The 72,089-nt window shown below is 39.5% G+C and overlaps 2 protein-coding genes and 2 long non-coding RNA genes across 6 annotated transcripts; 3 read left to right on the plus strand and 1 right to left on the minus strand.

The window, feature by feature from the left end:
* Positions 1-703: 703 nt before the first annotated feature.
* LOC121905963 lies at positions 704-26,250 on the plus strand. Of its 3 annotated transcripts, XR_006098503.1 has the most exons (4): positions 704-3,707; positions 3,847-4,198; positions 13,398-13,549; positions 26,163-26,250. It is a non-coding gene; the product is annotated as an uncharacterized LOC121905963 (long non-coding RNA). The 3 variants fall into 3 exon arrangements; XR_006098501.1 differs by having other exon boundaries at positions 704-4,198; XR_006098502.1 differs by lacking the exon at positions 26,163-26,250 and adding an exon at positions 17,144-18,458 and having other exon boundaries at positions 704-4,198.
* Positions 24,148-28,949, minus strand: LOC121905962 (transmembrane protein 74). Its single transcript, XM_042424577.1, has 2 exons — positions 27,679-28,949; positions 24,148-27,041 (listed from the first exon to the last, which is right to left on the minus strand). Exon 2 carries the CDS (start codon positions 26,973-26,975, stop codon positions 26,130-26,132), a length of 846 nt encoding a protein of 281 aa, XP_042280511.1. The 5' UTR covers positions 26,976-27,041; positions 27,679-28,949; the 3' UTR covers positions 24,148-26,129.
* Positions 26,540-31,582, plus strand: LOC121905965. Its single transcript, XR_006098504.1, has 2 exons — positions 26,540-26,624; positions 31,342-31,582. It is a non-coding gene; the product is annotated as an uncharacterized LOC121905965 (long non-coding RNA).
* A 9,627-nt stretch (positions 31,583-41,209) lies between these two features.
* On the plus strand, positions 41,210-50,536 carry trhra (thyrotropin-releasing hormone receptor a). Its single transcript, XM_042424510.1, has 2 exons — positions 41,210-42,416; positions 49,593-50,536. Exons 1-2 carry the CDS (start codon positions 41,610-41,612, stop codon positions 50,031-50,033), a joined length of 1,248 nt encoding a protein of 415 aa, XP_042280444.1. The 5' UTR covers positions 41,210-41,609; the 3' UTR covers positions 50,034-50,536.
* The last annotated feature ends 21,553 nt before the right edge of the window (positions 50,537-72,089 follow it).

Raw genomic sequence — 72,089 nt, forward strand, 5'->3', positions numbered from 1 at the left:
CCAACCATCACAGAGAGGGGAGGGAGACAAGGAGACGCAGTATCCTTTCACTACACAGATAACGGAGAATAGTTTAATAATGTTACATGCAGTCAGTGTTATAGGTCTCTCATTTGTCATTCTGATGGCAGGGTAACCCAGGCTACCTCGGCTAAGCCAACTAACGTACCCATGAGTATGCTAGTGCTGCACTGCCAAAACGTTCCACGTGGACTTCCGCACGTTGGACTAAGTGGATTATTAAACTAATCTGACAGTAATTATTCAGGTCACGAAGTGTATTCGTCGTACGTCGGACTGCATGCACCAAACCGTAGTGTCCATACCGTGATGGTTCAGGACGAATACATATATACCGTTACACTCCTAGTTTTCACAAATAGAATGAAGGTTTCACAAAAATGAAACTATGTTTTAATGACTCTGGAATCTTCTTGGTAATCCAGATTTGACAGGTCTAAGTATAGTGGTTTTTGATCTAGACCTGGTCTCATGTGGTCTGGATGGAGAAATATCAATGAAATCATCACAGCCCTGTGCTTGCAGGACCGCATTTGTGCACACGGAGCAGAAATGCTCCCTCGCAAGGATGCTTTTCCACTCGTGGATACTGTTCTGTGCACTCGTATCACGTGCATGCGACTGGTTTTTATGTGCGCAGGTTTTGAGACTAATTAAACACCATACTTGTGTTTTATGGAAACATTACTAAGTCAGACCTTGCAAGACAGCTATAGACAGTTATGACTTTTACGTAAAAGTGCCATAGGCACTTATTCAGACACGAGACATGTTGAATTGCCATCAAATTTACGTACCAAGATGCATATCTGAGAGGAGCTACTGACAAATAATCACTGGAAAGTGGAGTGAGGAAACAACAAAATTTTATGAAAAAAAAAATTAGGAAAGAGCAATATTCCTGAGGACCACTTTAGCACAACACACAGAGAGACACAAAGAAACAAAGTGGAAGCGCTGTGGAAAATGTGCTGTCATTTAGTATCATTTTCTGAATCCTGTCTGGCCAGTTTTATGAATACGAGGCCAATGGAAACAAGTGCCGCTGCGGACTCCCAAAGATCCCAATATTACTGCGCTTTTCGAAATAAAACAGGCCAAAACTGCAACCAACCTATCATCTTCATATAATGTTACGCATTCTCTTTATCAAGTACATTTGCAGTAAGCTTGAGTGACTCATCATTTTCGCAGAGTATCCCCAGCACACGTCAGAACTCTCCTCCCCTCACCATCACCCTTTCACCCCAGAAGAGGGTTTATATTCCAGTTCAGTGCAATACGCCAACAGCCCTCAAGCCACATAACTGCTTCTTATTTTCACTGCAGCCTCTCCATGTCTCTTTTATGAGGGTTTTGCCAGAGCAGGACGGCTCTTTGGGTTTAGGAAAGAAAAGGCCCCACAGCTGCCAAAAACGATCGGTGGTTGAGAAACAATGGCACGCCCTGTGTGATTCTCACTGCTCCTCGAACCCCAGACGTCCTCCTTGCTGTAATCCTCTGTTCCTTTTATTTGTCAGATCATGGTTGCCTCCTCCAATTGGTTGTGTCAGCTTTGGCCCAGGAACACTGAGACGACCTGACCAACATGGTCGTGCCTCTTGCCAAAAGGACAGAGAAGAAAGGGAATGAGAGAAATGCTTTAATTGCTGCAAGAATCTAGACAGTTTGGGAAAATTTGTTTGAGAAATGTGCGGGTAATAAGACAGAGGCGAGGCGAAAAGTGGCGGTGTGATCCAGCGGACTCGAATTTGCTGCACTTCCACTTGCGACTTGTGTGGCACACACTCTCGCCTGGGCCACATTGAGACAACGGCGGAGAATCGAGAGCAATTATGAAAGTGTGGGTGTGTGTTTGTCACAGTGACGTGGATGGTGGCGGTTATGTAGATGCAGAGGAAAACCATGGGTAACTGAAGTTGACAGATGCGGAAGGGGTGTACACTTCCAAGATGCGAAGGAAACAATTAAGTAAATATGACTGAGCAGAGCAAGTTCCCATAGACATGAAGTCAACACACCACAGCCTAATTACTCTCGGAAGTAGAATTTATTCAGATATCACGTTTTGGGTTTGACATAAGTTGAAAGGACTTTTGAATAATTCTGAATATTTGGGATATTATTGATTCTTCCTTTTACAGCAAATGATCCTGGAAGAATTATTTTTACGGTAGCTATTACTGTAGTAATTTCTATGGAATAAGTGCAGAAAGCTGCTTCAGCCCCACTGCTTTGGACTTTCGCTGAGAGCTGTGAAAGTGATTACCGCTGTGGTTTCTGTCTGCATTTCAAACCTCTGCAGCAGTTTCATTCAGTGTTCAACTTTGACAGAAAATATTTGAATAAAGCACAAAATTGTGTCATCAAATACCTACACACTCATTCACTTCTGAGAGGTTCGGAGCAAAGAGACATTACCGCCCATTTCAGTGAGTTTATTGGAAGGGATGCGTGGGGAGAACAAGATTAATGGCTTTAACTTTATCTTGGCAAATCAAATTCCAATAAAGCTCAAAGAAAAATTAAAATCAAGCCAGTGCGAGCACTAAACTATGACTTGATTGATGCGGGTTGGGTAGAGTAGCTCCAAAAGCCTGCAGGTGATTCTTTTACAGCCCCAATATCCAATTCAAATGGAGGTTTTATTAGCAGACGATTGTTGATACAGGGACGCTCATTTCCTAAATGAAGTGCTGCTCACCTGGACGTGCCTGTCAGGAAGAAGGATTTATAATCTTCTGGTTTAACATTACAGTGTATAAACTTATGGATATTTAATTAGAACCCCTTAATCTTTGTTAAAGTTAATTTGAAGAAAATGGGTCCCAGCAAGCTGGACTGAGGGTCGTATGTGGAGCACCTTTTTTGGCCGTGTATTATAATGCATTTAACAGAGACGTTATCGTGACCATATATTGGTGAGTTGCAAACATTTCTGAATAACCTCTTTTTTCGTAAAGTTCAAGCAGTTCAGTATTTTCTTCAGAATTTAATGTGTAGCTCAAAGACACTTAAGCAGGGTGAATCCGAGGATACCAGCGTTGGAATGGAACTACCATTGAGTCTGACCAACACTGACTTTGTTCCCCGGAGTCATGCTTTGCACAAAGAGAAGCTTTTGTTTGATATTTTGATAGTTTGATGACTCAAGTCTTTCTGGGTAAAGAAACCATGTCATGTCATTGTGTATAATCTCTCAATTTAAAGGCAGTTTTCCAACAGAAGAGTTACAGCTATTTCATAATAACTCTCTATCTTTATTGCAGACTGTGACTCTCATTTTCTTCCCAGTCTCCCTTTCATTCCTGCTGTCCTCCTTGCATCAATGCTGTGTTGCGTCTTTCATTCGCATTTTGGAGAGTCATTCAGTCGGTCGAGTTCTCTGCCTCCTTCACTGCAGGATGCCCTGCTGGCTGTGGGGTTCAGGGTGAGGGCAACCTTGTGATGCCAGTAGTCTTAGAAGTACTGATAGGGCAGGCCAGAGGGAGGCCTGATGGATGGAAACCATTATGGGTTTTGAGCCCCTTCAGGCTTGGGTCAAAGAGGGCCAACAGAGAACAAGACTGGATAAATATGGATGACCTGACAGGAAAACATGATCGTAACCTCAATAACCTCACTTAGACCTTGGACCATTTTGTAAACTTAGTGTATTACAAGCCAATCACAACACCAAAATAAAGGTAAAGACAAAGTACATATGAATATTAGCTTTTTCTCTTTCCTGCCTTAACATGTTTCAGATAACATCATGCAGACACCTTTTCAGCAACAAACCAACATGTCCCACATCTTTGCTCATGACCATTTTTATCTTCATAGCTTTAGCTGCACTTGAGGATAATACCCATTAACGCCAGTATGGAGGCATGGGGCAAGGCATATGCGGAGCTGGAGTGGACGCAGTTGGTGGTGGCCTGTGGTCAGGTGCCAGTCAGGCCATCATCAAGAGAACGCCAGCCCCATGAGAGAAGATATCACCATAGCCTGGTTGGCTGACAGCTTCAGGGCCCTTATTGAAAAATCAATGTCCATTTGTGCGTCCAGCTCACCTGGCTGTCTGCCAGCTCGGCTGAAGTCACCTAATGAAGCCTGATCCCGTTACCTGATTCCTGATTCACTGAGTCAAAGTGACTTTGCAGCTGAAGTCATCCACCCATCAGAAACCTCGGGGGTGAGTTCAACATGAACCATGCAGCATGTTGTTGTTGTTTATGTTGTTGTTTTAGTTTGCATTCTTGTGCTCTTTTCGGTGTGGAGTTGCATCCTGACATGTAGATCTACTGGTCTCTGCAATTGCATGCAATCATGGTGAAAGTCGTCATCTAATTGTCTGAACCCTCCTAATGTGTTCAAAAAGGGTTTACACCGTTAAGTGTTCACGGGTCAAATTTGACCCATGTTTGAATTCACTAATGAGCACTCAAAAAAAACAAATTATCATCTGTTTTATCTGCCAAGTGACTTATTATTCATCCATAACCATAATGTGTGTATATATATATATATATATATATATATATATATATACTTACGTTGATATTTTATGTACCTTAGACCACATTTAACTTACAATGTACAAATCGTTTTTAGTTTAAAATAGGAACAATTTATCTATTTTATTGCTTATGATGAACAGAACAGGCAAATAAGACCATGGGATGATCTGATAAACAAAATAGTTCCCAAAATAACTTGTTTATATTTTCTTATACGTTAAAATGAGTAATTATTGTTACATCTCTTGTGTTATGGGTCAAAATTGCCATATATACTTCCCTATGAAAAAAGGAGAAAAGTCAATTTGATTTACAAAAACAACTTTTTATTTCGGTCAATTACACAAGTGTGTTAGTGTGTGTGCATGTGTGTGTGTGTGAGTGTGTGTGTGTGTGTGTGTGTGTGTGTGTGTGTGTGCGTGCGTGCATGGTGTGCCAGGTGTGCCGTAAGATGTGAGAAATAAAGAGTGAGAAAGCTCCAGTCTATATGCTATACAGCTGGGGGGACAGGAAATGTGTGTCAGTCTGTGTATGTTTGTGTGTGTGTGTGTGTGTGTGTGTGTCTGTCTGTCTGTCATAGGCTACGTTGGGGGACAAATTTCAGACTAAAGACGAGTTAATTGGGGATGGCTTGTCCAATTGAGGACCAAAGCTGATTTTTAGGTCAGTGGTTAAAGTTAGGGTTAGTTTAAGGTTATGGTCAGGGTTAGGGGAAGTCTCCAGGAAATTAATTTAAGTATATACAATGTGTGTGTGTCTGTGTGTTGTGCCAGGTATGTGGTGAAATGTGAGAAATAAAACACAAGAAAGCCACAGCCTATATACTGCTATTGAGCTGGGGGACAGGAGATGTGTGTGTGTCTGTGGGGTGTGAGTAAAAGAGACAGTAGAAGGGTGTGCGTTCGGTCATATTAGCTGCGTGCCACTCCACAATTAAATTCAAGTCAATATGCTTTCTTGGCATGAAACATAATTTTAATATTATTACATAATATTATTATACTATTTTTATAGGATTTCATTACTATTATTTTTGTTTTTTGTAACTTTTGTTATTCATGATGGTTTGGCAACATTTACTATGTTTTTCTCTGCATAAACAACCCATAATTACTACTGGGTCCAATTTGACCCATAACACAACAGATGTAACTTTTTTATATGCATTTAAAAATGTAAATAAATTATCAAAATGTGTTTTATTGTATTCAGTAGGCCATTGTAGAAGATGGAATGAAGCCTTGTTTTGATCAGAAAAAATGAAAAGAATGTTTCACACATCTAAACTTGAAAACGGGTCAAATTTGACCCAAACACAATAGGAGGGAGAAGGGATGTTGTTAAGGCTCATGGTAGATGAAATATATATACAAATATGGGTTTACATTGAATTCAGATGTACTTATACTTTATACTCACTGGTCATATGCAGACATAAAAAGGTTTTTTTTTATATAATAAATACTAATTTCTTTTTTTTTAAGATATATTTTGGGCATTTCTTGCCTTTAATGAATAGCTGATAGTAGACAAGCAGACAGGAAACAAGGGTAGAAAGAGGGGCATGACATGCAACAACGGTCCCTAGCCGAACCAGGGACGTCACTGTCATGTGGGATGCGTAGTAACCACTCGGCTACCAGGGCACTCCATAAATACTAGTTTCTGACTCATAACAGCCTTCATTTCAACATCCATGTCGTAATTATGGAAATGAAGGAAACTTGGATTCAAATACATCTGACTTAAAAATACAGTGTTTGAAAACCAAACAAACAAGGATGCCTGATGTCAGCCAGAATCCATTTTTCAAAGTAATTAAGACCCAACTTTAAGGAATATAGACATATCTTGTCAATGCACAGTATTTTCAACCCTCACATGACCTACTCTCCAATCATAGTCTTGAATCATCCAGCGACATGAATGTTCACAAATCATAAACATGAGAATCTTTCCCACCTCTATCTTTGATCCCATATGATATGAACATGGCTTAATTCTCACTACATCAGGTCAATATTGTTAAATTAAATACTTCCTCAAATTCCTCTGATTGGTGCTTGTTTGTTGGCCAGGAGTCCTGCTCAGTTTGCCTTTGTCAAGACCTTTGGATCCACCCGCTCCACTGAGTCGACTGATTTGTCTGGCATCATGACATGAAACAGTGGTTTATTGTTTGAAAAAGTGATTGATCCAATGAGCGCCCCGGGAGGACTAACAATTAGACAATCAGTGCCATGGGTGGGACTAATGTCGTTGTCAAGCTGTTGTCAAGCGTTGCCAAGCTGTGAGCCAGAACCAAGGAAGAGTAAAACTAGGCAGTGCTGATCAAATACAATTCAAGTTTCTGTCACTGCATTGCCCGTTTCTCGCTTCAAATGTTTTCAGAAACATATTTTAGTGTACTGTTTGGCTGTAATACGAGAACATTTGTGACCCGGCTGCCATGTTAAAAACAGATGAGTCAAAACCAAGCACCACCCAGTTCACAGTACGTCACCCACCACGTCACCACCAGCCAGAGCATTTAATGGTAATCAAATAGAATCCCTCTCCCCCATGGAAATTGGTTAGAGTGGAGGCAATGTCAGACCGAAGATGAAAATGGATTGTAACGAGTTGAAAATTCTGTCTGATATCAGGCAGTTTCTCAGTGGGATCTTCCTCATTGACCAGGCAAGCAGGCATGACAGGATTTTTAGGAGGCAGATAATTCACCAATGTTTTACCAAAAAGACATGTTTGGGGCATATTGAGAATATAAGTGGATACTGAAACTACTCATGCTGTATAGCATGAGTAGTTTGAGTGACAGAAGTCGAGTATAAAATGAAAGACTTAAAGTTCCAAACTGTTTTGTTAATGTTGATAGGATGGAGTGAGGAATTCCATTCTTGCAATAGTGCTGTTTTAGCACTGGAAAACTTGGGTAACCCCTCTAATAGCATACCGTAAATGACTCATACCAGGATGGATTGCTAAAACCAAAATGCAGCCTGTATCCTAGACTATACACTGTACAGTAGATTGTAACTGTGGTCATCTTTTCAAGCTTTGTGGATAAACCACTGTAATATCACAGCTGAGACTGAGGCTTTTCTTCCAGTCACTCCACTCACAGTTTACCATTAGATGGATGGCAGGACTACACTATGGTATTGTGTATTGTGATACATTTTTAGCCCATGCGAGGACTGTGGTCTAATTGTGTCCGGGAAACCTTTCCCGTGTGTAAATGCTCGGCCACTCTGACTGATCATTATGTTAAATGTCAGCTGGCTTTAAAGTTGTGGCCGAGGCAGCTGAGCAGCAAAGCCACCCTTCTTCGGTGGATTACTGCTCTCTGTGAAGTTTCATCTGTCCACGGATGAACGGCCGGCAGCGGCAGCAGGCTATAATCCTTCAGGCCACAACAGCAGTGCCTGATCCAAGGTGGAATGAAACATCTAACTGTAAAACCCCAATCAGAATTAAAATCCCAGAAACTCTAGTGGACTAGGGCAGCAAGCTGATCTGGTGGCTGGGGCACTATAAGAAACCTACTGTGATTTTTACAGTAACTAACTAGTAGCAATTGACATGTAACTTACTGTAAAAAAAAGTTTATATTTACAGTTAGTAGCAATATTATAACTGTAAAATGAAACAGTACTTTAATGATACTGTATCTACAGTTACAGTAGCTGTATGTAATTGTAAAATAAAATACAGTAATTTTATGTTACTGTGTATTGGATTAAAGCACCAGACATTTTGCAGTAAATTAGATTATGGTTATTCATGTAATACTGTAAACTTTCAAACCACACTTCTATGGGTACAAAACCAACTCTTTAAATGACAATTATATATTGTTAACTGTTGAACAGGAAAAAACATTAACCTATTTCAATTGTGTGCAGGGATTGTGCACCATGTTCACAGTAATCTCATGGCCTTCTTCCATATGGCAGGAATACCCACGCTGAATAGTGAACTGCTGCAATTATATCTGTGATGCACAGTGCAAATGGTTTTCCCTTGGACAGGACAGCAGAACAATATAAGTTGTTTATCTCAATTACAAATTAGACGTGCGCTGGTTCACACAAACTAGTAAAAGAGCCTGTTGCCTGCAGCTCTTCGCGTACCAGCTCACTGTGGCTGCCTCCTCTTTTACCCATCCTCCTTTGCAATATATAAATCTGATCTGCTGACCAAACAGCACAAAAATTTTTGCTGTCTAGACTAATATTTGCTGACCATAGTGCACTCAGTTTTGCATTTCCTGTACATGCTTCATAATAAAAGCCACACAGAGGTATACCAATGAGAAGCTCATAATATGAAGTAGCAACAGCAGGAAATGTTTGGAGTGCATGGGCATCAACTCAACACAGTAAATAAGAATGTTTTCTTCTTCTTGTTATAATTTCTGAAAACATTCTACCTTGTCTCCTCTAGCCATAAAAGTAGCAGGGACCATGTGCAGCTCTCTGTCCTCTAAAAGTCATTCTGTAACTCACAAGGTCAATAAAGTTTTCAGATCTATATATTACAAACATTAGTAAATGTTACAAAGACAACATTAAAAATCCAATATGTAAAAAGCTTGTTTAAATATGTAGCCACAGTTAAACAAATCCTCACAAAAAAATACTGACATAATTTCTTAAGCCCACTACAAGAAAAAAAAAAATCAAATAACTGAACTTGACAATATACTAGACAATGTAATTTTCTTGAAACAAAACACTCTCGGTCAATCTAAACAAGGATATTCAATTGTGGGAGATGTCATGTAACCAGGTGGGCAGGTGTCCATAGAGTCTTCAGAATGGTGTTTGTGCATGCGTACTTGTCTGTAAAGAAAAGCCCACCTCTGTCTTTGCAACACAAGTCTGCTGGGCCAGAAAGATTTGGATCCTTGCATGTTAGGAGCCGATTGATTTCCAGGGGTGCAAACTGGTGATGGGTCAAAAAGATGATAACAGGTGAGAACACCCCTGAAAACAGGGTGTACTGGGAAAGAAATTCAGCCCTGGACTTACCTGCTGGGATCGGCCAGGGGGCTCAGGGACAATGACCAATGCGTGGTATCCAGGGCCCTTCCCTTAACAAGCTAACTTTACCACTCCCATAATTACTTTGAAAACAGCTTGTTTATTGTGAATGTGCTCCACACTGCCTGGAAGTGTTGCTAGCTGCCTGAAGCAGCCAAAAGTTATTTCAAGTTTGCGACATGAGACAGTCTATCCAGCAGTAGCTGAGTTTAGCCAACAGAGCAGACAGCAAGATGTTAGCTTGTGCATCAATGTAATGACACAGGGTGGATAAATTTTTATTCCTAGGATGGCGAAGTCATGACCCACCCTACTCTGCCTCTGATTGTCTAGTATTCATTGCCTTCGTTGGTTGGGTTGGTTAGGTTTATGGATGAGCAGTGAGACTGGTTAGAGTTAGGTTGAGAATATCACAGTAAGCCAATCAGAGGCAGAGTAGGGCAGGTCATGCCTTTGTCATCCTAGGAAATAACGTACTGCCAAAGGGTGAACGCGACAGAAAATGTGTTATGCCTACTCGCAGATGACTTGGATGAGATTTAGTGCCATCCTCCCCAAAATATTTTTTTTGCAGATCTACGCAATTCATGTGGATGACGTAAAAACGGCAAATTTCGCCAATAGGTGACACGTTTGCACTCCTGAATTCAATTTTGATCCTCCACTGCTGCTGCATATTCTTCAGCAAATTGAATGACAGCTACTGTAGATGACAGAAAAATATATTTTTTTACTATTATTGTTAGTTTCATAGCTAAGCTATGATCAAGAAATGTTTTTAAGACTGTCAAACATAGGAGTAATCTTTTGAAAAATAGGTTACACCTAACAAGATTTTAATTACCTATGCTAACAAACTTTTAAAGACATCTTAATAGTAATGTTAGTAATCATAGGGAAAATGCAAGTAAAAAGAATGTAAAGGACATGGGATGTGAAGCAAAAATACTGATGAGCAATACCTTTTGTACAGACTCCAGCGATGTCGTTGTTTCCTCCTGATATTTAACAGTGAACATATAGTAAAATGTGAAGAGGAGCATCCATTTGGTCACACACAGAATCTCAGGTTCAGGTTCTCTGGCGAGTTAATAATCAAACACTGAATTGACAACAATTCTATTACTTTAAAGTGGCAATGTCGAAGATCTCCCTTTTGTTCTCTTTGGCGTCACCATATAGTGTTAAGCAGTAATTGCAGGTGTGTTTTTGGAACTCACTCGACTCCCAGAGATCCAAAAGTTGCCACCAACACCTGGTTCATAATAATCATAATACTGCAAATGCAAGAGCTTTCATCAGTGGGCCATAAGCTCAGTCACCATTGTGTTACCTCATTCGGCCATAGATAGTGACTTAACAGACATTTATTTTTAAATGAAAATCTTCAAGATTATAAATTTGAAGTATTGTTTTCTCTGTGAAAAGTTATAAACTTGCACAACAGAGACAGCATCATCTAAGCAGATGACTGCTGCAGTGCTTGTGTTTAAGCCAAATTGAATATAAAATATAAATATAAAATGTCTGAAAACAGGCACATAACATAACAAGCACAACTGCCACAAAAGCTGACTAAATTAGCTTTGTCTGTGGATTTTCAAAGAACTATTCATAAATAAATAAAAATCTAACCTTACACAGTGAGACCTGGGATGATGGGGAGAGACTGGACTCATCAGCAGGAGTGGTCGTTACCTGTGAGAAGTAGAAATAAGATGAGGATTAACAGCCATGCACAACTTTGGAGAACATCATTTTTACTGAGTGATTACTTTTTAATTAACTGTCCTTTCATTACAAAATGATATGTCAGATATATATATGTATGTGTGTGTGGGTGGGTGATATATATGGATGGGTGACAAATTAAAGAAAAAAATGGTATAGGTATGAATGCTTAAACCATACAGTGAGGGGATCTGGTGGCTTTGTTATGCTGTGGGGGAGCATTTTGCTGGCATGGTTTTGGTCCACTTGTCCCCTTACAGGGAAGAGTCACTGCAAGTCATTATAAAGTTGTTCTGAGTCATCACCTTTATCCTATGATGAATCATTTCTATCCTGATGGGAGTGGTCTCTTCCAGGATAACAAGCCCCAATTCATAGGGCATGAGCAGTCACTGAATGGTTTGATGAGTATGAAAATGATCCTATGAATCATATGCTATGACGTTCACAGTCACCAGATCTCAACCTAATTGCAAACGCATGGGAGATTTTGGACTGACGTGTTAGACAGCGCTCTCCACCACCGTCATCAAATCGACAAATGAGGGAATATCATTTGGAAGAATGGTGTTCCATAGCCTTGGCATTGATTCTACAAGTCTCTGGACTCCTCTGGAGGGACGAACACCATTCAGAAATGTTTCATCATAGGATAAAGGTGATCACCCGAACCATGCCAGCAAAATGCCCCCCAAAGCATAACATATCACATACAAACATCTTGGAACACAGTAATTTCATACAGTTTTGCAGTAGACTATATTCTTCTTTGCCTCATTTTGCCATCTCTATCAGGCCTAACGTTAGAGAAATTAATTATTAAGTTATAAAAATTGAAAAAAGGGTGATGTTTTCACAGTGAACTGGTGTAACAGTGTTGAGTTTGCTAGGGGGTGACACAGGCTAAACAAACGTTACAGAGCTCTCACATGCCCTTTGAACACAGAAGATACAAAGCGTTCATCTGTAACAATAAGGCCTGTTGACAAGTTACAACATTGTAACATTAAGCTGTTCCAGTTTAACACAATGCACAGTCAGGTTAGCTATGGATATATGTTAACTAGCTAAGGTAGTAATGATAGCACAACATACTTCTGAGCAGCCAGAGATTGATGTTAATAATTTAACTACAAATACTAGCTTGGTGTAATATCTGGTGTCAGTCACAACCAAATGTTTTAATGTTGAAGACACTTACTGATCAGCTGCTGATGTCGGTAACTGCTGCTGCTGCTGCTGCTCAGGACTGTTTACTCCTCTCCACACTGCAAGAAGTGCACTGTCCACACTGCAAAAAATATCTGTTGAACAGATGTCTTTGAAGTTCTTGGGGAGTTGTGGTCTTCCATATATTCATATATGCATATTCCGAGTTTGTTGCATCCACTTTCAGAGTACTCTACAGTCAAATGTTAGCTGGTAAAGTTAGCAAGATGCAGGATGTCAGAAAGTCCACATTATCCATCTATGATACCGCCTGACAACTTTAAAAATCCTTTAAGGTAAAAAAAGAAACAAAGCAAAAGATAACATAGCAATCCAAAAGCTGTCAAGTCCCAAACCGGCTGCAGTGAAGTATTTTGGCATTTTGACAGAGATCAAATGATGCATTTCGTTGGCTCAACCAATCAGCTCATGACTTCACAGAGGCCTGTCTTGACCTGATAAACACTGAGACAAATTTAAAAACAAACAGCCTGCAGAAGCATGAAAAAATAAGGCCATCTTGAAGTATTTGAATTCATATGAAAAAATAAATGATTTCAAATTAATGTTTAAAGTCTTTAATTGGCACCATGAATGGGAGGGTTTTATTTGAAGGTATTACAAAATAATCATCAAAATAGTGATTTTCTTTAAAAAAAAAAAAAAGAAAAGAAAAGGGAAAGTGAGTACCTTAACAACAGTAACATAATGGTTTCTGCTGTAGTATGAATATTACTGTGATTTTCTACAGTAGTGTGTCAATAACTGTGATTTCTACAGTATCATGTTGTTTTTGTGTTTTTAGGCCAAATACATGGTACTATTTTGTAAATGATATTCACAGTAATTAACTGTGCGGAAACACAGTAAATTACCGTGGCTTTCACAGCCATTTTTTACAGTGTACGGTACATGACGCAGATATACAATCCCTCTCCATCCGGCCGGGTGCTGTGCTCTTTCCTCCAGCCTTGGAGAAGAAAAGGGGGTTTTGATGATGAAGTGTTTAGAAGACCATTCCTGATGTACCTTCAGTAAAGGGTGAGTCATATTGGGCAGGGGGAGAGGAGGGAGGAGGAGTGAGGTCAGTGAGGGTGAGGGGGAGAGAATGATGGGGAGGAAGTTGATGAAGGAAGGGAAGGAAGAAGAGAAGGGGGAGGAAAAGAAAGACTGCTGAGGGCATTGCTCATGATAAGAGACACCCTCATCCAGGAGGGAGAGTGCTCTGCCTTTAAAGCGGCCGATGCTCTCAAAGTTGAGCTGGCATTCATTACTAGAATGACGTAGTCTGTCTGTACACCTTGTCTGTCCCTAGTCTGACCCTGAAATCACACTGGCCCCTGCCTCCTCTCATTGAAGGGGAACCAGAGGAGTAAATTTGAGTCGAGTACAGTAGAAATTCTCCAACATACATGTGACATAACGTTCTCTTGAACATTTCTCAAGATATTGGGAATGCCCCTCTTGGTGCTTCCGTCTCCCCCAAACAGCAACCCCGCAGCTCCGACTCTCCTGTCCCCCCTTCCTCTATGCTGGAGCCTCGCAGAGGAGGCAGTGTGTAATGCAATTTGGTTGATTAAAAGAAAACATTAAAGCACTACCTTATTGAATTTGACGGCACGTACGGATCCGGATCTCACCGGCCACTCTGTTTTATTGGCCGGGATAAAGGGGATCACGTCATTCCCCATCACCCCCACCTCTGCACCAGCCTCCCCACCCACGAGCCCCGCCTTCCTTCATCCCTTCCAGCCCTAGACAAACCTTGGCAGGAGGACGTCCTGGCAGGACAGAGATTTGTTTAGACCCCCCTCTCCCTCTTTTCCGACTCCCCGCCCTTTCTCGTTGCGCCTCTCTAACCTTGGCCACCACAACAGAGAGAGGGGGACAGAGTGACAGAGCAAGACATTACAGAGGGATGAAAAGAGAGTGAGAGAGAGACCCTTGGCATCACTAAAGAGGAGTCATTTTGTTTGTGTCAATAAACAGGCTGATAGGTCATTAATCTCATGAGCGGATGGGTTAGAGGTAGTCACCTCCGTGACTGTCTGTCCAAGATGACTCATCCGTTGTTCCTAACAGGTTCCAAGTCTCATAGTCTATAATTTAGACTCAGACGTGCCTTTTGGGGACGAGGGGGGGGGGGACTTGGGGACAGAGATGAAGGGGGTGTAGCCTTCAGTGAATATCAAACACCTGCCAATCTCCTCAGCAGAGGCCAAGTTCGCTCTCAGCTCGCCATATTCAGTCCATTTATTAGAGTTATGGTGATGGGGCTGGTCCGCCCAGTCATGTACGGGAGCAACAAAACAACTTCTGAATGGAAGTCCTGTGTTTAGATGACATCATCTGTGGCTGTTTCAATTATGCTGCTAGAAATGAATAACAGCACACAAGGGATGACATAATGTATCGGCAGAATGTTGAGCCACTGAATTTAGACTTTTAATCCATACTGGCATCATTGCATTGTTGACTGTAAAGACTTAATTACATCACCTACAGGACAATGATAAAAGAAAAACTTTTTTGTCTGGAGAAGGACTGACAGAAGATGTATTTTGCTGAATTTGGGATTGACGTTCACTTTGATTCAAGGTGATCAATATATTACTGAATAAAGGCATTAGTATACTTCAAACAAAGTTCTTGTCAGTTGGTCGAACAACATCTGTAAACAACTTTGTTTTCTGTTACTTTTGGGGCATAGAGAAGGCTGATATCAATTTTGTCTTTGGGTGTTCAGTGAATGGTCCAGGACATGCTAAGGCATCAGTACAATTAAAGCAAAGTGCTTGCCTCCATCTTTCTGACATCTGCATTGGAGACCATGTGTGCGACAATTTCTGTTAACTTTCCGAAACCCATGGTCCACAAACCAACATTCACAGTCATGCAGTTATTGGCCATTTTTCCTTCTTCACAAAGCTACTTCTGTCTCTATTTGTGTGTATAAAGTGCAACACCATGAATGCCTATTTGGAACAACTTTAAACACGTGTGCCTTAAGAAGTGGCTGGACAAAACTTTGTGCAAACTAGTTTATGTAATGCATACGCCAGCCTCTAGCTTGGCACATTGGCTTGAGACAGCAGCTCCAGAGTTGTCTTATTTGCATGTTTTGTCTTCCTATCTGGTAAGTTAGTGACTTTTACAGTCAGGAATCACCAGCTGTTGATGGTCAGTAGAAACCTCCAAAACCATAGGCTTTGATTATGTGCAGGGATTTGGAGATGTTGGAAGGCACTGTTGATGGGGCAGGACAGAGTAGTGGAAAGTAAGGTAACTAATAGCTTCTACTGTTGAGTAAATAGTAATGTAATTAGCAATCACTTATTTGTAAGTAATGTATAATTATTTCATGTTTCAAGTAACTTTGAAGTCATCATGCTCATCAACAAAATCACATTTTGCCTCAATTACTCACATCATACAGTATCCTACTATTCATAAACTAAAGACAGAATTGCATTGTTTCTTACCATCACCCTCTGTACTTTTATGTAAAACAGTTTTAACAATGATAACTTTGGATGTTGAGTTACTCAGCTTGAAAGACTGCTCCTGAGCAAACCCACATGTTTTGCAGTGTCAAAGGGAAAGAGAGGATGCAGTGTCAATTAGCAGAGGAGGAAAGCTTTATCAAAGAGAAACTCCATTAGCAGTACAGAGACACCCCTACAATTATAGCCCTGTTTGACAGATTTATTGGCTACATGGATGTCTTTTAGATCAAGTAAATACCTGCACATGGATGATATCAATCCATCCTTGTCACTTTTCCCACCCAATTTTCTTCTGCATCATTGCAAGGTGGAGCATAGGGTGGGTGAATATAGGAAAGGGAAATATGAGAGGAAGGGTGAGGAGAAGAGAGTTCCAGATAGAGGGGGGAGAGGCTGGTGGTGGTGATGGTGGAGGAGGAAGAAGAGGAGAAGAAAAGCAAATTTGAAGGTTAGGATGATGAGAATGCGCTGCCTCATATCGGTGCACTGTGCCACTGGGAAACTTGAGATGTGAGCAGATACGATTGTATGCTAGAGTTTCCCGCAAAGAGCCCCCTTCACGGCAGAGCATCGAAGAGGCGGGGGTAGGGAGGTTAGCAGGGTGGAGGTATTATTGCGTTAAGACATTAGATCCAGGGCATCATCATCTGTGTATCAATTGCATAACACTTTTGGTGCCAAGGCAGAATGGTAGAAAAAACTGTGAAATTGAAAAATGAGATGCAAGGATGATAGAGGAGAGAAAGAGGTGGATAAAACTGAAGAAGTGCAGGAGGAAAAGGGTCCGAATGATTGGAAAGTAACAGCAAGAAGAGTGTGAAGAAGTCAGAGGTTAGAGGAAGAGAAAGTCAAGGAGAAAGTGAAAATTCTTTGGAGGTAAAGGAGTACTTTATAACCTCTCTTCATCCCAGACTCCTGGTGCTCTGAGGAGGCATAGGCCTGGATAAATTATTCAGTTTCTGGCTGGTTGATCTCCTTTGGGACTGACACTCGCTCTACTCGAACGTTAGAGCACCACTTGACGGTAAATGTTCATTGGGACAAACAAGAAGTCCTTAAAAAAGACCTGTGCACTTAACTCATACTACAACCCCCCCACTCAAACATTCGCCCTCTCATCCTGACCTAGGCCAAGATCAATGCACAGCCGGAGCCAGATGTTGCACAATACCACACTGGGGAAGCAAGGTTTCTAAGAGGAAACCTCCAGAGGAAGTTGTGTTCCTGCATTTATAAATGTACTCCTGGGCAAGCCAATAGATTGCAGGGGAGCAAATACATTGACGAGAGAGGATAGAGTGGCTTGCATGAAACTTTCACGTCATCTTTTTTTCAACCCATGTGCATTTTTAGAGAACCACAGTGATTTACAGAGCTCAGCGCTGTAATCCAGGGATTTCACACAGCCTATTCTCAGAGCATCAGACTCTGGATGCTGACAGGGCAATAAGTGCGATGCTTTGGGTTCCGGCTGGAGGTGGCATTGTGAGGTCTAATGCTGCCATCTTCAGGTTGTCCTCAGCCATTAAAATGAAATAATATGGTGTGGATCATATTGGTATAAATGAATGAAAGCGATCATTTATAAAGATGAATGTCTGCTGTGGCTGGCCCCTGCTCTCTCTCATTATAATCTGTATCAGGCACAGTGAGGATTATTGGTAATTTAATTACATTGTTAGGATCCTTAAGCCATTATTTCTCCATTGTTTTTACTAGTGGAATTTATTATAGCTGTTTCAACTTTCTTGTGCTTTGAATAAAAGAAAATTCAAGTGGACTAAGTCTTCAGTTTATGTGCCTTTCAACAATAAGTATACCAACACAACAAAAGTATACCCACACATGATATACCATAATAATCTATTGTCTTTCACTCACAAATTCTGATTCTTAGAGGTTCGGCAATTTTTTTACTGTAGATCTCCCCAATAAGTCTATAAAACAATCTCACACAGAGCACATCTGTCAGAATTATAGCTGATACAAAGAAAATACCTCGTAGGACTCCTTTTTCAAAGTCTCTGCACTGGCTTCCAGTTAGTTTTAGGATAAGTACGATTCTTGCTCTTGTCTAAGAATGTGTCCATGGATCTGCCCCTGATTACTTAGGTGATATGATGCAAACACATTTCTTTGGTAGAGTCCTTAAATCCCCAGATTGTCTGCTGTTCACCTTGAACCAAACTCAATGTGAATCTGAGGACAGCAACATCAGTCAAGTGAGCAGCTGTTTAAAATGAACCTTTTTATTTTGCTTTCCTCTGTTATTACTATTTACCTGCTATTTTATGATTAAGCACACTGCTGCTCGGTTAGAAGATTACAGTTATTAAGGTGATGTTGGTAATGCAATGTTATGGTAATTATAATTGCAGTTATGTGATTACTGTTTTTTTATTTATTTATTTATTTTATGTTTTTGTTTTCTTTAACTGTTTAGTATTTTAATCCCTTTCTCTTTTTAAATGTATTTTAATATTGTAACTTTTAGTTAAATGATCTCCTCTTTTCTTCATGATCTTTGAGCTGCATTTTTTTTTATTATTATTGATTATTATTATTATTATTATTGAATTGCCATTTGTATTATACAGCCCCATTTCTTTTTATTTTATATTCATTGTTTGTATTGTATTTTTTAGTGGTGAAAGTACATTTATTTAAGTACTATACTTTTTTATACCACAAGTTTGAGGTACTTCTGCATTTATGCTTGAGTATTACTGATCCAGTAATATAATAATATAACACTCAAGATGTATTACTCTAACTTATAACAGACCACCGTTACATTATAGTATTGCTCCTTTACTTAAATAAAGGATGTGAATACATCTTCTACTGGAATTCTGCTTTTGTGCTTTATGCTTATTTCATCTCGAGCTCATCCTTATGCTGTTACAATGACCCCCAATGACAGTGTGTATGTTCCCATGTGTGTTCACCCTGTCAGCATCCTCCCTTTCCACATCCTGCTGGCTCTCTCCACCAGCCAGTATCATCTCTCATCAGTCAGATGCTAGCTGGTAACACAACACTGGAGGCAAAAGAAATGCAGTGCAGACAATCAGCTCTGCAGCGCCTGCTTTTGGTCTCGGCCTCAGACCCAACACCACATCCGACTCCGTCCAGAGCCTATCCTCTATCTGCTACCGGCTTCTTGTCTAAACAGAACTGATTGTCCAGAGCTGATTTCACCTCCTTGAGCTGAGAGCTAAAGCACACTGGATGTGCTGGAAACCGCAAACATGTACGTTAACACACGTAGATTGAACATGCAGTTCTACAAAAAATTCTTGCAGGCAAAAATGATCTCATTGGTTGGATTAGACCTCTGTGGGTGGAGCCAACAAGCTGCAGTTTTTTGTCAAAGCACAAGCTAGAATATGGCAAGGAACTCTGATTGAAACATAAATTAAATTATGATTGCAGTGGCATTTTCTGATTCCTTCATTATCATGGTATTCATGATCTTGTAAAGGTCAGCACCAGCTAGGCCAATATGGCTAATTTGAACTTTGAAGGTCAGGTTCTTGCTGTTTTCAGCCCTGTTAGCAGCATGGCTCTAAGGATGGCAACATCAGTCTGTCAGTCCACCACTGGATGGATTTCCATGAAATTTTGCACAGATGTTAATGGTGCATAAAGAATGAATCCTAATAACTTTGTTGATCCCCTGACTCTTCCTCTGGCAACACCATGAGGTTAACATTAGTTTATGATGCCAAGAGGATGGATCCTGACGGCGTGTGCTGCCAGCAGGTCAAAGTTTCCAATAATTCAGTGAAATATTGAAACATCTACTGCATGGATTGGTACAAGATTTAGTACAGACATTCATGGTTCCCAAACAACATATTCTAATGAAATCTGTGACCACCAACAAACCACATTTGTGGTTTTAAAGAAAATGTGAAGAAAATTGTTACAGAACTGAATGATCCCCACAGAATGAATTGCATTACTTTGGTGATCCTCTACCTTGTCATCTAGCTCCATCATCAGGTCAAAATTTTAATTTGTCCTCAGAAAAATTTGTATGTAAAAATGCTAAACTAAGATGGTGAACAGGTAAATATACATGGTGGTAGGCTCTTAATCTTGTTTACTAGGTTTATGCCATTGAGTTTTAACTCAGCCAATGAGGCAGTTCCCTGTGAAGAAATGTCTGTAGAAAAGTAAAACATACAGATGCACATAATGTACTTATAATGTATGAATGTGCCAGATTGCTCCAGATGCCTCTTCGCTTTGTAGCTCTGTTGTTCAGATGTTGTAGGAGGAGATAAACAAGCTGTTTTCTTGGCTCACTGATGGCTTTCTAAAGGCCACACTCTAGCCCACTTATTTACTGCAGCAAACTAGCAAGCAATCATTATTTACTGTAATTAGAGGTAAATGCATAGGCATAATGGGGGAAACAAGCATACAAGGGAGGCCATGCATGACGAATAACTGCATTAGCAATTTGATACAAATTAAATCAATGGAGCCCGGCAAGACTGTGTGATTGTGTGATAGAAGGGGCTGAACAGCGAGGTGATCAAGAGGTGAACCGAGCTCGTGATTTGTTTGTCCAATATGTCTACATTACCCGTGTCTGCTAAGCTGAAGAGGCAGTCACGTCATTGAAAGTATGATGGTAATGTTATTGTATAAGCAGCCACTGTGTAACCACATCAATGGCAAGGCCATGGCCTCTGCCTTCGCAAACAGCCCATTAAAAATTCACTGTAGTGGATGATCAGAGAGGCTGAGAGAGATGTAACCTGTATTGCCTCTCTGCAGCGGTTGAGTGGTTTTACTGTAAGATTGATCCAACCGATCACCTCATTTCCTCTCTCATCTACCATAGCAGCCAGAGCGCTGATAGTTTATCCGTCTGAGAGAGTGATCTGAAGGTGCCAAGTACAACACAGGAAATGGCTCCGCAGACGTTCTCGTGTCTGGTTATGGCAGGCCCGATTGCCGGCTGTGGGATGAGGCAGCTAAGAGGCATCAGTGAGGTTGACCAGTGAGTGAGTGACAAAGCGCTTCTGAGGACTGTTTCAGTGTCAGCCATGCAGAACACGGCTGACCAGAGATGTAAATCGATTTGACACGGAGAAGTAGTTGTGGTTCTTTCTTGTAAGAATAGGGTTTTGTTCAATCTCACTACACAGCATAAGAAACTGCTGAACCATTGAGGATTTCAAAATAGTATGACACAAGAGACTGGAAGGAGTGATGAGGAGGGGGCATCTAATAATAAACCAAATTGAAAAAAAACACACACAGGCATCATAAACTTATTTTTCAGGAGCTTTAATGTCATGTAAAAATGAAATGCTGGGAAAAGGCCTGGACGGGGCTCAACAAGGATGTTCTTGCAAACTGAATGTAAAACAGCCTGGCTAAGTGCATCCTGAGAAATGAGCTTTGTAGACTACATTTACAATACAATGAGCTTTCCAAAGAACCAATATGCACATTGACTAAAAATATCCTGTCTGAGTAAAACAGCGGAGGGAGCAACCAAGAATGAAGTCATATCCCAGAGGAGTATGGCTTTAGTCTTTCCCTCCAAAGCAATCAATTGAAGTGGAAACTTTCTTCTGGCCTCACAATCCACTGATAGATGGAGGGCAAGCTCACCACACATATTAATATATCTAATAAGGACAACAAAAGAAAGGTTTCTTCTTGTTTGTTCTACTTTCAGCTTATAGCCTGAGTGCACACGCCACATAGATGCATGTACACTGAGGACATATTAAAGGAATAGTTTCACATTTTGGGAAATATGTTGCTCTCTAACTTCAAGAGTTAGATGAGAAGACTGCTATCTCTCACGCCTGTATGGTACAAGTGAAGCCAGCAGCTGGTTAGCTTAGATTAGCATAAAGGCTGGAAACAGGTAGACAGCTAGCTTGGCTCTGTCCAGATGTAACAAAATCTGCCTACCAGCACCTCTAATCTTCACTAAATTAAAGGTGCCCTGTGGAGTTTTGTTGAAAACAAACAAAAATTCTGTTTACATTGAGTTACTCACCAAAACGTATTGTGTGTATCCTGGAAGTCTAGCAAACATGTGGAATGGAGCCTCCTCATAAAACATTTATGAAAACAATTTAGTATTTAAATCCTGCATTGTTTAAATCCATGTTAACTAGCTTGCAGTCTTCTTCCCTGTCTTTCTCTGTGTGTCTTGGTGCATTACAGCCACCTGTGGAATAGTGTAAAAACATTGGCAGGACTGTTTATTGCATCATGCACACATGTGCGTCCTTGTGTGTGCACTAGACAAACAAAACAGGGACCCACTCAGAAAAAACTGTTCTACAGTGCTATAGAGGGCAGAAACTCCACAGGGTACCTTTAACACATTATATCTCAACAGGGGGGGTTATGTGTGGAACTATTTCTTGGCTGGGTGCAGTGACCTCCTTGAGTCTTGTTGTCACCATGAGATTGCCAGGCAACCAGCTGAGACTACAGGAAGTCACTGCGCCTGGCCAAAAAATACTCCCACACATAGCCCCCCCATAAAACAGCAACTGTAGAGGTGCTGGTAGGCAGGTTTTGTTACCTTTGGTCAGAGCCAGGCTAGCTGTTTCTAGTCTTTATGCTAAGCTAAGTTAACAGGCTGCTGTTCATATTAAGAGTGATATCAATCTGCTCAGCTTTTTTCCCCCTAAAATGTCAAAGTATTCCTTTAAGTCCCACTCTATATACAGTATCTCAGTGTTACGTAGATTCTTCTCACTCTGCCTCTCTGCATTTTCCGGGGACTTCATTTTTTCTCGGGGTGGAAAATCCTATTTAGATCATCTGTGGACACTAAATATCTCCACAGAGAAAACCTATTGAAACGGTTTTCATAGGTCAGCAGCTTTTAAAGGTGAGGTGACACACAAGTCCTTTGCAAACTCAATATACACAAACACTCGCCGGCCATTTCATTAAGTATGCAACAGCTCTGCCATAAATTCTACATTTATGAAGCTTATACATTTTCAGTTTTTGTTGACATTATCAGAGAGGTGATAATTCTACTTCTGTTTATTATTGAGGTCGTAGTGGGTGGTGGTGTGCATTATATTGACATTAACATACATGAGGGGGGGAAAATATTAGGAACACAAGTGGACACTGAGTGTGTGTATATGTGTATGTATGTATGTATATATATATATATATATATATATATATACATATATATATATATATATATATATATATATATATATATATACCCCTGCACACACACAGGGTATTAGCATTGACAAGATGGAGGAGTATAATAACACCTTCAGGAAATTAGCTGATGGCAGCAGCTCAGCTGCTCCTCGGCCTTACCTGAAGGGATCGACTTACAGAGGAGCCAACCAAATATCAATAAGGGTGATTTCGCTGTGCACTGCTCAAGGATAAAGAGCTTATGCATGAAACCTCTGGAAATACACTTGAGCTTGGTGTGTAAAATGCTGTCGCTTCAAGAAAATCCCTGATTAAATCCCCCAAACATGTTTAGTTGGCTATATGAGGGGAAGCCTGATGTTGGCTCTGAGGCACTGTGCCAGCCATGGAGGAGGACAGCAAGAAGGGAGGGGGAGGATAAAGAAGGTAGAGGAGAAAGAAGGGGAGAAATAGTACATGTCTGAAAACCTACAGTGTGGTGCATTACATGCTGCAGATGAGTCTGTTTGAAGTCTGAAATGTTAATGGCTTTCCCCAGGCATTTACGATCCTCTGTGTGCTAAAAGAGTGACATTCTCACAGATGATGCCACCTCTGAATATGACTCTGACACTGAAAGGAAAGCAGTGACGTACCTCATGTGTAATGAAGCCATTATATTGCTGGAGTTTGAATTAATTGCTCAATATTATCATACATGCATTTTGGCACTGGTAGCATTGTTGTTGGCCGCCCTTTAAGTGTTTGACAAGTTTTATTCCAAGTGAAAATATTGGAGAGAGGGAGAGAGAGAGGAAGCGGGAAGAAATGAGTGTCCAGCACTTGGACGTCGCACTTCATTTCCAAAGCCAATAACGGCAGGAAAGCCCGCTGAATTAAAAATATTGCTGTAACATCTGTAATACTGGTTGTGGATTTACAGCTTCTGTGAAGAGAACAGGACAACATTGCCTCATTTGGATCATTCATTTTTATTACCTTTCCTGGAAATCTCTTCATTTGGCATTTTATTGCCATTTCAAATGTGATGGTTGTTTTTCAGAGATGCACACACACTTGTCAGCTCTGACAGAGGAAATGAAACGCTGTAGTAAAACAAACTTGCATTAGTTCATTGCTGCAATAAACATGCCTAATATACCCAAATGATTTTTGAACAATAATGCTGGCTGAATACCTCATTCTTTTCTTCACACGCCTTTCTCCTTTCACTTGAACAGTCAGTGCACTGACTGGCGCTTACGATATATGCTGTGACAGTATACAGAAAAGCAACTGAATGAAAGCACAGCATCGGTCTAGCCTCAAGCTGTTTATCATAGTGTAATCAGCCTACGCATCTCATTAATAGAGGCTGACTCATGTCGTCTTGAATGTAAGCCTCGAAAAAGGGCCACACAGCCCACAAAATGAAAGGACAGGAACTGAGGTAACAGAATGACACAGTATAAGAATCATTAGCACTTGTATTGTGGAATGCAGTGTTTCACTTTGTATATGAATATATGCAAATATGGCAGAATTTCAGTGTTCATGCATGATTTATGAGCCTTACAGGGTAGCCTACATGAAAAATGACTCCTTCTTTTTGTTCGGAGAGAATTGCGTGGCATTCTGTATTCTTTTTCTGCAGGCCTGCATAAATGCAGTCCTCCTCCGACAGCGTTAATAACCGTCAGGGAGAAAGAGAAGGCTGCTTTCGCATAGACAAACTAAATTCTTCCTCAACTTGGTCCAGGACCTGTCTGGTCAGTAGTGCATTAACATATATATATCTTTTTGCAAGTCTGCACATGAAAAACGTCTTTTCTTAAGCTCTTTGTGTCACCTGCATTTTTTTAGTCAGCAAATCACTGCGATAACATCAAATATAACCTTTTAAAAAGAATGATACCTCACTTTTGGGAAGGTAATTAGTTCTTTGAAGTTGTGACGGCTTAAGGTTTTGGAAGTAGGGCAACTCTTTCATGTGTGATTATGTGTTCTTAAGTCCATCCTCACGTAGACAGAGACAGAAAAAGAAAAGTAGTCCGGTAAGGAAAAGGTTCATCAACACTGAAATGTCACCGGCACTTGGCTGTGATCGTCCAGGACCCTTCCCACACGCTCATTATGTAAGCACTTAAGTGTAACTTTACAGTGTTCATAGGTTGAAGATAGCACGGAAGTTCTGCAGGAAGGAGAGAGAGCTGATAGTAAAGAAGAGGTGAAGGAAAGTAGAGAAGAGGAGCAGAGGAGAGTGCACGGTGTATGCCTGCGCTGTCAAATGCAGTCAAATTGTTCACTACAATCAAACCGACGTGGAGCTTTGGCTCAGATGCACAAAGCTGGGCTCACTGGCTTACCTCAGCACTGCACCAGAGAGGGACTGTCACTGGATATTACCGTGTGGGCCACTGAGCTGAGTCTCCCACATCAGAGTGGACAGGGACAGCTTTACACCCCTCCTTACCGCCCACTCTCCTGCCCTGGGGACACACACTTCCCTACTTCCTGAAATGTGTCTGTGCATGATTTTGCTGTTGGAAACATTCACATTAAATATGAATAGCCTTAATAATAAATGGAAGCTCTTGGAGATTGCATCCTGGGTACAAAAAATGTGATTCAGTGTTTGTGACTCAAAGCTCTTAACATTCTCCCTGCTCACTTTTATAGTTTGGTGCCATTCTGTGTCATTTGGGAACAATTCGATAGCTACCACATAGTGTTTTTCTGGCTATTGCTCACTTTGCATTTGAGTGCTTTTCTTGTCTGTTGTTTTTGCAATGTGGATATACAATACAGAATTTGATCTATGTCTACAGTATAAGCAAAAATGTTGAAGAGTTGCACTTTGAATATATGAATACATTTCTAGGTTAGAGAATGTGTGTGAATGGCATTAATTCCTCAGTTAAAAACAGAAAGAGTTTTCTATGCAGAGCAGCATTTTAAGTCACAGTTTCCTCCATTTCCTCCTGCAGGGACAAGTGCGCAGATGAGTGACTGGGACTGGATCTCGTTTTCAGGCTGATCGAGCCATACAGTTTGGCAGAGCGCTTCGAGTAAGCGATGATCTTTCTCCTGTACATCTCCCCCTTCCACATGGAAATCATCAGCAGCGTGGAGAGCACCACGCCGCCCAGTGTGAGCAGGCAAAGTCCAGCTATGACGCACCGATCCAAGTGGGCGCCTATCCGGGCGCTCTCCATCTCCAGCCTTTCCATCTCCCTCGCCGACACGCTGTCGCGGTCCACCACCACATCCCGTGGCACGGCGTAGGAGATGATCACCAAGGAGATCCCGGTCACCAAAAACGTGACTGCACTGATAAACCCGTAGTCTATAGAAGTCCCGGAGCCTTCCCCGAAGGAGAGATCATCCTCGGACATGAAGGAGAATTCTGGCAACGTCTCGGAGCAAGCCTCGCCGTTGCGCACGGGTCTGTGAGTACTTTTACAACTATTTTCCGGGCTGGCCAGTCGCAGGTTAACATTCTCATCAATGTAGGTGAAGGATGTCTCTAATTCCTCGTCGCAGCAAACTCGGACTTTCTCCTCGCCGAGGTGACCGAGTTTAACCTCCGCGCCTCCCTTGCGTGGCGCCGTCCTTGGTGATGAATGACACCGGCCATGGCAGCCCCGGGCCAGGTTACAGCAGCCCTCCCCAGGGAGCGCTCCTCCTGTTGATCCGACCAGCTTGCGGACATGCAGCGCGCTGGAAACACGGTCAAGGACGTTGGGAGGATCGGGCTGTTTGCCTCCCTCATCTGCAGAAAGCAGCTCCGGAGAAGCCATTCGTTTTCACCACCTGCTGGTTCGCGCTAAGCCTTCCACCCACGACGTTTTCACTCCACAGCATCCCTAATAAGAAGACACGTACCAGTTCTAAGTTAAATGGTGCATCTTAATTAGATTACCCTCATTTAAAATCTTGAAACCTTCTATCCACTAATGCGCAAAAATGTGTGCGTAATTTGGAACAGTGCGCAAAATACACACACCCCTACAGTGATACTGAAATCAAAACCACTTAAAAGTTGATTAGATCGTTTCAGAGGAATCCGTGGACCCTGCTTTAAAGGCGCTTATAGAGGCTGTGATTAGCCAAATGCCTCTTTATCCAATTAGAAAAACAATCCACGTGTAAACCTAGATTAAACTATATTCTTATTGTGTTTACAACCTATACAATACACGCATTCATAAAACTGGTCTTAAACTACATACATATAGAATATACATAACCACACTTGCTCTACTTCCGAGAAAATAATCATGAAATAATTCCAGCCTTTATAACCTACAGAATATAGATAAGACTGGCGAAATATCCACTGCAATACTCCTGCACACTTTATTTGAATTCAGCTGAAGATATATGCTCTTCTGCATATGGGTGGACCAGTCATGCACAATCCGCTTTTTTATTTTTTTTTTTCTCTAATGCCAAACAAAACCCTCCTCAGACCGCACAAATAACCAAAAGAAATAAACTCACCGCGCTACTTCAGCATCCCTTCCGCCTTCTTTTCCTCATAAACGATACGGCAGCTGACACCACATCACGGAGACAGATTTTTAAAAAGCCTTATCAGTGAATATGCTTTGAATATTCTCTCCGTGCTCGATACTGTGGCGGCAGGCTGCTCTGAGGGGAGCTCTCCGTTAGTCCCTCCCACACAGAGCCTCAGCTGCCCGCGCTGTGGCGCTGAAAGGAGCGCCGCTATCTGTGAGCCGATTGAGATCACTACCAGCCAGTCAACACAAGTAGGGTGAAGATTTGAGGGGCTAGAGGGAACCTCGGGGACCTGATGATCATATTTGACTGGCAGTGCCCTTCACTAGGAAAGATTTAAGGATAATTTGATGTCAGTGAACATTTTTAAAGCTCTTATGAAGGCTAAGAACAGGTTAGTAGGACATAAGAGATAAAAATACCATCAAGAATGATTTAAACTCACAACTAGGCTATATAAAATAAGTCTCTGAGACTTAACAGGGGTTCAAGTGCTATAAAGGTTGATATAAAGTCAGTCCTGATAATCATAGACACAGTTGAAATTCCTATAGGGCTCATACATGAGTATTATATTGACATCAGAGGTCACAGTGTAGTTTCCATGAGGCTATTTTAGTCATGTTAGATCAAATTCAACACATACAGAAGTATATTATTGTTTAAATAAACAAATTCATGGACAACTCAAAGGTGGTGATACAACAATCTGCACTGCTTATTGTCAGTTAATGCTATCATATCAGAAAAATACATCCAGTTGTGTTATCCAGACAACATTGTTAAACTGCGTGTATCATGCACCATCTGTTCCCTTGTGCACTCTCAGAAGATTACTGGTCACTATGTCAAAGCCATCCTAATCCATGTTTAATCTAGAGATCTAATAGGTCATCTGATCTGTGACCCCATGCAAATCTTTGGGAGTTTCATCTCATTCATCCCACATCTTCAGAGTCCTTTTCTTGACAGCATCTTCAAAGATAAATGACAAACAACACGGTAAATGACACGTTTTTTTTTTTTCTCGGAAAGTGACACTTTGTAAACTAGATTCTTAGTGTGGGCCACTGTCAACCATTTACTGCTTAATCCCACTTTAAACAGAAAATTCATTTGCTGACTGTTCCACCTTATTTAGCACAACCGGGCAGAAGCTATAAATATAGTCGCCACTTTTCCTGGAGTCCTGGTGGCTGGGTGAACGGCTTTGGCTCATTTCCCAACAAGACTCCATTTAACAGATGAGTAAAGAGAGAGGGAGGGAGGGAGGGAGTAAAGAGAGAGGGAGGGAGGAAGAGAAAGAAACAAAGAGGGTCAGAGACAGACAAAGATGTACTCCACCATTTTTGTTCCAGAAATGAGTTTGCAGTGAGGGGGGGGAGCAGAGACACTCCTGGATCACTGACTGATAGATCGTAATGGTTTATGGTGTGTTTGGTCAGATTGTAGTCAACTTTAGTCGTCTCATGCAGAGAGATAGAGAGAGAGAGGAAGCTGGAATCTGTGTGTGCTTGTCTGAGGGGTAACAACAGCCAACTATTAGATGCAATCTGTCTGCAACAGTGCACCACTTTTCCTGCTGGCAAGGACACCAGGCTTCGAAAAGGAGGGGCGACAAGGGGAGTCGCTGCTTCTAACAGCTATAAATCCTCATGGTGTGTCTTCTGCTACAGGCATGTACCCACACACACAGAATAAAGATTATGAAGCATGGATATTGAGCTGCTTTTGCTTTAGACAGTAGCAGATAACGGGAGGTGATGAAAGAGAGGCGGGTGGGGGGGGGGGGGGGGGGGGGGGGGGTGTCCCTTCAAATACAGCAGCAGGAGGGAGAAGGAGAGTGAGACAGTACATGTGTGGGAGTGTGAATTATGAAGTGAATTAATGAATAAGGGAGTGACTGAGTTCACCTCACCTTCAACTGCTCCAGGAACTGCAGGAGCTGGTCAGTGTCTGACAGTAGCAGACTGTGTAGCACATGGTTGAATATGAATGAGTGGGACTGTGTGAATGTGAAACATAGTGCTGCTGGGGAAAAGCCCAGCTAGCAGTTGTAATGTGTTCACTAAGTGGATATTTATGCATCAATAAACAGGCTGTAGCAAGTAAATATGTAGAGATTGGTTGTGACTACATATTAACACCCAATAACTGCAGTGTGTCATATCAGAGTTATCATAATTATGTATTTCCAACTTGTAAATAGCGTTCACGTCAACATCCAAGTCGCAATTATGTCTGAGGATTTTCAGATATATCCATGTTGGCACTCAATAATATGGAAGTTCCTGAAAACCAAACAAACATGGACGCCTGACTTCAGGCAAACAGTTTGTTAAAAGTAATTACACTCAAATTAAATAAGTATAGTGTTATATTGTCAATGGACAATATTTTTAACCATCACACAACCAACTCTACAACCACACAATCGTCTTGAATTGTCTGATGACATGAACACTTGCAAGTCCCATATGTTGTGAACGCTCCATAACTTAACCAAGTGACACAGCTAACATTAGCTTGCTAATGTATGACACTATAGAGCAAAAAGTGAAAGAGTTCATATGAAATATGGTAAACATATCTGACAAGAAACTTGATCCAAATGCTTCTTAACTGGGAAAATTTTAAATTACATAATAGTAACACAATACTCAAAAAAAACAACCTGTCATGCTAATAATGTCGGAATAAATAACTAAATAGCGTCGATTCAGTTAGCTTTGGATATTTCCGACGCATTCTAAACTGCGTGAATACTAACTTAGAATCACGTTTGTCCATGTATATAAAACAAAGTAACATATGCATTTACAACGGATTGGCAGTCAGTTTAACCCTTACATGCATACCTCTGCTCTTAAGGAACCTGTGGCCATATTACATCCTGTCTAATTCAGTTATTGTCTTCAGTTATGCCCTAAAGTTCCTTCTGTTGCTCAAAGTATTTGTTTATAACAAATCTTCTGGTGTCAAAATGAAATGAATATTTTTTACTTTTTTCACAGTATGTAGGAATCAGATAATAGAAGGTAATGTGTTTTCCTGTTTGGCCTTATTTTGTCACTTATACCCTGATACCATTTTCTATGTAGCTTTAAATTTGAATTAGTGTATGAATTAACTGTAGGTTAACATTATTATCATTAATTGATGACCTATTCCATCCACTTGATGATCTCTTAATGGTGAGCAACATGAATATATTATACATCTTGTATTAAGTTATACATTAAATCATCGTGCGTTATTCATTACTGTTATTTATAGAATCTTACTGTTTATACTGTGTTCTCAAAAAATTCCAAATGTTTCCCCTGTGTCTCCTATGCTCCTCTGTGTGTGTGTGTGTGTGTGTGTGTGTGTGTGTGTGTGTGTGTGTGTGTGTGTGTGTGTGTGTGTGTGTGTCTGTGATGCATGTGTATCAGCCTACACACCTGCTCCAATCCGCATACCTGCAATCCATCAGCTCATCTACTCAGCAGTATATAAACCCCGGTTCTTCATCCACTCATTGCCAGATCGTTGTTTCAGCCGCTGTGGTGGATCACATCCAAGGCCACTTTGAATGGTGCATTCAAAGCTTAGTCTCTTGTGTTGTTTTGTTTGCTGAACTAACCTTGTCTCCCTGTGCCACAGAATCACTGCATGCCAGCCCGTTTTCCTGCTCATCTCTCTGCCTGCTGACCAGTCATGCAGTCGACCCGTCCACTAGCTTCATCCAGTCACACTCACATCTTTGTCTTCATCCCTGCTCTGCCCTGCCGCGTCAGCCACCAGCTTCCCTCTGCCCCTCTGCCTTCGCCTGCTGACACACTCATCTCCATCCACCTTCACTCCCTGAGAGCTCAGTCAATAAACCTTTTCTTATTCAATCCAACTCTGAGTCTGTGTCCTGTATTTGGGTTTCCCCCCCCTGTTGATTGTAACAAAACACTCATGCATTAAAGGGTTAAAGGACCAGTGTGTAAGATTTAGTGGCATCTAGTGGTGAGGTTGCAGATTTCAACCAACTGAACACCCCTCCCCTTCCAAGTGTGTAGGAGAACCTACGGTGGCTGTGAAACTTGCGAAAAACAGCCTGGTTGCCAGAATAAAACATTGGCATTGTATGTTTCTGCAAACCATAGATACATTGAATATCTATGTTTCAACGCATGTAATACGTATCATATCAACATTTCTAAAGTGATGTAGTTCACATGAGATCTATATGAGCTGACTTTCTTATTAGGAGGAAGAGGGGTGGATGGTTAGGAAGTTTGTTGGAAGTTTGTTGGAAGTCAGCAGAGAGCACAGTTCGAGACCACCTCAAAACCAATGCCTGCTTCCCATTTCAACTGACAAAATCATGTGTTTTTAGTGAGACGTCGGGACATTTGCAGCCGTTTTAATTTTTTTTTTTTTTTGAATCCATACCATGATCTTTCCCTAACCCTAACCAAGTGGTTTTTCTGCCTAAACCTAACCAGACCTTAACCACAGTGTTGTCACATCATAAAACATCATTATTCAACTGATAATGGCCAACATGGTTTGCAGAAACGTACAATGCCAACGTTTTGTGCTGGTGACTGGGTGGTGAAAAACGCAAAAGTCCTTCTCTAGAGCCAGTGTTTGGTTTGTCTGTTCTGGGCTATTGTACAAATATGGCGGTGCAACATGATGGGCTCTGTGGAAGGGGACCCACTTCCTATAGAGATATAAAGGGCTCATTCTAAGGTAACAAAATATATTTAACCCTCTAAAACTGATTTTTGTCAGTTATGCTAAAGCTTGTGGCTTGTGGTGCTACAGCGACTTCCTATTAACATAGTTGTTTGCTGTTGATTGGACATTGCTACAGATGTTTCCTAGCACATTTAACATTGCAATCCAATTTATTAGGAAACTAGTTAAAAACTAGCTAGTAGTTACAGACTTTTAGGAAGGACTTTACGCGCAAATTTAGTAATGGATGGATTTAGTAATGGGAGTAAATGGTGCAACAGATCTCCAGATAAAAGAAGACATAAAAGACAAATGAATCAATAAGACTCTGCAAGTGAAAATAGGAAAATCTTTTCAATGGTCATAGTTAAATTTAGCAGCTTTATAGTATCACACTTTGAAAAAGGGGTAGATTCAGTGGGTTAAAGTAAACCATCACAGCATATTTCTTCACCACTAGCAGCCAGAGAGCATCCTGAGGTCTCCGACAGGGAAGTGTGCCACAACAGCATGGTACTGTAGATTATTAATAAGCAGGTGTACACAATCCCCTGGGTTTGTTTGGGGAAGTCTGGCACGCAAGCCCTCCAGCTGCTCTTAAAAAGCCTTCCAGAGATGAGAGTGCAGGCAGACAGCAGGATGACAAGGGAATTAAGAAAAAGGCAGACTGAGGTTCAGTGGGAGTTTTTTTTTTAAGAGAGTGCGGTGGTGGCGGCAGACATTGTTATGAAATATTTAGCACTTGGACCTTAAAGTTCATTTACAGTGACTTTGATAATTGAAGCGGTGTGGTTGGCCTCAACATAGACACTGTGGGGTAATGGAAGGATGATAATAGCTTCGCTAGTGTGTGTATGTATGTGTGTGTGTGTGTGTGTGTGTGTGTGTGTGTGTGTGTATGTGTGTGTGTAGTCAAAGATTTATGCTTCATGAGAAGATAAGACTTCACAAAAAGGGAAAAAAAGCCTTTCGGTGATTAAGCAAGCCGACTTGGATAATTAATTCCGCCATTCCATCGACCCTTCTTCTCTTTATCGTCTCTTTATCATAATTAATGTGATGTTATCCCCTCACGCCACAGCTGCTTTTGAATTATACTGCTCTCAATGGCTCTTGATGATAATTGTCTGTCCTGTCTTCTGCCTCTCTGTCTCCATCTGTAGCACTGATTATGCCTTACAGCTATTCTGATGTGCCAAATCATACTGGTGCCCTAATTATAATATAACAAACATTTTGTTTTTGATGTTGAATCACATTCACTTTGACAAATACACAGTCAAGGTTCAGTTGAGCTGTCGTGTCCTTGTGCGCTCTGAATGGAAAGCAAAGTCACAGTAGCTGTTTTGTATGGGCAAGGCAAACATTTTAGGCTGGATGAGATGAGTTTCAGTCATTAGGTAAATGAGAAATCTTTGACTTCAGGCCAGAGACGTCATTTATGGTGGTGGAATAGTGAGCCAAGCACTGAGTAGTCTGCTGGCACTGCAGCTATTGGTAAAATTTTGCTTCTGAAATTCTATTGGGATGTTTTCCTTGAATTTTCAATTAGGAACAAAAGGACCTCTCTGTTAACCCTTGTGTCGTCTTAACATTCTGTATACTCCCCTTGTCCTAGGTGTCAAAAATGACCCACCTTCACTGAACCATTAAAATAAAGCAGCTTAATTGAATTTTAAAACCCAAATCTCTTTGCATGAAGAAACAACCTGTCGTTCATCACAAACTTTGTGAATATCAAGGTTTTCCCTCTTCACAGTGCAGAAAGACTGCATTTAATCAGTGGACACCACTCATTTTTATTACAATACACCTGTCATAATTGTTTTCTTTACTAAAGTAGAGACTTGTTATCATCATTGCTAAAGGTACTGCATAGGTGTAAACATTAATTTTTTAGCAAGAGATAGCACTTGTATAGCCCAAGAAAGTAGTAGAAATGTGCAGAAAGTAGTTTTGAATGCATTTTATTGAAGGGAAACAATAACAGCCTTGAACTTTTTTGGCAACATTATTTTATATTCTTATATACTGTACAATAAGGAATTCAACTACAAAATACTAGTCTTCTCCCATTTTTGAAGACATTGTCCCCACCCAAAAGGTGTATAAACAACAACAATAAAGAAGAATAAAATAATAGATACAAAACAAAAATGTGAAGAATATAAATCAATCAACTCTAATTAGCACATGTAGGACAGTATGCAAGTGTGTGTGCATGGACTTTGCAGATGTATTTCTCACATGTGCTGCACATAGTATTTGTTTTACAGTCCTTCTTTTGTGGGCAGAATTGGCATCTCCTCCTCTTGCCTGCAGCAGCTGCAGCCTCAGGTGGATCAGGACAAGATTCAGCACCCTGAACAGCTTTGAAAAGCGCTGCACAAGCGCTTGTCAAAAGAGATTACTATCAGTAATTAGTATCAGTGTCTCAGAAACAATCACATAAGTCAATGATATCACAGCAATACATAATAAAATTAACAGAGAAAATCACTTACATTACAGATATGAAAATAAAAATTTACCTCTCAAATGGAACCAGTTGGTCATCCACTGTTACTTCAGGCCCAGGGTGGTAGAGGTACAGCCGACGCTCCATCCATTTCTCCCAGACCTCTCTTATGGCTGCCAGTTTGTCTCTCACACGTCTTGCAGGTCTTAACTCACGGTTATCAAATCAAAGCATTCTTAAGAAAATGTGAAAGACTTTGTGAACAATGATTACAGAGAATGTGTACAATGGTTAAGATATTCATTTGTAGCCACTCACATAACATCTTTTCATTTTCTCTTCACACAGGAATATTTTACAAAAAGGAATATTCCCTTCACGGTTTTAGATTTCTGGTCCTCCATCAACATCTGTTTCATGCCCCTCAATAATTGTCCTGCGATAGAAGAAAGTCCCTGGAGGTGAAATATCAGCCCAAAGAAAGTCTGAAAGAATGCATTTCATAAATATAAATGAATTTGGATACAAAGAGAGGAGAGTCTTTTCCACAAACCTGGAGCAAAATGTTAAAAAGTTCAACAGCATAAAAATGTAACCGAGTATTTATTCAAGCTTTTGCTTTTCAAAACCGTGTAACATTTTGCAGGCTGAAACATTTGTTTGGCTTAATTCCAGTATGCCTTGAGTGGCCTATACTTAACATTTGCAGAAAAAAAGTTTTCAAGTATAAAGGCTTAAACAAAACTATATGGCAGCCACTTGAGCAGCCATTAGTGCTAACACTTAAAGTATGACAAATGTAGACAGTCACATACACCTCGAGATCATACAGATAAATGCCACCTTTATAAAATGTACCATGGTGCAATACCTACAGCAACTTGGCCTCTCTGTCTTATTAAATACTTCAGTGACAGGGTTTAACCATGTGGTGGCAGTGAAGCCCCACTCTGAGTGCTCTAGGAAAGGGAAGCAGAAGCAGGATCAGGGCAGATGCGACAGTGGTGGAAAGTAATTCAGTGCATTTACTTAATTATGGTACATAAGTATAATTTTCAGATATTTCAACTTTACTTTATTTCCTCTTTATTTCCATTTTATAGTACTTTATAGATCTATTACACTACTTTCAGAGTGAAATGTACTTTTTACTTCACTGTACTATTTACTGTGTAGATTCCCTTATGATCAGTTTATCAAATACAATTTATTGTTATAGATTAAACTACCCAGCAGTGAATAAAGTAGTTAGAATCAACTCCACCTCAACCAACTACAGTACAGTAAATTTTGCTTATATATTAATGATTCAGATATAATAAACAATACCACTCATAGTGGACATTCAGCAGGATAATGAGCACTTGTACTTTTGATCATTTTAGCACATTTGCTGATAATACTTACTGTGTGTACTTTTATTTAAAGGAACGGTTTGACATTTTGGGAAACATATTTGCTTTCTAGGTGAGAGCTAGATGAGAAGATCCCACTCTTACATCTGTCCATTAAATTTGAAATTACCACTGGCAGCCTGCTCAGTCTGGAAACAGCTAGTCTTGCTCTGTCCAAATGTAACAAATTCCACCTACCAGCACCTCTAAAACTTATTCATGCATTATAACCTCATATTTAGTGTACATGAATAAAAGAGATATCACCACTGGGGGTGAACAAATCGTGCATCATCGCCTCTGCAACTAGATATCTACTTGATTTGACTCATTTGGACAGCTGAAACTTCATATTAGCTTCAGGTTAACTTTTAAAAACATTTTTGCACAGAGGGAGGCATGTGGATTTTGGCCCCCATCACTTACATTGTAAATACATTATGAAGGGCTCTTCTAAAACAGCCAGTGTGAACAGGAAGAATTATTATGGCAAGAAGAACCTTTTTCAATGTTCATTTGAGCACCTGACTATTGTTTTAAGACACACTTGAAATATTGCCAACCTGTCTGTAAGATCTGAATACTTTTTCCACCCCGGCACTGATGTTCACTGGTAGTAAGGTTTTCAATTCAGTGAGTTGGAAACAAATTAAATAAGGTTGTTAATCCATCTGTGTCAATGATCCTGCAGGCATGATCATAAAATGCATCATTTTCAGAATAAATAAAGGTACATTACCTCTCTGGACCAAACATATGCACTCCCTTTAATCATCTCCATGGAATACAACTGCATCAGTAATGGATCATAGCAAACATAACCACATTAATAGAATCAATATCCACTTAAAATTACTTGGGAAATCTGCTGTCTCTGACACCTCAGCTGGATATATTCTGCAGGCTGGACTCACAAAATTTCCCACCTACCCCCTCCAGCCGTGAGGAGTGATGACCTGTCATTGTCTCCCACCTGAACTGAACACTTCATTTAGCCATCCTCTGATATGGTGTAATAGGCACGGAGTGGATCAATACAGAGGTGACAATGAATTAATACCACATAGATAATCAAGGTAAGTTATGTGGACGCTGATATAAAATCTCTGGAGGGATCAGTGGGTTAACCAAAGAGAATTAAGCGGCTAGGGACTGAGAAGCACTTAAAACCATGATAATCCAATGCTGGCTTGTAAAAACACTGCCATTAATAGTCAGTTAATCTTATGTTACAACTTCTTTATCCACACAGTCTGTGGATAATCTGTCCACAGTCCCAAAAGTAGCCGAAACAGCCATGCTTCCTTCCAGGCTGTTTTCCAACAGACTGCTGAGCTCTCATTGCTGAACCAGGCTCCTGGGGAGGTTATATAGACAGTAATATAAACAGCTGCACTGCCTACTGTGCTGAAATCTGAGTAATTTTCATCTGCTGCTTCCCTTTTTCACTTGAGCCCATGCAGCTTCCCCGGGAATAACAATCACACTAATCTGGACTAGTGTTGAGCGACTGCCTGAAACCTCAGCCAGTTTGTTTATCTTTTTGGCTAAGGGACCTGAAACATCAGTGAGGGGGGGGGGCGAGGGGAGAGACTGCTAATCACGACAGTTAAATCATCAGCTCTTACACCTCGGTTTGTCGTTCCACAGCGTATATCCCGCGGGTGGAGATGAGTGCAGACAGCAGAGGACTTTTTCCCCCTCTCCCATCGAGAAGTAGCTCCATCAGCCAGCGCAGACGCACACATCTCTCTCAGCCCCTCTATCTAATGTTACATGTGTTTACCCTTAGGGAGGAGAATTGCTGCTATACGCCACCCGTGTGTGTTGTGATAGCTCCTGAGAACTCACACCCCCTTGTTTCTACATAGCGATGCTGTAATCTAACCGAACAGTGTGAACCTTAATTTTCTTTTCTTCTCGATGAGGCATAAGAGGTCACGTGGATGCAGGTACACGACAGGAAGAAAGAAAGGGACGTAAATAAACACTGAGAGGCAAAACATACATGTACAAAGAATGAGACACCCAATTTCCCAGGTACATTTAACACAGGTTCATATATAAGTCAGCCAGCTGAAAATATGATGAACTGTAATACAGTAGTAAATTGGAGATGCAATGAGCCAAATAAACAGACAAAAAGAAGCACAAATAGACTGTCGTCATATATCTTAGTGTTCCAAGTCATGCTGTGAGCATTTTCCAGATTCAGTTGTATTTTTTTGAACTGACATTAAAGCTACATGAAATGACCCATCATCACAATGCCGCACTAAAAATTGGTATGACTATAACCTTGTTCCTCTTTATATGATTTGTATGTCCTTCCATCACTATAATAGTCTATAATGTGGTAACAGTGTGCCTGTAGGACTCGATAAGTTTAGAATGATCTTATTGTGTTTTATGGGATTTTTTTTTTTTTATCTCTTATGATATCCCTAACTTCCTGTGGTACTTGGAAACTGAACTATGGGGACTTTGAAATACTTACTTTATGGCTTTTTATCTCTATCTGCTTTATGGTTTTTTATCTCTCAGTGTATGAATACATTATTTAACACTCTTATAAGTACTAACAGTGTGTCTAATGTTTGTGTGTGTGTGAGTTTACAGGGACTCTCATTTTTAATCTTGTGTAGTATTGGGTTTTATCATAGATAAGTGACTTTTCTCTCCAATTGTATACACTTTTAAATAGTCTGTACACTTTTTCCTATTTGAATAATAGTATATTTTATAGTATATCATATATTTTCATCACCTGTGGGTCAGTCAGTACAAACTCATGCTGTGCGGCCACACATTGCACAAACCCAATCAACTTTATTTTAAATTCTAGCGTAGGTCCCCAAGTTTCCAGAGATGACAAAATATGGCTGATTTATGGCGACATGTGTATGAATGATGCACCAGACTTCCAGAATATTTCCTTCTGATGGAACAGTGCAGCCATAGAAAACAGGAATTTGGGGATTGAATATTTCACTCAATGTGAACATCATACAGCTTCCCAGAAGAGCTGGAACAAACTGGCAAAGAATAATCCCCATATGGTCAGACAGTGTGGAATTATAATATATCATTTCAGTTGTAAAGTTATGGAAGGGTACATAAGTGGAAAAACTGGACGTTGAGGGATTACTGATATAAATGGCTGATGATGACATGTTTCCCTCTCCCCACTGCTGTCACCTCCTTTAACCTCTTTCGCCCCCGGGTGACATTACTGTCTTTCAGAGGCTGTAGCGGGCTCAGTTTTAAAACTTCAGTGAAGATACTGGTATCATATGAAACTAGATGACCAAAGGAATCCATTGTTATCATGTCATGCTAGCTTGTTGGAAAGGGGCTAAATAATGCTCCAAAGTAAAATTTTGGTGAGGGAAGAACTGGCATGGCCACTTTTAAAGGGGTCCCTTGACCTCTCACCTCAATATATCTGAATGAAAATGGGTTCTATGGTTACCCACGGTCTCCCCTTTACAGACATACCCACTTTATGTTATTCCCATGCAGTTTTTGCATGCAGTATAAATGTGTTATAAATGTGGCATTTGAATATTTCTGCATACTGGGGTCCCTAAACAGTCTGGGAATTGCATAAATTTGTTATGACTGGAAAGCTGAGATTCTCCTGGATTCAATGAGCCCAATTGTATTCATGTGTGATGATGTTAGTCCCCATAGTAGTGAGACAATTTTTTGAAACTTGACCTCACTGTGTAAAATTAACTATTTGACCTCTAGGATAATCACAGCCTCATGAAACTTTACAACCACAAACTAGAGACCAAGGGCAGTCAGAGGATGTGTGGCTTTCCTAGGTATATTGATGATATGGGAGTTTCTGAGCAATTTCTAGAGCAGAAGTGCTCACCATCCAATTGCCAAAAAATGTAATTCTTACAGAAATCTGCAAATTTCAAAAGTTTTTGACACCAAATCACTGCATGGATTTTTCTGTGGTGTTCCTCAAGGTCTTGGCGTTTTAATGTGGTATTCTGGAGGGATTTTTGACCATTTTTATCAATTCTTGAGTGGTCAAAAATTATTAAATTTTGCACCAAATCTGTGTAACAAATGGTATCAACCCAAAGAACTTATGAGATATAATTGAGCATGGGAATGACCATCATATACTTACATCATAATGTCTATGAGCCCTTATACACTCTAAACTTTTAAGATTTGAATAGGTGCATAATCAAAACACAATGTTCATCACAGATTTATTACTAGAAAAATTTGACACACAGTGCTGAGCTGCATCTCAAATTAATCTTCATGCTCCCAGCTTTCAGATTATGGATACTACTTCTATGTGGCATATTCTGTTGACCTGCTATCTCCCCCTAAGCATCCCCTGTCCCTCCCAAAAAAGGGTCTATGGTAGGGGGGGTTGGAGTAGGAACATCCCCATCTATTTAGCAGGTAGAAGCAGTATATAAATCAAATAATAAAGGCAGTAACATAGTTGTAAACACATATAAGGACAACTGTAACTCCTCTGATGAACCATCAATAACTGCTGTATATACAGTTAATGAATGCTTAATTACATAATATAGCTGTTACAATTAATTAATAGTCTTCATGAGGTTAGAACTCATTTACGAACATCTTAATTAAGAGATGCTTTACAACTCAGCAGTCATGAAGTGTTTATGCAGTAGTTATAACAGCTGAGATCATTTTTATGAATTCATCAACACTTAAAAATATATCCAAGAAAATAATCCAACCTCAAAATGTCCTTGTATTTGCTTACAACTACATTATAGTATGTTATAAACCAACCCCATATAAATAGGAGATGTTAAAATAAAATTTATTTATGTGACAAATGAGTGCATAGTGTGATATACATGGTAATCCCTGGCATACTATAAGAAAAGAAAGGTCAGTGGTTCCAGTGTCTGCCTGTGACTTCACGGTGAGGCTCTGAGGAGCAGAGAGGCTCTGCAGGAAGCTCTCAGTCATGACTGTGTGAGCAGTGAGACAGGAGCAGGGCGCGGAGCTGCCAGCAACACCTCCTCTCTGCAAACTTCAACCAACAACCGAGGCTCAGTCTACTTTTATTTACCATGTTTGTATGGAAAATGTATTGGAGTTTCATTTGAGGGTATTGCACTATCAGAAATTGGATTTCATGGAGAGGAAAAGGCAGTTTGACTGGATTATATCTGGATGAAATTAAGTTTTTGGAGGATTTATAGCCGGGCTCTTCTTGAACTTTTGATGGCCGGGCCCTGCAGTTTATTGAAATGATTTTTTTGTAATTTTTTTTATGCCTGGTGTAATTTTATTTAAAGCGCACAGAGCTCCAGCTTCCTCCTGTTATGGAAAACCTCACCATGGATAACATGACTGTGGAGAACGACACGTCGGTGCAGGACAATCAGACCCTGGGTGTGTGGACTGACTACACAGTTGAGTACAAAGTGGCCAGCGTGTTTTTGGTGTCCCTCATATGCGGGGTTGGCATCGTTGGGAATGTGATGGTCATACTGGTGGTCCTGACCACCAAACACATGCGGACTCCCACAAACTGTTACCTGGTGAGTCTGGCCGCAGCTGACCTGATGGTCCTTACAGCCGCCGGGTTGCCCAACATCACTGACGCCCTGCACGGACAGTGGGTGTACGGCTACGCGGGCTGCCTGGGCATCACTTATTTCCAGTACCTGGGGATAAACGCGTCCTCCTGCTCCATCACCGCCTTCACCGTGGAGCGCTACATCGCCATCTGCCACCCCATCAAAGCGCAGTTCCTGTGCACTTTATCCAGGGCAAAGAAAATCATTATGCTGGTGTGGACGCTCACCTCTGTCTACTGCGTCATGTGGCTCTTTCTGTCAGACACTAAAAAGTTGGTATATGACAACGTGGTGCTGCTCAGCTGCGCCTACAAAGTATCCAGGAGTCATTACCTGCCCATTTACTTCACAGATTTCGCGGTGTTTTACGTGCTGCCCCTCATGTTGGCCACGGTTCTGTACGGACTGATCGCCAGGATACTTTTCCTAAACCCGCTGCCTTCAGACCCGAAGGACAACACCAAGAAGTGGAAGAAAGAGATGAGTCAGTCAGGGAGGATGATCAGCACCAGCTCGTCCAGCAGCACCACGGCTGCCTCCCGCAGACAGGTGGGAGACTGTTTGATCACTGACATTATCACTGTGTAATGATTAGAGTGTGTGTGGTCCAGGTATTCCTCACGTTGTGGGGATGTAAACCTGTTTACACAGTCACGTTGTGAGGACTCGCCTACCTTATGGGGACAAAAAGCAAGTCCCCTTAACGTAAAATCAATAATTTTAAGGGTGAAGACTTGGTTTAAAGTTAAAGTTAGTTTGGGGTAATGTTAAGGTTAGGGTAAGGGTTGGGGTTAGGCATGTGGTGGTCATGGTTTAGGTCAGGATAAGTCTCCAGGAAATGAATGTAAGTCAATGTAATGTCTCTCTCTCTCTCTCTCTCTCTCTCTGTGTGTGTGTGTGTGTGTGTATGTGTGTGTGTGTTTGTGTGTGTGTGTGTGGGCTAGTGCTCAAAGTTCAAAAGGGGCACAACAACAACATAATTTACAGCATAACCTGTTGAATTATATCCATCCATATTCAAACAGAATGTAACATGGACTATATTATTTTCCTCCACCCCATGAAATCGGAGGGGAACAATGCAGGTGTGTGTGGTGTGGAGGTGTGTGTGTGTGTGTGTGTCACACATATTAATCATCACAGAGCCAAAGGCAACAATATCTGCAGGCAGGATGAGGCACACTGAGAGCTGAGACCCATAACGGCCCCAAAATAGATCCTAAACTATGATGTGTGAGGTTTTGTCATTGTAAGGGTAAATGAATGGAAGGATTAGCCCAAGGCTTCAAGTATTTTTGTATGAAGGACTCAGCTTATTATGTTTGGCTGAATGGCACATAAAACAATTTGCTTTCAAAAACAAAAACCCCTGAGTGGTGAAAGACATTTAGCATGTACATGGTTCTAAACAAAGAATATGCTTTTGATAAGGTGACAGTCTCTGATCCAGAACAAAACATATAGCCTAGCTCTTCAAATCCCATAATTACAAAGAATTTTCAAAAACTGCAAGACACACAACGACTGGGGTGGAAAGGGAAGAATATTTAAAGACTATAAAATATGGATAAAAATAATGCAGAGGCATCAGAGACAGTTAGACAAAACCACACAGCTATAAAATCTTATCTTAAAAGAAACTGCTCAGGTTAGACACGAGCAACACATGGCTGCTATTTCATAAACTTTGTTTCTGCAAAAGTAAGAAAACATTCAGAGATTTATTTTTAATAGCTCCAAGCAACACAGTGGAAAAATATTTATAAATCCTTGGACACCATTTGCTGTATTTCAAAATATGTTTTGACTGAAATACCTTATTGGATTTTTAATTGTTCTAAAATGGAGATGTCACTGAATAAAGACTCAACTTTGTAGGATTCTTTGATATACATTTTTCCAATCAAAATGAGAACAAAATGAATTGTGATTATTTGCCACTGTATTTTTTTCTGACACATATTGTATTTTTCTGCTACTTCTACTTCTAGTCAGCACATCTTTGAGGTTTAAAACAATAAGAAACATCCGCTGAGCTGCGATGTGTCATTTTCAGTTGTTTCCAAACATGCGTTTTGTCAGGAACGGAAAAATAGTCTCTCATGTTTAAATATTTAAATATTTACACAGAGATTTTTTTTTTTTTGGTGGTGTCTCACCTGTTTTTTCTAAGTACAGTCACTGAAGTCAACAACCTTTTAACAGCTAAAGAAACATCATTAATTTATAGAGTTGTTGTGTAGTGTTAGTACCTGTATGGAAAGATCTGTAAATCCTTTTATAGCAGGTTCCAATCTACTTTGAATGTGACTTTTGTTAGTGAGGATGTCCTTTAGTTTACATTTGGATAACAGATTGTGCTTTTAAAATATTTACAGAGCAGTACTTCATCTAGATACAGCTGTAAGTTCCTTACAGTTTTCCTCCTTTGAATGCGTTCATGTCTCTCCATCACCTGACACCTGGGCTGCTTCTGTGTGTTTTCTTCCCTCCTTAAACTGTTTCTTTAGCTACATCTTGAATCAGTTCTTTACTCTCTCCTTGTTTTACTTTCAATGCTTTTACATCCTGCAATTCTCCCTCACTTCGGCCTCCTCGCTCCCTTTCCTTCCTTTCCTCTTCCTTTCCTTCACTCACCCTGAACATGTAAAAAGCTTTCCTTTTAAAAATCTGACAGAGCATGAAGCAGAACTTCAACTTGTATGCTGTTAATTACAGTAATTGTAGACAAACAACACACAGTGGGAATACATCACAGTCAAGCTATCCAAACTATCAGGCTACATTAAAATTACTGTCATGTAAAGCAACAGCACTGAGTTACATAAACTGGATGGTTAAAACAACACTGATGTCAATTTAAAAAACATCTGCACCTCTGAAAAGTTTTTGCTAGATACTTTGTTGTGTTTTGTCTAACAGATTGATGTCGCATATGTCATTTAATGTCACATTTCATCATCTGAACTCTTCATTCATTTTTCTGTCTGAAAGCAGCTCCAGTCTGCCTGCAAGCTTCAGCAAAGAGGGTTTGTTTGATTTAAACACCCGCATAGCAGGAGTGGGCGGTGTGTTTGTCGGTCGCTCCTTGTTAACATTAACAGCTGTCTCCGTGTCTCATATGGGGATACAGTGTTCAAACAAAAAACAAAACAAGCGCTCCTAGAAGTCTGTCTATCAGTAAGAAGCCAGTCTAAGCTAACAGCTGTGAAGTGATGGACAGTCCGTGTAAAGCTAAACATAAAATACGCCTTGACGAAAGAACACTTTAGACATCAAGGGGCAAAGGGGCAGGTACTTCTCTGCACGTCAGTCTCCCTCCTCTGCACGTGCCTGAGTTTGAGTGATTGGAGATTTGAGTGTTTTGTCATTCAGTCCCCTCAGGGTTAGTTGCATTGCTTGTCTTTCAACATAAAATCAAAGCAGAGCTACAACGATTAGTTGATTCATCGATTAGTTAGTTGTTTGAAAAATTAATCGCAATTATTGTGATTATCAAGAAAAGTACAGTGTCAGCAGGTCCTGCTACAATTGACCCCATGGAGGGGCAGTTTTAGTAAAAAAAAAAATACTGATTTCACAAAACACCTTCCAGACATTTCGCATTAACCTCTGCATTTTGTTGTAATTAGTTTTACTTAATCTATGACTGGGATCCCACTGTTCCACACTCCTGTAGGCCTGTGTGCAAAAATAACAAATTAAATACCTTTTCTTCTGATTTAATTAAAACCCAGTATGTAGAAAAGTCTTGAGGTGTTAATCCCTCAGAGCAAACTGTGATGCAACTCCCAATAACAGAAATCTAAATTAATTTGGGACTTGGGAGTGCTAGTGCTTCTTATAAAGTACAGTCAGCACCAATCACCTGTACAGAGCATAATGAAAATCCACCTCATTCAACCACATTTTACAGCTGAAACAGAAATAATAAGAATTTTCTGTAGCGAACTTCTGAAACATAAGTACATAGTATTTATAAGCAGTTTTCATGCGTGTAAGTGTCAAGGTGTTAAAACAATGTTAAGTATGTTTTTTAAGCTGCTAAAGTCTCTATAGGAGCTCAGAGAGAATATTGAGGTTAACTGTTGGCACATAAGATAAGTGTAGATATAAAAAATTGTACTTTTCTCTTAGCATTTTCACAATTTTGAAAATGTCCAAAAGTTTCAACGGACTCACTTTTTGATGCACAGTACAGTAAAGTGCTGGCAGCCCTCATTTGCTTTCATATTGAGTCAAGTGAAGTGCAAACCCTCTAAAAACTCAGTTTGCCAAATTTCTTTCTTCTGTGGAACAGTGTTGATCCACTTTTTTAAAGCTCTGAAGCATGAGTCAGATGTGCAGCTCACAGTAAAGTCAAACATAGAGTCAAACTGACAAAAGTGATAAGATAGGGGCTTTTTTTAAAAATCAAATTGTGTTAAAATGCTCACTGTGCAGCCACCTATTGTGTGTTCATGTACATGCTTGAGAGGGAGGAAAAATGACTGGCTTATCACATGTGTAGTAAACTCAAACTATCCAGGTCTGTGGTCCCTCTTTCTGTCATATCGTCTTCCTTGCTCCAAAGAATTACTACTACTTTTAAAAAATAAAACAGAAACCTCTGAAGGCACAACCACAGGCACTCCCTGCCACATATGCAGGTAGATAGCAGAGCTAGACGTTTGTTTATCAGATCAAGGGATGAAGCCTTCCTGGAATGACAGGGGGAGTGGTACCCTGGGGGCTCTCCATGCTCTGTTGGATAGTCTTAATCAGTTAACCCCAACTCAAATAGGCTTTTTTTTCTCCATCACTTTATGTTTAATCTTTGACAAATGCACATCGATGAACAAACAATCACACGTGTTTCTGGTGGTCAGCATTAACAGATCATTGTGGACACAAGAAACAATCCATACAGTGTACCTTACTGAATTACCTAAAGGTCAAGAAGTAATGAGGATCTAGGATTAGGTGTTTCACTCACAGATGACACTGGCAGTGCCCCTATCTAATGCAATTAGACTCACCTCGCTGCAGCTGAGACAGCATGACATAAATATGGATAAGATTTAATTACGTACAAGTTTCACATTAGGATTATCACCTGGTAATTATATTAACAAATCCAGGCATTGTTAAGTTTTGCATACAGATTTCTGTCAGTCTTCCTAGTTGGAAATTAATCAACAGCATCTGAATAAATAATGAGTGGCTTATGAGATCTTCAAAGGGGTGGTTTTAAAGTTGTATTGCAAAGTTTTTTTATCCAAGGAACAGCTTGGTTTGTTTATGGACCCACACAGATGGTGTCACTGTTGGTGCTTATCTGATTTATAAACTGCGTAAATGTGACCTCACTAAACCTTTGCAGTTTTCTTTCCATAAATGTTTGTATTTGTATTAATCATCCAAAGTTTTAATGCAGGTCTTTTGAAAAACATTGTTGAATTGCACAAGGAAAGATTTGACATAAAAATACACACTGTACAATCATAGCGTCACATTTCAGTGGTAACCAAAAAAAAAAAAAGTCAGTCAATGTCTGGATCATGTTGTGCTAATTTTATCTGCAACAAAGAGCTCACAAATCTGAGATCATGTTCCAGTGTGAAGCTTTAATCAGAAAACCAGTGAGTTTTCTTTAAAGGACACATCATACAATCAGCAGGAGAAAAATTACACCTGTGAGGACATGATGTGTTCAAGATCATCAAAGTACTCAACTCAGGTCAGTCCAACCGAGAGAAATGTAATGCAATAGAAATAAAAAGAATACGAGACTGTCAAGAGGTTTAATGAACTTTGTGTATAACATGGTCAAAATTATTTCTGAACCAAGTTTGTCCATCTTGAACAATTCTCTTTGAGACTCACACAAAAGGAAACCTTCAAGACCAACAATCAGTAATGAAGAGGCTCACTCATGGTGTGTTTCTATACACCTTTTAACCATAAACTATTCAGTGCTTTTCTTTTTTGAGGAATGGCTAAAGTCTGTTACACACAGACACACACACACACACCCACACACACACACACACACACAAGTGAGATGAATTAGCTTTTTTTGTTTTGCTTGACCTTAAGTATGTCGGGAGGGGTTTCTTTGGTTTGACTGTATGTCTGGTCAGTAGGATTTTAAGGATAACCCAAGTAAAGCAAGCATCTTTGTCTTGTTACTATAGAACAGAAGTATAGAGCAGGTTGTTGTTATTGTAAAAATGGATGTTTGTCTTGAGGTGTGGTGGGTAATTGGTTTTAGCAAGCAAAATTTGTTGAGCTTATTTTCATCTTTGAAGATTTTTTAAGTTTAATAAGATTATTCTCAACTGGTAAATTATGAAATTAACCACTATTGCCACTAAAATGTTTCCATAGTTTGATTTTAGATTTGAAGAGATTGCATTCATCATTATAGACTAAATTTAAAGTTTCCCAACTGCCAACAACACATACAGTTAGGAGCTACTACTGCTTCCCACAGCAGTATAAAAAATGTGTAGATAGTATTGATTTTCATAGTTAAAGCAATTCTCTATGAGGACCAATTCAAGAAGGTCTAATAGGAGAGCATTAGGAGGATTAAGGGTGGAGTCACAATGTTGTAACATTTTGATTTTGCATCAAATCACCACTGATGGAAGATTTATGAATATAGATTCTTGGCATGGAGTCACTACAGCAAGCATTTGTAATACAGGAGATCTTTGGTGATCACAAATCTGAAAAGACACCAGGAAAGAAATTTTAAAAGGTATGTTTTATATTCTTTTTCAAATTGTCAACTTCTGATTTGTACTTTATTGTTGGGTTTTGTCTTTTGGGGTTCGTAATAGAAGGAGAGGCTTAGGTCCATTTTCATCTTGGATAACTATAGCTTCTCTCCAATCTGATGCTTTTACTTCAATGTCTTTATTAGCTCAGCTATCTTCCAAAGCTTGTCTTTCTTGAGAGAAAAAGTTGGACTTTGTTTGGTGTCATTTTCATGAAAATGTCCAAAGGTGACAGTGGGGATCAAGTTTATTAATTTGATTTTTACAATAGTTTTATACTGTATTTGTGTTTTAATTAAATTTTTCTTGGTTGGGTGGACCTGTATGATCTGATCTGAGCTCTGTTGTTCTTGAATGCATCCCGCTGAGGACACAGGTGTAATTGCTTTCCTGTTGAGTGCTGATTGTGTGACATGCTCTTTAAAAAGAAATATCACGGAATCTGTGATGAGGGTTTTATGCTGAAATACGTCATCAGGTCGTTATGAAATGAAGTGAACTTTCTACCTAAATTGCTTTGAGGCAGATCACCTTGCTGAAATGTAGTGCAGGAGAAGCACACCAATTTTCCTCTTCAGAACTTGATATTGTGGTAATTTGGCTCTATGAAAAATTCCAGTCACACCATCAATATTTGAGCACAAGTGTGGAAGCACTGAAAATCTCATTAAACATATTCAAGTTGACTCAAGTAAAGTGTTCAGCTGGAGATGCAGCTGTTCACAGACAAAATATCATTTGGTTAAAAAAACAAACAACTCCCACATCCACTGGTCTAACCAGGCGTAACCCCTTATCGCAGTTGTCAACTGCACAGATGGTGGCAAGAAGCTTCAACTGAATGAAAACTAACATTATTTTTTAGGGTTGTTATGTCATAGACTTTGTGGTTTGGTCATAAAGACTGCCTGTGCACATTTTCTGTAGTAGTACTTTTAACACATTGATTGAATTTTATCAGGTGACCAAGATGCTGGCTGTGGTGGTGATCCTCTTCGCCTTACTTTGGATGCCCTACCGGACCTTAGTGGTGGTCAACTCCTTCCTGGACAAGGCCTACCTGGACACCTGGTTCCTGCTCTTCTGCCGCCTCTGCATCTACTTGAACAGCGCCATCAACCCGGTCATCTACAACGCCATGTCCCAGAAGTTCCGCGCCGCTTTCAAAAAGCTGTGTCACTGTGGCCCTCAGCGCATGGAGAAGCCTGCTTCATATAGCGTTGCGCTCACGTACAGCGTCATCAAGGAGACGTCCAACGGGGAAAGTCCTGACCACTTCACTACAGAAATGGACGAGCTCAACACGCCCACCAATCAGTTTCTACCTGCTAGCCTCCTGCCGACTGCCAAGAAGATGCCATTCGAGGAGCCTTCCCTGTTGGGTAGTGATGTCAAAGCCTGAATTAATACAAACTTCACAACTGAAGAAGGTAGCAGAGATTCTGGCAGCTTAACTATGGATTCAGTCACTTTTGGGAGAGTTTAATTAAAAGTACACAGACACTTCCAATTTGATTTCTCCAAGGTGTTTTTTTTTTCTTTTTTGTGAAATGTTTCTTTTATTTGACAAAACCGTTTGCCAGAAGCTCAATAGGATTCAATGATATGGTCTGCCATAAATATCTAGTAACATTTTGCAGAAAATAAGTGAATCATCATGAGCTGTGAAAATACAGTATATTTACACATCAGTGCAGCAGTACTTCTCTATTTTAAAGCAAGAAATCCTGCCTGTGTCTAATGTATCTAGAAAAATAGGAAACATTAATGTAGAATGTGAAGTACCTAACCCTTACAATATAATGCAGAAACAACTTTGTATAAACATTAACTTAAAGGACAGGTTCACAATTTTTCAAGTGTGTCTTAAAACAAAAGGCAGGTGCCCAAATTACCATTGAAGTAGGTTGTTCTTGCCATAATCATGTCTCCTGTTGATACTGACCATTAGAAGATCCCCTCATAATGCATTTACAATGTAAGCGATGGGAGACAAAATCCCCAGTCTTCCTTCTGTGCAAAAATGAATTTAAAAGTTTATCTGAAGCTAAAATGAAGTTTCAGCATCCAAATGAGTCAAATCAAGTTGATATCTTTCAATGTTACAGTCTTTTTAGTGCCAAAGTCCCTCTTTTGGTTACTATACTTCCACCGCAGCTCAATAGTTAAACACTGTCTGAGGAAACACAAAGAGGGAATTTGATGCTAAAAAGACTGTAAATGTGGCAGATATCCACTTGATATGACTAACTCAGACTTCTGAAGCCTCATATAAGATTAAGATAAACTTTTAAATGTATTTTTGCACAAAATGACTGTGTGGACACACTGTGGATTTTGGCCTCCATCACTTACATTGAAAACATATTTGAAGAGGATCTTTTAATAGCCAGTATGAACAGGAGGAATGATTACAGCGAGGAAAACATCTTTCACTGTTTGTTTGGGCACCTGATTGTTGTTTTAAGACAGACTTGAATAATTGTGAACCAGTCCTTTAAACTTCTACAGGAAAAAAGGTGTATGAGAGCAGTTTGTGTCCTTTAGTTCATCTTACAGTTGCATTATTGGTTTGGTTGAGGCAGACTGCTTCCATCCATCCACCCTCTCAACTCAACAGAACCCAACTCTTTTAAACCAAACACTACAATAAGTCACACTCAACAGTGGGAGAGTGCAATAGTGTACATCATCGTACAATCTCCCAATTTTCACAGAAGACTTAGAGCAAAAGTCTTTCCTCGCCGTTCATGTACCTTCCCACCAGGAGCCATGTAATCCAAATGAATCCAAATGCACAACACCGTGACATTTTAATCTCACTACTGGAGAGAAAGCACAGATATGGAATTATAGCACAGTACATGACATTTTGTAGAAAGGTCCAAGTAAAAAAAGATATTACAGAAATGACACACTCACCTGAACCCACTGCGTCAATTCAAAATTGCCTGAGCTCTTAACGCTTTCTGCAGGGACTTTAGTTTTAATGGAGAAAGACACATCAAAGCTGTATGTTGCTTTGGTCACTGTGAAGAGAATCACTGTAGACTCCCTGTGCGGAACCTGTAAGGGTCAGTGGTCAGTGTATATTAATGAGGGAGAAATGTATAACCCTGATGTGCAGACAGAGAGTCTGTTAGTCACAGGGTCAGATAACTGTTGTGGCAGTAACTCACGGATATTAGCTGAGACTGCAGAGTGCAGCTCTTTTCTGTGATTTATCTGCTCTGCAAAACCCACAGAGCAATGATGGAATGTGTAAATAGATCGCAACAAAGTGCCATACTTAAGTGAGTTGGTGCAGTCTACAGTATGTATATAGCTCACCCTGCTATTAAAAGAAGACATTTCTGCTGTTTTGCTGGGTTTTGTTTTGTTTTTTTAGCTACGCATATATATAAATTGAAGAGCACTCAAGAGAGAATGAATACTTTAAGTTTCTAAACGAAAGGGACCTGTTTGTTTTTTTTGTCTATATTGTAAAGTTGCTTGAAATTGATTGTGCAGTGCAATGTGAAATTAATTCAATATTGTGTTTTACAAATGTGTGCCAGGGAGTGCATTTTAAAAATAATTGCTTGTTTTGATCTATTGTTCCACCAGTGTGTTTTCTATCATTTCAAACCAGTCAGCAGAAGCTAACAAGCTCCACAGTGAAAAAGGTGAGAGACTAAGAAAAGAAAGGTTTGAATTCTGTAGTAGTTTGTAGCATGAAGTATACCTCTCATTCGTGCGCTTTGATTCATTTTTCCCCTCTCTTCTCAGTTGAAGTGTGTTTCATTTTTGGGGAACAGTTGTGATGGAGATGTTTTCTGTAATGCACGGTGCACAGTTTGCAGCATGAGCACAAGCTTTTGTGATGTGGACACAAAGACAACACAATCTGATAGCTGATATATTTCCATCTGAGGCGACGCTTTGTGCACATTTCTGTCTCAAGGTTTTCTGCTCTTGCTGTTTGATGGATTGTTTTGTATTTTGTATTGTTCTTTGTCTATAATAAACAGAGACAATAATTGCAGCGCCTGGTTGATGGTGCATTATTGCTACATCTTAATGTCTCGTAAGACGAGCTCTTTTGTTCCAAAACTCCCTGCACCTCCACCACTTCTGATCTATTACCAGCAGCTGTTGAAGAAACTACCTCATCCGAGACGCTGCCATGAATCAGCCTCAGATAGCTTCAGTATGATCCACGACTGCATTGAGGGCATCAATCAGAGGGGTCGATTGCATGTGGTGGCCTGCTTTGACACAAATTAATCTCACAGAAGCTATCTGAGCCCAACTGGACCTTCAACACAAACAATATGACACCCCCATGCAATTTATGGTCAGTTACTGTAGGTAATGTCACTCTAAATGTCTGACTCATCAAACCTCCCTCAGTTGTGGTTAAGTGATAATGCTAACAAATATATAACAGCAATTACCCAATGCAGTGTTATAGAGCTGGAAAGAGTTTAATGTGCTGGGAGAGAATGTCCTTGAAAAACAGAAGCACTAATTGGCTGCTGCTATAAAATTTCATCAGCCATGTGCACGCCAGCAGTAAATCTTAATGCCATGAACACTTTAGTTTCAGAGCAGAACCTGTATATACAATGATGTTACTCACAATAGTTTATTCTGCTCATTCTATTAAAGACTATTGTTTTAATCACACTTCACACTATGTATGCATGTAAATGGCCACACAACACAACAATAGGTTGCGTTATTTTACAATAGTGTCTTTTATAAAAGGTGAATGAATGACTTGAATTTGAATGTGATGCTTTGGCTGTTAAGTTCATGTGTACAAAGATTACTGTTTCAGATGAAAGGGCAATACAGTTTTTTTTTTGCAAGGCATTTGAAAAAAACACTAGCGAGGTTGTTTTTTTTTCTAATGCAAACATTCAAATGTCAGCATACATGTATGTGGAGACACAGAGACTACATAATATTAGTTTAACCCAGCAGATGTAGGCATCATGAATGAAAATTAGCATTGAGCACAACAATTGCACCTGGGACACCTGATGATGTACCAACAAAAAGACTAGCATGTCAGAATAGTTTGGCACAACTGTAAACAAGGCAAAGCAAAAGAGAAATTATGCTTCATTATATTTCAGTGAACCTGTGAAGACCTCTGCACTCTCACATTCTTTCTATTGACTTATGAGGAAAGAGAAAGAGCCCACCCCCACTGCCAAGTGACAACGAAGGGTTCCAGGTTCTCTTTCATTTGTAAAACTGTGATTACATAAACAAAGATTTCGTCCTCTGTGCTTTCAGGTGGAACCATGCAGACACCTGTATATGTCACACTAGTTGTGAAAGACAACAAGCTTTTTAGTGGAGGTACAATGTGTAGTCTGCCATGTCTCTTGGTCAAATCATATTGTGTCAATATTGTACTAAACCCTGGCAAAAGAGAAACAGGAAGAGAAATACAAAAGACTTTGTAAACCACTACGACCAAAATGAACGACTCTTCTCAACTCCTTTCTCATGCATCAGAAAATCAAAGACAGTATACTCCCAGTGGTCAGATTCAACTTCAACCTTTTCCATGCAAATTATCTGCATTCACCTTCAAAGAGTTCAAAGGTGATTAAAATCTCCACTTTGCTGCTCAGCTAAAAATGTCTTGCAGTAGCCTGAACCAGTCTGTAATTGGTGTCCTCAAGCAACAGATTTATCCTCAACCTCTTATATATAACCTTTAAAGTCAAAGATCCGTCAGATGTGTTTTGTCTTGCACTCTGAACTGAAACATGATTGACCCATTAGAGAAACAGCTGAGCAAGACCTGCCAGTTGGTAGAAATGGTACATAAAATACTGACAGCATTCATTTTATGTATTGCATTCAAGCGTGCATAAATGCAGGCTGTGATTTGTACCAATTTGAATTCACTAAACAGTGTGGTACCAGTAACAATAAGTGTTTCTTTTTAATTATTAAAACATGCATATTCACCCACTAGATTGGAGAAATTTATCCAGTTATTCTGTGAAAGGCAGTGATGCCGATAAAGATTTACCAGCCTGGAGAGCCACACTGATTTGGAAAAGAGTCTGAGATCCAAACGGATGAAAATGAGACACTGAGCAGGGCTGAAGTGGCCAAGAGGATGAGACATGAGAGTAAAAGCCTCAGCAGTGGGCAGCTGCACCGATGAAATGGCCCTGGCTCTATGAGCCTTATTTATTCACCTGCTTCTGCCTTCCAGCCCTATTACATTTGAAGTGCTGTGTGTTTTCATGTTCTTTTTAACAATGAGGAACAAGACGTGAAATGATGCACCAACAAATTTGCATGAGCAAAGAATAACGCTGTGATGATGAACATTTTCATCTCGCACAGGATTCAAGCCGTTTGCCAGTAAGGACGGTAAATCATGGTTTTTACTCCTTCTCTCCACTTCATTTGCATGCTTGTCAATTTATTCAGCCATTCTCTATATAATTAGTCTTGGCTTGAGAATACGTTCTACATGTTGAATTTATTTTTCATTCTGTAAATCTATGTTTTAGTATTTTGAGGATGTAGGGAGCTCACAGCTGACAGACTGTAGCCTTTATCTTGAAAAGCACAGTAAATCTAAGAATTTTCAAGCTTAGTTTTCTCCATTTGAAACTTGTCAAATCTGATTGTATGTCAACAAGGTCAGTTCATGATGTGCATAAATATAAGGAGAGCTGAGAGAGCTCACATGTGACATTTCCCTCTGTCTGTCGATATTATAATTGTTTCATACTCCAGAGCATTCATCAACGCAACCAAAACCAATTAAGGCAGAAATGTTACTTGAATGTTACTGAAATTGTTTTAATAATGTCACTGAGACTGACAAGCTCTGCAAGAAACACCATGCACACCAACAACAATCTCTTGTTGAGAAAAAGCATTCACGCTTGACTTCACCAAGCTCTGCACCAGGAACACACAATCATTACTTTAGGATGAGCTATTGAGCTGCTGCATGCAGGTGTAAAAAAAAAAAGAAACAGCCACAGTGTGATTGATCAGGTTACTGAACATGTTGCCTGTTCATCATCTTGCCTTCCTTCCTGCACTCTGCCCCTTAAGGCTGCTTCAGTTTTAGTAGTAGTAGTAGTAGTAGTAGTAGTAGTAGTAGTAGTAGTAGTCTCTGGTTCACTGGTTCACTTATCTGGTTCACTCACAAGTTAAAGCTCACTTATTATCATGTTATAACTCATCTGTGCAAAGTGCAAAAACAACATTTTACAGGGGATTAAGTGCTGACTATTTCTTGGCTGGGACTAGTAGCTTCCTGAAATCTCCACTGCTTGCCCAGCAACCTGGTATTGATCTTTTCATCTATCTTTCAGCAAGAAAGTGAATAATTTCCCAAAATGTGGAACTATTCCTTTAATCAAATCACGGTATCTTCAGTGTGTAGTTTTTGCTTCAAATATTACTGAAAGAAATCAGGTCTAAAACAGTGCTTTATCACACTCAGTACATTCAGTACATGATTAAAGAATTGTAAATACAATGAATTCTAATAATACTCATAATTATTAGACACTTGCTCACCCACACTGAATAGGGTGTAAATTAACTCTTTGCCAATGTCAGCTGAGATCGGCTCCAGCACTTTGACCCTCTAGAGAATAAGTGGTAAAGAAAATGGATGGATGGATAGAATACTCATAATTAAATTTCCAAATCACATTTGAAATTATTACATAACATACAGAGAGCCGAAATGAAACCTGAACATCCTGGTTCTGTTCAAGAAGGAAGAAAACCTCATTCAACATCCCACTGACATTTGTGATCCACTGGAACCAAAATCATGTCTTAATAAGCACAATAAAACCTTAAAAAGCAATGTAATGTCATTGTTTTTCATAGATTATGGTTATTTTAGTTGTTATGCCTTTAATCACAGATTTTTGTTAGTGTATTATGTTAAAACAGGTGCTTTTTCCACCACCTATAAGAAAATGCTTTTTCTGCTCAAAACTAGTTTGTACGTGTCTCCTTAGATTTGGAAGGTTAAGCTATATTATCTGGCCCATCCCTAACTGTGACGTAATAGCCAAGACTCTGAGGTCTATTTTGTTAGTTAACCATCTCCAACTGTGGTGGCAGTTGCCATGTCAAGTATAACAAGTGAAACAATGGCTGACCGTAGCCCCAGATTGCTCCTCTCATACAGTAGCTGATGGTAACACATTAGCAAATCTTCACAAGCACCAGCAGAGAAACAATGTTGACAACAATTGGGACTTTGCAGTGTAGCTTTAGTTTTAGCCAATGATTGCAAAACTAAAATAGTAAAATAGCCTCCACAAAACTTTTTTCAGCCTTTTTCTTACACAAATTGTTTTTTGCTTTGTATTTAATTTCTTTACATTAAGCCTATTTAGACATCCAGTTTCATCAACAGGAGTAAAGGACCTGGAACAAATCAGAACTACACCCAGTTTGAAACATTATATTCAGGTAAAATATGAGTAAATTTACAAACAAATTTGTTCTGCTAAAGTGTCATCAGTGACAAGGGACTCCAAACAGACTCTAATAGACTTCCTTAATGACATCAATGCAAACACTGCAAAAAGAAAAGTAGCATGTATAAATGTCATTTCCTACTTCCTCTGTAGCTTAACAACAGCTTAGTTATCAACGGTTTTGTGTTTAGTGTGTGTTTGTGCAGCCCGTCCTCACAAGAAAAACAATAGTATAGGTCTAAAATTCAGGCCGGCAAAAACAACCTATAGTTACGTTCACGCCATCTAGCAGCTGTAGTAATTATGATGGGGCAAAGTGACGCAGTTCAGATCAATATACAGTAATGTGACCTGATAAGATGATTTTGCCTTATTAGAAGGTGATGGGTTAGGTAGGGTAGTTAGATGGCAAAAAGTGGCCTTTGCTGCAGGAGACCACTGTTCACCTCTCGTTTCCAACTGCAAGTTGTTTTTTAAAAAAACGTAATGTCGTGGTGTTCACGTTTGTCATGACGATGAATGTTGTGTAACTTTAAGGAAGTATAAACCATGTTTCAAGTGATCGTTTTAACCAAAACCATGATCCTTCCCTCAGCCTAACCAAGTGATTTTTATGCTTAAACCTAACCAGACCTTAACCACAGCGTTGTCCTATCATAAAGCATATTATTGTTTTAAAAGTCACTCTGGCCGTCCTCTGGTCATTCTTACCACAGCCGCTAGATGGTGTAAACGTAAGTATAGGTTGAATTTTAGACCCATACTGTTGTTTGAGGATGTGTTGGTTTGAGTGGTTCAAAGACCCAGCAGAAAACAAGTCTAAATGTTTTAATAACTTCCAAAAATTACAATACAATAAAATCATACTGGACGGCAATTCTAGAAAGCAACTTCAGTTACATGCTCCTTCTTGGATGATTTATGAACATCTTTTGTAATCTTTCTTTTAGAGTGCTGTTACTTAAAACATGGCATACACTCCTCTGATGTGAAGTTTTCAGAGAGCCATTATTCTATGCTGAAGAAGAAGAGAAAGCTTTTAGTTTTAGTTAGTTTAGTTTTAAGCTTTTAGTTTGAAGCTGAATACAGCCAGCCTCATCACTACTGCAACTTTTCTCTGTCCTACAACCGTTGGTTTCCTGTAGAACTTGTTTGTGGTTAAAAGGCACATCAATCCTGCATCAATAAATTGGCTACTGCTCTAAGACAAAAGCACAAACCCTGATGTAGCATACAAGTACCAAGTGAGGAGTGAATAACCCTGTCTGAAGATAGGAAAAATAAGACCAGGCAGGCTAATTTTTCCATCACCTCAGCCAATCAAATTGTGAACAGAAAGAGAAAAAGCATAGCATGAAAAAAGCCATTTAATCACAGCTTGTTTCTCAGGCGCCCCAGGAAATCTCTCACAGGAGTGCAGCCTTTATGAAACATGTCAGTGGTCGATAAGACCGGAGGGGAGGAGGCTCAAAACAATTTGTGGCAGATAAGCTAGTCACTTATATGGTAGGCTTTGCAGAAAAGGGTATTGTGTCATTTATGCAACAGTCTTGCACAAATGTGTCTAATTAGCACTGAAACACAGACCTCTGAAATTATAACAAATGGATGATGTGACAGAAGCACAAATTACAAACTGGACACCTTTATCACTTTTTCATCATTTTCACAGAGAGAAGCAACTCCGACTATGTTTAACAGAACTACTCTGAAGGAGAATTCCAGTGTAATTTCAGATTTTTCTAATTTTTTTAATCTGTATTATGACTTTTATTATTTACACACTTTTACATGCACTGAGGATATCAGTTGTGTCAAATCACAAATTTGCTAATATTAAATCCAAACAGCATAGAAAACAATTGTGGAAACTATTTGTAATTCGGTCCCTTTATCAGTCCAAGAAGTCTGGTAATCACATTTTGCAAAGCTGCATTGCAACAATAATATCAAGCTTTAAAACTTCTAGATTTTAGTAGAAGTTCCACTAATCACATTACAGTAATGCCCTTTCTGCTTCTCCCATCACAACATTTCTCTCTTCAGAGTAAAACTTTAAACCAATAACATTCTCTGCAGTTGCTTTAGGACCCACTTTCTATCATTTGCAATATATTTAAACCAATCAGTGGATGCACGATTTTGCACACATATGGATTAGAAATGGCATCCTTATCTTTGTTGGGGATATTTTTCAAGACAAATATTTAATTTAAAACCCTACTAAGATGAGAGAATAACATGATAATGAATGAATACTGAATAAAATAAGCCCCAAGTACTACATCAGTAAGAGAATGCAGAAAATAAGCAAAACCTTCAACCACATTGCAGTTATCCACGAAGAACAACAAAATCCTTAATAGTTAGGGAACTAAAACAATTTGTTTACTATCATCTATATTTTTATACAAACAATGGGTCAGATGAGTGCGTGTATTATCTTTCAGTTCATTGTTTTGGATGTACACTCTGCTACTTGACCGTTGTGGTTCACTCTCACTGCTCTCATCGGCATTGTTTCCAGACACAGCTAGCAGGCAGCTGTTTTAAACAAAAGGTCATTAGAGTCTGCTGCAAATGTGTGCACCCATCTACAACAGAGTTGTTTCTACGACAGACCACCCTCTCTCTACTTCTTCATTGTTTTCTGTGCACGGAAGGTGAATTAGCACCAGTTATTCTGCACATTTAAAAAGTGCAGACCTAAGTTTCCCTCAAGACAAATCACATGACAGTGCAGTTTTTCAGCGAGACAAAATAATTATAGAATTAAACCGACTTACTTACCAGCAAGACATTGCAATTTAGGAATGTAACAGTTTTATCTAGAGCACTTTTAAATAAGTGCTACAGTCAAATTAGTGAACATTAGTCAACTATCAACAGGATAATTACACGCTACCAAGATTATTCAGAGTGCTAAGAAAACAATAAGTCAACCACATTAATCAAGACACCAAGTTAAGTGTAAAAACAGTAGTTTTATACTGCAGCAGCAGCAACAACAGACTGTTTTTAACAGTGCTTTCTTTCTCACACACAGGCTACTTCAAAGCAAAGAAAGGGGGCCTGTGTGTTTCCTCAGCTGCTCCGGATTCTGTTCCTTACATGTGAAAAGTGTCATATGGATGCATATTGAGCTTCAGGTCATTTAGCTCCTATCTGCTAGGATGCTCTCAGGTTGTACAGTTCAAACACCACAGCCCTGTGCCTTAGGAGCATAATGATTTATGGGTATTTGCTCGACATTGTTGCTGGCCGTGCATATTAGCTGTGCGTTGACAGAATCAGTCAATTTGGATTGACAATTTCCAACCTCTTGTAGGTTTGAAGAAACCAAGGAAACTGTTGATAATAAAATGATATGAATTTTTTATACAGCAATTCCATATCAATGTCATCACCACTACACTATTAGATATAGCAGCAGAATAAGTATCATAATAAGTAATAATTGCTTCCAAGCAAAATGTAGAGAAGAACCACCAACAAAAACAGCTCTTACAGGGGAGGGAATATAGCTGTGCAAATTCCCTTGACTTGATGGGAGCAGTGTCAGGTGTGTGTGTACAGCACAGCACATTTAATTTCCAGCTCACGGTTCTGTCATACTGCTGCTGGGGTGAGCAGCCAGGAGCCTTGCTGACCTTGGCCCTGCCTTTCTCCTTTGACAGATGAAGAAAATGTTGCTGAGCAACAACACCTACCTGTCCCTTCCAGCAAGAACATCTGGCTTCTCACTGCTCATTTTCCAGATATAAATGAACATTTATTGAACTTTTTAATTATGTCCCTGAGACCAAATTCATAGTGACATTAATTTTGAATTTGGCATAATAACTTTTGATAGATTACATAGCTGGATTTATGTAAATTTAAATAATGAGGAGTGTATCTTGTGTAATTTCTTTATGAAATGTCAGCTTATTGTAAAGGTTAATTGATTTCTCTTTCAAAGTAGTTTCCTGTATTTAGCAGCTAACAGTAAGTGACAGATGTCCCTCAGGCCTTTCACCAAAGATCAAACCAAATATCCACTCCCGATCAAATCTCTGCCAACCTCTCCTCTCTCTGACTCACTCTCTCTCCTTCTCATATAATCAGTGTACACAGTTGTGTACAAACACTGACAACACAAGGCTTGCTCAATAGGAGTATAGCTGGAGCAGGAACTGTTGATCTGACACAATGAAATATCTCATATAATGAACATTTTTTATAATCAGCTGTCTGATGAAGCCAGTTAAAAACAACACTCACTCTTTATTGTAACCCAAAAATGACAAATCATTCTAGTTGTTGGGCAATTCATTGCTGACGTCCTAATAGAGGTACCAACAGCAGAGCGCTGATAATTTGAAGGCTCACCTTATAAGAGGAGCAGGCTTCACACATTAGCACTCAGCTGATGAAAAAAAAAAAGAAGATAGGAGCAGGTGAGCGGTGGAGAGCCTCTTTCATTTAGTTGACCGATAACAGCTAGATGAACATTACCTTGGTCAGACCTCTGCACAGTCTCTGACTATTAGATACAAGGCCATATACCAGGTTCAATAAACCTTATTTGTGTGTGCTACCAAAACATCGGACGACAATAACCAAGGACTCTGGGAAAAAGCTTCACTTGTCATGTACTAACTCACTCGGGCATAAATAGAACTCAGCCTAAACTGAGGTTATTTGGCAAGTATGTGGTACAATGGGGCTCCAGCTAGGAGACTTTCACTTCTGACCTTGCATTGGTATTTTATCCTTAGACATGGTATATATGTTTCAAGCAGGCATCCATTCATTATCTTATCCCAAAAGTAAATACTTTTTTCTTGCTTGTCAGCCAGCAAATGGCAAACTGCCATTGTACTGTGTGCTGGTTCAGGTTTGAAGTAGTGCTTGACGGCTTTTCGAGGGCAGATATTGATTCTCTTCATGGATTAAAGTTAGTAAGGCTGATGGTGTCTTTGAAATTTTGACAAAAAAGAAAGAAAAAATTCTAAGGTCTATGAAATAGTATTTAAACAATGTACACAAAAATTTTCCATTGAAACTATGACTCGCATTGCTGTTGGCCAGATCCCGTTTTGGATTGAATCTGTCTTCAGTTTAAGTTTTCTTCTTTTCTTCCTTTTTTTGTTGTTGTTTGTTTTGTGAATATTTGGACAAGTGTACTATGTGTACATTGTTAATGACAGAATAAAAGAGAGAAATTTAAAGTACTAATCATTTGTGTAAGAGTTTACCGATTTGGCTCCCACCCAGTAAATTAGAAGTTACAGCTGAGGCTGATGGGAATGTCATCTTTTGTGGTAAATCTGTACCAAACTTTGTGATGGATTGTCACTTGATTTTTCACTTGATAAGTGTGAACTTTAACATGCTGATGGCACTTCATGAAAAGTCAGGGGTTTGCCAAAGTCATTAGGATGTATTCTCTGGACACCATGGGTATCTGTGCCAAATTTCATGGCAATCCATCCCATAGTTGTTGAGGTGTTTCATAACCAGAGACAGACTTACATTGCCATCCATACAGCCATCCTGCTGGTGTGCAGTGCTTGTGTTTATTGCAACATTTTGCAATAAACTATAGCATCATGGAAACCCTGACATGTGTACATGACCACAACACAAACCCTAACACTAATCTGTCTTTTCTCGCACAAAAACAAGACACGTTGTCTCAGGAATCTCCTCTAGCCTGCAGGTTAGTCATTTCTTTATCAAAAGGACAAATCAAAAAGGTCAGAGAGGGGAGCCAGGCTCAGGGTCAGGCCTAGACATGATTAATCCTCTCCATCACAGACTAAACCTGACAGAATTCCTTGAGATACCTCCAATCATACACTGAATTGACAGGTAATTACGTCGATGTGTTAGAATCAGGCAGGGGGCATCTCATCCACAGTAAAAACAAATAGTATTGACAAATTTGTCAGGCTCACTTGAAATCAAATCATTGACTGTATTACCTCAAGGAACTGCCATACAGTTCACATAAGCCAGCACTGTTAGTTTCTGCAGTGTTTGTCATTGTATGTGAAGAATAAATGATTACATATGCCAGACCTAGTTCACACTGCTGTTATTATTGTAGTAGTTATCTCTAGTTCAACTGAAGAAAAATTAAGCAGCAGATAGATAAAAGTTAATGTAAAGAAGACATACTCGGAGCCTTGAGTAAGACCAAACTTATTAAACACTAACATTAGACTTATTTTGACCTTCACTGAAACTGAGGCGAAGTCAGAAATTACTAGTCAAATTCCCAACATGACCTTCGACTGAAAATCTTTGAATAATTTATTGCAGTGTCCATTCAGAAAATGCCATTTCAGGCTTCTTGCCTTGACTAAGATTGATTACCGTATAAAATGCCAGAGTTGGTGTTCCGTAGGCTGTAGAGGGATTCCCTGCTCCCATGAACACGAGCTTGTCATCTTAGACTGCAGTAAAAATGGAACTTAAATGAAATGGTGGTTGATTTGTGAGCCTTGTCATAGATAACCCACCACAGTCAGCCAACAGCTTCTGTAATTGCCATGGATAGCAACAGCTGAGTGGAGGACTGGACTAACTGGGTTTGCTCATAGATCACAAAGTACATTTTGTATTTTGTTATCGCATATAATGTTAATATATACTGTATAATCTCTGCCAGGCAACTTCAACATTATACGTTTGGCTGTTCCAACTATTTGAACATAAATCTTTAAAGCTGCAGTGATGAATATTTGTACATAAACAAATGTATATGTAATGTGAAAGGGGTTGCTAATAGTGACAAACCCTCAAGGAGAATTATGAACTGACTCTGCAGTTCCCCTTGACTCTACAGAGCATTTTAGCATCTTTCAGTGCATTTTTTTTGGTTTTACATCCTGCAATTTTACTGTCTTGGATCACTCTTACCGCTAGCATCAGCCTCGTGTGCAACTGTTTTCTGTAAAAAAAATCTCAGTACATTACCAGACTAAGTTAGCTGCTAAAGACAGAGTTAAACGTTTTCAGGGGATGGTGAAAACCAAAACAGGTTTAAAAGAAGAGTGAATCTTGGACTTAAATTCATCAGGTGGCCTGAAACAAGACTCTAAATGTATGCTAATGTACTTTATATCTGCTAGATGTGTAAATGGGCAACTATTTGCTAACAAGTTAGCCATATCAATTTTGTAAGGTCATAATATGCCAAATATCTGATTCAGCTGGTAGAGTTTTGCCCCCAAGTGGCCAAAAAAGTGCAGCTTTAAACTTATTTATGTGTTTTGGGGGTTAAGAGTTCAGTCATCAGTGGTGAGTCTTCCTCTGGATGTAGGACTTGCTCACAGTGTACAATATTTTAGGTTGTTGTTTGATTGATTGATTTGTTTATTTAAGTGTCCTGCACCAATCTGGTGCCCAGCCCATATAGGCTTACAAGACACTAGATAATAATAACCAGGATGGCCACATGACAGATCATGATGTACAGTTCCACAGATTCAAAAAGAGAACATTTCAGAACATTTAGTTTACATAGAAGAGATGTCCTGTCATAATGGATACAGTGTTCTCTGTCTCAGCAGCCAAGCCTCTCCTATAAATCTTGCTAGAACAAAAATCTCCATATTAAAAAGCCAACTCAACATATCAGTTTTGGACAACCAAAACAAATCAGGATTTTTCAATTGGACCTTTTCAAACAAACAATTCCTCAAGTCACTATACAAAGGGCAATGAAATAGAAAATGAAATTCATCCTCAACAACACCAAGATCACAAAAAACACATGAATGTTGCTCTTCAGGAATACCTTTATATCTGCCTACCTCAATTGCCAGTGATAAAGTACCAGTTCTTAACTGAGCACACAGAGACCTTTGCCTTCTCTGTAGATTTAATTTTATATATGGTTCTGTATAGTAATCATCTCTGATTTGAATGTAGTTTCTTGCTTGTTGAAATTGATCACTTCCTGTCAGTAAACAAACCCACACTTTCATTGGGGGAAATTAGTGTGGAGGGTATGAGTTCCTAAATATTTGGTGATAAAATTGGAGGATTTTTACATAAAATCTTGAGGGCAGCGTCATCTGGTCTGTCTGATCATTTTGTAAACAGCAGACATAATGTTTAACACAGTAACCTCTATTGTGCTGAATTTCATGAAAGATTCTTTACAGATAATGTGCTCAATAATATCATAACATGTTTTGCAACATTTCTTCTTGACATTAAAATAATTGCAGCTGATTCTTTGAATGGTATTTATGCAGGATGGGCCGAACACCGAATCGTGTTCTGCATTTGGCTTATAAAAACTGACTAAATATGGCCTTACCATTTAATTCTGTGCAGATGACCTTTTTTCAGTTACATCAAAGTGATAATTACCCAAGGAGGAGCCTGGAGAAAGGGCATATGAGTGTGCGGCTCTGAAGTTGATTTTCCTAATCACAATGCTTTTCTGTTTGTCTGTGCAAGCAACTTTTGTGTGTGTGTTTTTTTTTTATCATTCTGCTAATTCAAAAGGTAATTTATTTAATGATACTCATCACCAAGGAAACGCCCGGTGGGGACCACAGTTATCACTGAGTATATCTTTGTGAAAAACAGGCAGGCGTGAGAAAGAGTTCGCCAACTCAGCTGTGATTTGACCTGGACAAGTTTCTGAAAAACACAGTGGTCAGCAACCTTCACCTTCACATTCATTAATATTTAATGAACATGTTAAAAAGTATTCCAGCCATTAGAAAAGAACTGAAAGCATGGCCCACAGCTTCTACGCATACATGGAGCAAACTACAAAGGACTTTAAATTTGAACTCTTTTTTGATTCTCAACCAGTTAAACAGCCTAATTTCAGAGTTTGTTCAATTTGATTTTAACAGTTTTTATCCGCACTAGTGGCTCCAGAGATGGCAATGCCCTTGGTCTTGTTTAATTCTGAATTTAATGATCTGTGTGCAGTGATCTGTATATTGGTCTGTCCACTCAGCCTTTGGCTTTACCCTCAAAAATATGTTTGTTTACTTCAGCTTTTAAAGTGGATGTATATGTTTAAAATCTATATTTATTTAGTTGATTCTTGTGTTTATCCACTATTTCTTTGTATATTGTATTTCTACTTCTCATTTGCATCTCTGTAAATATGGATTTCTCCTGTATGATCTGCTAAGATGAAATAAAGGCTAAGAGTGATGACTTTAGTTCATGTCCTTGTCTTGTTATCGTCCTTGGTTTGTGATTTACCATGTAAGAATTTATGTTAATGTCTTGCTGCAAGACCTTGGCAGTGTTTGGGGAAAGTTCTCTGTTTGACAAATCGAGCATTCACGCCTTTTTACCAAACTTCATTTAAAATGATTAAGAGCTTTTCAGGCTAGCAAAACTCAATCCTTTCAATTTAAGGATTCAGCCACTGCATCACTGCTTATTTCCCTCCCGTTCCAGCTTCCCAAAGGAGTTGCCTGTCAACTGCTCTGCACTGGCTCTTTTTCAGCATCAGGAGGCGCACTGGGAGGCAACACTATAGCTAATTGGCATTCATGAGAGGAAAGCTACTTGATGCTGTTGTAATCAGGGCTTTGAGAGTTATTGTGAAAACCACATAGCTCAAACTGAAGCCACACTGGATGAGCCCTGGTCTGCTTATTGCTTTATCATCAACTTGAATGGAGGGCAACAATAGAAACTTTTATTTCCCCTTGACTGCTTTTCTGTAAATCCATTTTAAATTTTCTCTTCTTTTCATTCTTTACTTATATGTAAGAACTGTATTGCATGTGAAACACAACCATTTCATCATGTTATTAAGCCATATGTAAGATGATTTCAGATGACTCACATTACATGCGAAAACACATTTCATATGGGATAAATATTCACATAAACATGTAGTTTGACACATGTAAAACAGCATTTCACACACTTCCCCCTCATGATGAAATGTCATTTTACAGTTGTAGTTAAATAAAAACAAACTGATTTTGATTATAACTTGAATGCACATTAGAATTTTACTTGTCTGGACTGGTAGAAATACCATATGGTAGAGAAGCACTTTAGAGTTTGAAATAGGAATAAAAGGTATGCTGTGTTCCTTTGTTACTGACTGAGTGTGTGTGTGTACAGTCCCTGTTCTATTTGTTCATAGCAAATGAACGTGAGCTGAGATTCTTTTCATGTTTGCCCTCTCCAACACACTGAAGCATGCTCTTTTCACAGATTAGTATAATGCAGACACATGCAAACACAAATATCCACAGACAAGTGAAGAGGCCACAGTAATGTTTGTTTTTTTCCCTTTAGGTCTTCAACATTTTACTCAAGAAAAACATTTGTGCTACTTAATTTTATAATTTGTTTAATAGAAGATTTATTTTATTGAATTGTTATCCAAGGAGGGTTGAATCGAGGGTAACTGGACTTGGTTGTAGATACCTGAAGACATCCAAGGGGCTTCTTCTTGCCAAATTTTCCTGAAGGTGAAAATGCAGATGCCCTTGAGACAGAAGATGGCTTGAAAGTGATCAAGCTTCCGGACTCAGCTGATGTGAAGAAAATGATGGACCAGACATTTTCTTTGCAACACAAACAAATAGTGGAAGAACAGCCTCCAGTCAAAAGGTGGAACGCTGATGGAACGCTGGCCTTCGCTGTTCACAGAAAGTCAGGTATGCACTATATTGAACCACACCACAAGTAATCATTATTTTCATTGTGAATTACTCTGTTGTTTCATTAGATTATTTCAATGATTAATTGATTAATCATTTAGTTTGTGTCCAAAGTAATGGCAAATGGTCATGGGAAGTTAGCAAAGCCCAAAGTAAATTTAAAACACCATTAAACAGGCCAATGTTTGAATTCATGAGGTTGTGAGGTTGTTTTATTTATCTGATTTTTTTGTCTAACATTTTAAATGTTATAAAAGCTTGATATCCACACCATGTTGTCATATGCACCAACCTACACCTATCATCCATACTCATCAAACAAGAGCTTTTGATCAAAACTCAATCTTAACCTTTGGAAAAAATAGTTTTACAATATATGAGGCTCCCATACACCATCACTCTCCACGTCTCAAGTTTATTGTCCTGGCATTTTGGTTGCAGACCTTACGCATCCTCAATCCATCTTTGCATTATGGTCTTTACTTTTTGAGAGATGTATATAACAGTCAAATGTACTATTGGCATTAAATGACTTCCTTGATGGAGGAAACAATCCTTTGGATGTGTTTTTTTGTTTTGTTTGCTTGCTCAGTTCTACAGAGTTGCTAGTGAGAACCTCAGGAAAGACTTCTACAGAGCTCTGGACCACCACACCACATGTCTCATTGACATCTCCAAATCCATAAAAGGAGTTGTACACCAGTCACTTGATTGCTTCCTCCAGCTAATCAATACACAAGTGTTGTTTCACATTCTTTATCATTACCACTTTCTATTAGTGTGCTTGCTTGCTTCAACTAGGCCTACAGCTGCCACTACTATTTATATAATGTATAATAACTTGTATAATAACTACTACCTCAAGCACCCAATACATCACCACAACACACACTGCTGTCTTGCAATGTCTGCCCCTGTATCTTGGAAATGTTTCAAGTGAGTAAGTACGTACATTCATTCATAATGATCACATTATGTCCATCGTACAGTGTACATTTTAGGATATTGTCAGACCTCAGCTTCAGTTCTCAGTTTTCAGAAAAAAGAGCATCGTTCCTCAGACTAAAAGGATTCAGGTCTTGGAAAAATCTAGTATAACTGGACCACAAACAAAACAGCCACAGTCCAAACAGCATAACATCAGGCCAAATGGAATCAGACCAAATGGCCTCAGGTCAAACAGAATCATGACAAACAGCATCACACAAAACAGCCTTAGCCAAATAGTAAAACTCCCTAAAACTGCAGTCAAGTTAGATATTGTAGCCTATATTCAGACTTTGCAGACAAATATCTCTAAATTGCAGCTACATATGTATGTTTTATATGATTTTGCTGTACAAACTGTTCTGTATATGCATGCAAAGTTTGAGCCAAATCTGAGTTTCCCCGATGAAATTGTATAGCTGCACTTTTTTTATATGCACTTTTTGAGTATTTTGAGTGTGTTACTTTAACTATTGATTTCACCCCCTTTGCAGGAAAATAATTTTTCACATCCCATTTCTTAAAGGAGACATGTTGGAGATTTCAAAAACCATGGCTACGTTTTGATCTCCTTTGGGTAGAGATATCTTAAAAACTAAAGTCTTTTTGAAAATTTGCTGCTAATACTGTTCAGCCTGATGCTGTTTGGACTGATTCTGTTTGGCTTGAAGCTGTGATGCCATTTGGTCTGAAGCCAAATAACCTGACAAAGTTTTTCCTGAGAGCTGAAGCCTTTTAGTCTAAAGAACAATGTCATTTTGTCTGATGTCTGAGAACTGAAGCTGAAGTCTAATGATGTCGTAAAATGTACACTGTACCATTGACCAGTAGCCTAAGAAAATTAGCTCAAAAATTCAGTCAACATAAAAAAAATAATAATTATGGAAGCTTTTTTTTTTCTTCTTTTTAACGCTTTTGGATAAGGTGTTAAGTTGAACATGCTAAAAGTCCATCAAAGTCAAATCACGGGAAATATGAAAACAAGTAATAGATATCTGCTACAGTGCTATTATTCTGTACTTCCCACTGCAGCATGTAAGCGACACTAGCTTCATTGATGGCAATAAAACTAGTTCCTAGGTGCACAACATGGCCAAATCACGTACAACAATCAATGTATTAGACCTGTTTTTATTTACATTACATCAAGTTAACATTTCTTCTCTTTTACCTTTTTCAGAAAAGTAAATGTTTTATCATCCTGTTGTTAGTATTAACACAGCCTGTTGTAACTGGGTCACACAGCTCAGTGAGTGACAGCAGTAGAGATAGATAGATGGATGGCTTAGTGCTGAAATGCGTCCATTTCTACCTGTTGCTCATATGCTCTCAAAGGAGCTCTGCAAGACAATATTCCAGAGTGCTGGTTTCTTTTGCGTGACTTTTAACTGTCACTTTGATTACAGGAGAGAACACACTACAACCGTGGGTCATGACATCCTACCTTAATTTATTTCCTTGAGTTTTTTTTTGAATGGAGGATTCGGACACAGCAGCTGACTTCACCTAGGTGCCTGTTGGGGATTTTGCAGTCATAACTGAGGACACGCCATGAGAGCTAAACACCATTGCAATCATCCTTGAAGGAAACACTGTCATCATTCCCACACACTCTCAACCACTTTGCTTTGTGGCTTAATATATGCACTCCATTTGGATTACCCAAAAGGTAAGAACACATTTGAATTCATATAGAAGATACAGCTGAACCTCGGACAACAAAAGCTCAGATCAAAACTGCAAACATTAAAAAATGCTCTTTTGAGCTAGATGTGAGTGTGGTGAGTGAATGAGTGTGAGCATATGATAGGGCTGAATAATTTAACAAAACAATATTGAATATTTTATGCCTTTATTTTACTGAATTGAATATTATATGACTGTGACAAAATACTATTTTAAATGAAGTTTTGTGGTGCTGCAGAGATGTCCAGCAGCCTGTACTATGAAGCAGGGTTTGGGGTGAGTAAGGTAACTTGAGGTTTAACTCTGAGTTTTCAGGGTTGCAACAGTGGTTCACTTCTTACCGGGTACATCACCATGGTACACTGTAACAAATTTCCCCGTGAAATAACTGTAAACTACTGGCAGCTGTAATAATTATTCTCAAGTTTAATGCCCTTTCAAAGGGGGTCAATGTAAATCTATTAATTATAATATCCTGAGCTGCCAGCAAAACTTAGTCTTGAGTCTAAATAGAAACTGCTTTGCAATCTACTGTTTAAAAAATATGAAAGCACAAATAAACAGATTGCAGGATACACAATGTCCTCTAATATAATTGGAAGAAGGTCAACATCCAGGCTTCCAGGCTCACAGCTCACTGAGTGAGAAAGAAACAAGAATAAAATCAAGCACAGAGTGAGAGAAAGAGAAATGAAACAATTGAATCGCAGAGAGAGAAACATTTTAAACAAGAGGGAAAACTAACTCATCTTTATGAAGTGATATGAAGTTCTTCAGAAGAGTGGTGACAAGCATTCTCTGTGAGCTCGCCTGTCTTCTTGGCATTACTTTCCCCCGCTGGCCTCTGTTCCTCTCTCAGGGTTAATCACAATGAAGTACCTGAAAACGTCATGTAATAAATCACCTATTATGTCCCAGGATTTAGTACAGCTTGGCAACAAACTAAAGTATATTTGCAGCAACCTAGCTACAGCTCAGAGACACACTTTGGTTGAACTAAGACAACCAATAGAACCACTCTGTCTTTTGGGGCTCAGCAGCAAACATATCTTAATCAACTTGGCTTCATATCTGAATAAGCTTCAATTGTTAACTTAGATAGAAGGCTATTATTAATTATGAAATGCAAGTGGGATAAAAAAGGTGTAGGTATAGACCAGGCCAAACTAACAATAGCATTAACTGATATACAGTTCAAGAGAAAACAGTCATCCAAAAATAATTTTTAAACTACATTTGCAAGCAGCAGTGAAAATAATGTTTAAATACTGGTAATTCAAACTTCCTACTGCTGAAGACAGTACCTGATAATGCTCTCTTGTGCCTGACAGGCGCTTGCTAGGATTATACAAGTTAAGTGTGAGCAAAAATTAAACATAGTCACTAATTGGGTAACCAGTTGCACAAATGTAGTTCTATTTTCTGAGTAAGATGTCACTGACATTTTGGTTTGATTCCACAAAGGAGGATGAATGATGATTAGATGATGTTGATGGTTGCATGTGGCTTCTGTCCCTCCATTACTGTGGTGGTGAAAATGAAAATACTGTATTTTACCATCAAATCTTACAGTAACCTACTGTTAATGTCTGTTACTGGTTTTGGCTCCAAAGAGTATCAAAATTTACAGTATTTTACTGTATTTAGAAA

This window comes from Thunnus maccoyii, chromosome 10 (genome assembly GCF_910596095.1).
Source record: "Thunnus maccoyii chromosome 10, fThuMac1.1, whole genome shotgun sequence".
Classification (NCBI taxonomy): domain Eukaryota; kingdom Metazoa; phylum Chordata; class Actinopteri; order Scombriformes; family Scombridae; genus Thunnus; species Thunnus maccoyii.

What these genes read in the sequence shown, in the direction of transcription:
- LOC121905962 (XM_042424577.1), bottom strand. Translation starts at nt 26,975, where the DNA reads ATGGCTTCTCCGGAGCTGCTTTCTGCAGATGAGGGAGGCAAACAGCCC.
- trhra (XM_042424510.1), top strand. Translation starts at nt 41,610, where the DNA reads ATGGAAAACCTCACCATGGATAACATGACTGTGGAGAACGACACGTCG. An exon ending in CGGCTGCCTCCCGCAGACAG is followed by an intron (nt 42,417 to 49,592) that starts GTGGGAGACTGT and finishes GAATTTTATCAG; the next exon opens with GTGACCAAGATGCTGGCTGT.